The sequence below is a fragment of the Arachis stenosperma genome, chromosome 2 (assembly GCF_014773155.1).
Source record: "Arachis stenosperma cultivar V10309 chromosome 2, arast.V10309.gnm1.PFL2, whole genome shotgun sequence".
Classification (NCBI taxonomy): domain Eukaryota; kingdom Viridiplantae; phylum Streptophyta; class Magnoliopsida; order Fabales; family Fabaceae; genus Arachis; species Arachis stenosperma.
The window spans coordinates 93527797-93599885 of record NC_080378.1 but is presented as its reverse complement, the minus strand read 5'-3'; the positions used below and the strand labels follow the sequence as shown (position 1 = coordinate 93599885).

At 34.7% G+C, this 72089-nt stretch overlaps 4 protein-coding genes, 1 long non-coding RNA gene and 1 other non-coding gene across 6 annotated transcripts; 2 read left to right on the top strand and 4 right to left on the bottom strand.

Moving 5' to 3' along the window:
• Nucleotides 1-384: 384 nt before the first annotated feature.
• Nucleotides 385-1098, top strand: LOC130961529 (serine carboxypeptidase-like 16). Its single transcript, XM_057887465.1, has 2 exons — nucleotides 385-560; nucleotides 776-1098. Exons 1-2 carry the CDS (start codon nucleotides 397-399, stop codon nucleotides 1005-1007), a joined length of 396 nt encoding a protein of 131 aa, XP_057743448.1. The 5' UTR covers nucleotides 385-396; the 3' UTR covers nucleotides 1008-1098.
• Nucleotides 1099-2887: 1789 nt separating this feature from the next.
• Nucleotides 2888-28780, top strand: LOC130963174 (serine carboxypeptidase-like 18). The gene is made up of 13 exons (XM_057889321.1): nucleotides 2888-2966; nucleotides 16086-16128; nucleotides 16238-16340; nucleotides 26198-26235; nucleotides 26321-26419; nucleotides 26514-26600; nucleotides 26692-26838; nucleotides 26931-27002; nucleotides 27110-27225; nucleotides 27363-27476; nucleotides 28165-28210; nucleotides 28295-28353; nucleotides 28475-28780. Exons 1-13 carry the CDS (start codon nucleotides 2917-2919, stop codon nucleotides 28512-28514), a joined length of 1014 nt encoding a protein of 337 aa, XP_057745304.1. The 5' UTR covers nucleotides 2888-2916; the 3' UTR covers nucleotides 28515-28780.
• An 11388-nt stretch (nucleotides 28781-40168) lies between these two features.
• LOC130957885 (serine carboxypeptidase-like 11) lies at nucleotides 40169-47910 on the bottom strand. Its single transcript, XM_057884725.1, has 14 exons — nucleotides 47651-47910; nucleotides 45668-45816; nucleotides 45147-45223; nucleotides 44459-44578; nucleotides 44141-44243; nucleotides 42933-42970; nucleotides 42667-42765; nucleotides 42399-42485; nucleotides 42057-42209; nucleotides 41900-41971; nucleotides 41274-41386; nucleotides 41072-41185; nucleotides 40650-40695; nucleotides 40169-40529 (listed from the first exon to the last, which is right to left on the bottom strand). Exons 1-14 carry the CDS (start codon nucleotides 47803-47805, stop codon nucleotides 40446-40448), a joined length of 1410 nt encoding a protein of 469 aa, XP_057740708.1. The 5' UTR covers nucleotides 47806-47910; the 3' UTR covers nucleotides 40169-40445.
• Nucleotides 47911-55005: 7095 nt separating this feature from the next.
• Nucleotides 55006-56112, bottom strand: LOC130963173 (uncharacterized). The gene has a single exon (XM_057889320.1). It carries the CDS (start codon nucleotides 56110-56112, stop codon nucleotides 55006-55008), a length of 1107 nt encoding a protein of 368 aa, XP_057745303.1.
• A 718-nt stretch (nucleotides 56113-56830) lies between these two features.
• Nucleotides 56831-59035, bottom strand: LOC130957912 (uncharacterized). Its single transcript, XR_009077300.1, has 3 exons — nucleotides 58878-59035; nucleotides 58732-58786; nucleotides 56831-57039 (listed from the first exon to the last, which is right to left on the bottom strand). It is a non-coding gene; the product is annotated as an uncharacterized LOC130957912 (long non-coding RNA).
• Nucleotides 59036-65307: 6272 nt separating this feature from the next.
• Nucleotides 65308-65415, bottom strand: LOC130964106 (small nucleolar RNA R71). Its single transcript, XR_009080214.1, has one exon. It is a non-coding gene; the product is annotated as a small nucleolar RNA R71 (small nucleolar RNA).
• Nucleotides 65416-72089: the final 6674 nt, after the last annotated feature.

Genomic DNA, 72089 nt, shown 5'->3' with positions numbered 1-72089 from the left:
ATCTACACGGTCCACATTCGCATAATAACACCACATTCCACTCAAGGACAGTGCCATACTTGAACATCTTCCAATAGTTTATTTGAGGCACCATATATTCATATTCATATAACGAGGTACCTAAACTCATAAATAATACTCATTTCAAAAGTGTTTATTTGTTTTAAAAAAGACAGAGGAATGGGGGCACCATATAACGAGGTACCTAAACTCATAAATAATACCCATTTTTTCTAAAAAAAATAGTGTTTATTTATTTTAAAAAAGACAGCGGAATTTACGCACTCTACTAGTCCACTTGGTGGGTAGGTGGGAGAATTCAACAATCGAAAGTAAATTCTTATAAATATATTGAGGGTCCAACTAAAGTTCCAGAAGCAAAAAAGATACATAGGCATGGCTTCTAGTTCCATTATTAATTGGAGTTACATTTGTCAAGTGATGTTTTTTGCTCTCTCACTTTTCTTGCAGCTTCTACCATCTGAGATTGAAGGTATTGGTGCAAAAGTTGAAAGCCTTCTTGGTTATGATGGACCCCTTCCCTTTCATCTTGAGACTGGGTACGCTCATTATTCTCGTATCACCTGTCATTTTTAAAATCTTGCTAAACACTATTCTGAATAATAAATGAAGTAGAAAAGATATATCTGAAAACAATTAGAAACATCTATTATTCAACATTTTGTTTTAGGTAGTATAGTTTCCCAATTCCATTTATCAATTTTAACGAACAATGCTTGGATCTGAGAAATAGTTATTATTATTATTATTACAGGTATATTGGGTTGGGGGATTCAGATGATGACATGCAAGTTTTCTACTATTTTATTAAGTCAGAGAATGATCCTAAGAATGACACTCTTTTGCTATGGCTCACTGGTGGCCCCGGTTGTTCTTCATTTTCCGGCCTTAGTTTTCAAATAGGTGATCTTCAATTCGCAACTTGTCTTTTCAAAAGTATAATTTTACAACCTTTTCTTCATGTAGAAATAAGAACTACCATTTAACGCATTTTTTAACTCTTTTTTAACATATATTTTATATTTTAATGTATGTTTTATATTAATAGTTGATTTTAGTGATTAATTTTTGTGTACACGTAGCATGTATGATTTAATTTTGATATATTTTTAGTGTTAAGTAATTTTATATATACATTTAATTATGTAACATGACGAGGAAAAATGTCGGTAAAGATTTTTACAAAAATATTGCGTTGCAAGTATAGTTTTAAACCGACAATTAAACTTCAATCAATATTTAAATTGTTTGTCACTTAAACAAACCCAATAAAATTAACTGAAGTATTAAAATTTCGGATCGTCCCTCAAAGAATTGCAGGAAAATGTATTTATTATTGGTTATGAAATTGTGTCTTTTTGGGTTTTGAGTTTAATAATCAAGGAATGTAAATAACAAGAAAATAAACTAATAACTAAGAAAAGTCCTAGCAAGGGTTGAGAATCGAAATACATATCCTCATTATCATTGTCAATTGTGATAGTAATTGCAAATTGCTCTCACTTAGTTAATCTCTAACAATTGAAGGAAAGTCAAGTGAGCAAAATCAACTTAAGTTCACAAGTCCTAATCAAAGACTAGATTTAGTGAACCCTAAGCTAACTAGCAATTTTCAATCACCAATCAACAAAAGAATTTTGATAACTCAAGAGTCTCTAATTGATCAATCCAAGTTAAGAACATAAAAATCTAATTTAAAATCCAACCGAACATTTTATCAAACACTTGGAAGACATAACATAAAAACATAGAAACTAACAAAACATAGCAAAATCTAAAACTAACCAAAGCAAAGAAATAACAATAACGAAACAATTAAACAATAAGAAACATGAAACATAAATTGCATTAATGAAAATTGAGAGTAACACATGAACTCATAAACTAAATTAGCAAAATAAAGGGATCAATGAGAGAAGTAAATAACTAAAGTGCTAGAACAAATAAAAGTAAGAAAAAACTAAATTAAAGTAAGAGTGAACCTGAACCTAAGAAAAAATTGAAAGAAGAAATCCTAAACCTAGAGAGAGGCTCTCTCTCTAGAAAACTACATCTAAACCTAAAATTATGTGAATGAAAGTATGAATAATGATTCATTTATCCCTTCCAGCCTCACTCTGCAGCCTCTAATTAGTATTTTTGGGCCTGAAACTGGGTCAAAAGCAGCTCAGAAATCGCCCCCAACGTTTTCTGTAAATTGCAGCATGTGACGCTCTATCACGCGTACGCGTCGGCCACGCGTACGCGTCGGCCACGCGTACGCGTCGGCCACGCGTACGTGTCGTTGAACAAATTCCTGGTCACGCATACGTGTCGCTTCCAGATTCTGAAATACTTGATTTCTTGTATTCCTTCCACTTTTGTATGTTTCTTTTCCATCCTCTAAGTCATTCCTGTCTTATAAATCCTGAAAACACTTAATAAACATATCACGGCACCGAATGGTAACAAGAGAGAATTTAAAATTAGTAAATTTAAGGCCAAAAAAGCATGTTTTCAATCATAACACAAAATTAAGAAGAAAAATATAAAACATGCAATTTATATAGACAAATATAAGAATAATAGATAAAATTCACTCAATTCAATACAAAATAAATTATAAAATAGTAGTTTATTATAAGACTACATTAATAAAAATTATTTTTTATATTAATTACGTGAATAATCATATAAAAAAATTGATGTGATTGAATGAGTATAAAACTTTTAATAGCTTTTTATTTGATTATTTTAAAATGTCTTTAGATTTTTTTTTCATGAGCATGTTATTAAAAAAGAAAATTTAAAAAGCTAAAGACTATTTGAGATGCCATTTAATCTATTATCATACCACGCTTACAATATATTTAATGAGATTTTGAGCAGGTCCAATGAAATTCAAAATTGAGGAATATGATGGGAGCTTGCCTAAGCTTATTCCAAGGCCACAGTCATGGACAAAGGTAAAAATCCATCCTCTATAATTATTTGTTCTGCTTCTAACTTAATCCATATTATGTAATAGTAAATATTATTTAGAGTTAAGTACGATTTTAGTCTCTAAGATATAAATTGAAAAAAATTTTTGTTTTTAATTTTTTTTATACAAAATTTTTCTTAAAATTTAAAACTAAATTTTAAAATTGTCCTTTTTATTATAAAATTTTTTAGTATACTTATAATTTGATAAACTTCTTAATTTAGGCAAGAGTCTTGATTGATTTAATTTAGATGTCATTTATTATTTTCTGCTTCTGTTTTAGATTTTCTTTTCATATGGGTCAAGAGATTAATAATTATAGAAAAATAAAGATGTAAATTTTACAAATTTTAAAATTAAATAACAATTTTTAACTAATAAAATATCAATAATTTAAAATTTAATTATTCTATTAGTCTCTATAATTTTATTAAATTTATCATTAAATTTTATATTTTTAGTTTAATTTCTAAATTATTTTAATTTTTTAATTAAATTTTTATAATGACAAAAATATTTAAATTATCAAAATATTTTGTTTTCAGATTGAAAAAGTATAAGTAGACAATGATAATACTAAATAATGTGAACAATTGATATATCGGATGTTCAATTCAATAGGTATACAGATGGTTATTCTAATGTTAAAGTTTAGAAAGTAATTTAAAAGTGGAGTGTTTTTTTATTTTATTGGATCAATTCTAAAATTTATTGTTTACATTGTTTACAAAAGTCATTCTCTACCTAGGAAAACCGTTTTAAATCAGAGATACCCATTAAGTAATTAATAAAACTCTAAACGTGACTTTCTCTTGTTTTATATAATGACAAAATAATCCTCTCCCCTGTCCTTTTGTCTTTCTTTCTCCCTTCAAAACCCTAATATTCCCAAAAGTTCACATTCGACTACAATAACAACACCACCACCGCCACCACAACAGCTGCATTCAACAACGAAAACGTGTCAGCCTCCACCACCATGAACGACAGCCCCAAGATGCATAAGTGTTCCACATGTCATAAGTCTTTCACTATCGGTCAGGAATTGGGTGGCCACAACCCACAAGTGCTGCCATTACAAAGCTGGCAACAACCACAACAATAACAACGTCGTAGCACATTTTGCCTTCGAGGAGCCTATAGCCGAGGGTTCCCTCATGGACAAATTCTTGAGGGGTGACAATGGATTTTGGAAATATGCATAATCGGCCAGCCCTTCATTGTAAATAATGTTCAGGAGAGAATTTCATGGAAGTTGATATTGACATAAGATCTTCCATGGCTAACAGTGATGGAGTCCACTTGGTATTCGGTTACATCCCGAGCTTGATAGTTGACTTGGCTTTTCTTATTGAGAGCCAAGAGAAATCGGAATACCCAGAGAAGATTTTAGGCCCTTTCCCACATTCTTTATCTAGGTGCTCCACATCAAGATGGTGCTGCTACTGCTACTAATTCTCAAGAAGCTAAAGTCACTTATGGCAAAGATAACCCATATAACTTGACAAAATGGTGAGTTAATGTAAAAAGCATGAATTTGACAATGTGGCTACATACGAGTAAATTCCCATAGTAGTCCCTGAGATTCATGTGATTATCTAATGTAGTTTTCAAGATCCCAATTTTCTCATTGTAGTCCTTCAGATAGAGCTCCGAGCATTCATAGTAGTCTCTGGACATATTTCTGGTGATGAGTCATCACCAAAGTGCTTACGTGGCGATATTTTACCACGCTGGATGACTCCAACGGCTAGCTGAACTGGCTCATTTCCAATTTATACTCACAGTGATCCCTCCCACTATATTTAACCCTAAATTTCCAAATTTTGATAAACAACGACAAACAATTCAGTTATATTTGAAATTCTGCAGTTACCTAAAGAATCAATCATAATCCATTAACAAAGCTAAAGAAAAGAGGCACAATGCAATGAAGAAATAAGCAACCTTAGCACCTTTCTAAATTGGCACCCGAGCCGGGTGCTTAAAAGTCGATGGCATTGTAGCCTGAAAAAGAAGAAAAGTTCATATTTTCATTAACTAAAGAGAGAAAAATCAGAAGTTTAATTAGACAAAGTTTATGGCAAGGCATTACTAGTACCTGAATCTCTAGTGCCAAATTGTGGCCTCTGAAAGAAAATGCTACGATTCCAAGAGCATTCAATGTAAGAAACAAAGATGCAGAAGACGATGGTGATGACAAAGGTTCATAAGAGATGGAGGGTGGCCTTTGTTGGCTCATAGATAGAACCCAAACCATTATGGAGTAAGTGAATGCTGTCACAGCACCTATGAGTGAGAGCCCTGCAATTGAATTGAGGTTTGGAAGTTGAGACAAGACAATAGATAGAGAAGTGAAAACCAGGTACCACTCCACTGTGGTTAAAGGATTTGAGGTACACGTTGGACTACAAACTATTTGGAAGAAGAGTTTCATGGTTTTCCCTCCTATAAGGATCAATGCAGTTGCAGTTCCTATTGATAAATAAACAATTGGGAAGAGAGCAAGTCACACTCCTAATCTTTCCCCTGAAAAAGCAAGGTTGAAACCTTTTCAAATCATGCAATAATAGTTTTAGGACTGTTATATGTGTATAAATACTCAATTAACTTGGTTTAAGTACCCAACATAGTTTTTGAGGATCAATTATATGTAAAGCATTCTTGCATTGTTAATTATGCAACTTTACATAACAATGTGATATAATAAATAAACTATATCAAATAAACTCACCAAATGTTGCTTGAGCAAGCTCTACATATCTGTTGTACCTTTTTCCAGGAACAGCTTCATGCAGCTGAACCAAAAGCCATAAAGTATACAATTGCCAACAATATGCTATGGTTAAAGAAAGGATTCCACAAACTATCCACAAAAATCTCAATTAAAGGCTTAATCCAAATCAAAGCAGTAAATATAATAAACAGTTGGTTTGCATAAAGGATGGTGTGACCAAATTATCCACAAGTGATCATGGACAAATTGCAATGAATCTGATCATTTCCAAGCCAAAAAGAATGTGCAATTCTAGCAGTAGGAATGAACAACACCAATGAAAGGAATCCCATGAATGCAGCAAAGAGAACCTTCCGAAACCCATCAAGACCAGCAAAATGGAGGTCTAAAAGAAACAAAGAGGTGTGATCCAAACCCAAAATTCCCATAAAGATCCTGAAAACACCAAAAAGAACACTAAGCTACTTATTGGATCTCCTAGATGTGGATATCTAGAAAAGTGAGCCTCGCAAGCATCATGACCCACATGTAAAGGCTCAAACTTGACAACAGAATCGGAATGAAAGCACCACTCACGAAGAAGCTAGAATTGGTATCGGAACCCGAGTAAGTGTGAAGGAAGAGGGAAGAGAGGGTAACAAAGTAGACGGTGAACGCAACGCATTATTGATCGATGTAGAGGTAGGATTGAAGGTGAGCATGGTCGAGCCTGAGCCTGAAGATCTGAGCATTCTTCTCGTCAAAATCGGGCTTGTCCTTATTCTTGGGCCGCTTTCTGAGGTCGGGAGCAGGGCCTTTGGGGGCGCTAGGGCGGCGAATGGCAGCACGAAGGCCGTTGGACGTGGAGGGCTGGGCATTGGGGTAATGTAGGTTTAGAGAGCATAGAGGAAGAGAATTGGGAGCCTGAAGAATGCGATGAAGAACGCGAGGAAGAGGGAGAGCGAAGCATGCAGGAGTGGAGCTTTGTATAATAACACCAACTGCGAGGGACCAATGTGGGTATAGTGGGAGGGACCAGCGGCAAAACGACGCTATGTAAATACTCCGGTGATGACTCATCACTAGAAATATCTCTAGGGACCACTATGAGTGTTCAGAGTTTTATCTGGAGGACTACAATGAAAAAATTAAGATCTTGAGAATTATATTGGGTAATTATGCAAATCTCAGAAATTACTATGGGAATTTACTCGTCTACATATACATTGGAGTTTGGAGATTAAAGTTCATCCTTGAAAACCAAATTTTGTTTCTGATTTACTTATTTCCTTATATCTTAGTAATAATATTATTGATGTTCCCTATTCAATATTATTGAATATGCATTCTGCTTTCATATAGAAGAAGTGAAGAGAAGAGAAAAATGCTGAAGGGGATTAGGATTAGGCTAGTGCTAGGTTATGTAAAGTGAAAACAATGGTTATAATAGTAATTTCATAACTTATAAATTAAAATAATTAATAAGAATTTAATTAAAAAAATTAAAATAATTTAAAGATTTAATTAAAAAAATATAAAAATTTAATTGTAAATTTGATAAATTTATAAGGACTAATTGAATAATTAGATCATAATTAAATAGTTAATTTTATATTAAAAATAAATATTTAAATAATCTAATAATTAATTTAATTAATGTCCTAACTTATAAATTTAAATCATTTTGGAATAAAATTTTAAAATAAATAAAAGGGTAAAACACATATAAATCGGGAAGCAACCCAATATTATCTGAATCACCTAAAATAAAAAACGTTATTTGAATACCTTCATGTATATAGGGCAATTTACCCAAATAAATAAAGTGGGTGAAAGCTTTACTCAAATACACAAAACAGATATCTCTTACGTACATGTGCATTTTCACACTTCTATGTAAGCCGTGGGAAGCTACCACGGTTTCTCGTTTTAACATAAACCGTGGCAGCTAGCAACGGATTATGAGTTGTGTGGTTTGTGTGTAAACCGTGGCAAGCTCCTACGGTTTACGAAGGGAGAATGTGAAGCATAAACTTTGGCAGGCTCCCACGGTTTATGAAGGAGGAATTTTGATCATAAACCATTGTAGGTTACAACGGTTTAGGAACACCGAAATTCTATATATATGTGGGTGATATTCTACTTGCATAAGAGATCATTCTCACAATGGCAAGTGAGGAGGAGAGTGTTCTTGCCTTAGTGCATTGCTCTGGGAAAATTAAAAAAAGCAAAAGCTATGGTGTGAAGTTCACTGACAGAGAACCACTGAGTTTGTTCATCAGCTCGTCAAGCACTTTGTCAGATCTAAAAAACAGCATCTTGCAGAAGCTTGGCGTCTTTAGTACCAAGTGGGTGAAGAAGCTATTCTACAAGATTTCCATCGCAGTTGTCTCGACCGGTGTTTAGTATGATACCTTTGTGCTAGCGGCTGATGAAGATATTAGGGTTCTGTTCCATTGTGTTAGGAGTTTTCCAGAGATCCGAATTCACGAGTTGTTTGCGAAGTTGGAGGTTGGTGTCGATAGTTTTGGGGCATCAGCTCCAGTTCATAGCTCGACTGCCGCGAGAGGTGCGTCTAGTTCGATGCCTACGGTCAGACCGTATCTTCCGCCGGTGGGATCCCCTACGTTCGCGGCTGATTTAGAGCGAACGGAGGTTGTTGGTTCTGTACAGTTGGAGAATGCAGGAATCTTTGAGCAGGCTGATGTCGTGGGCATCGGTGGTTGCCAGTTACCTAATATGCAAGGCTTTGGTGAACCTGATCGAGTCGAGAATGCAATGTGTGATAATGACTCTGACCAGGAGCCTGTCGATATCATCGGGGACAGCGACGACGACACAGGTGCCAATCCACATGCGCAGCATGGGCCTTCAAGTTCTGCTTCTCAACAGTACCCTCCACACTTCTTCACACTATACTTGGAGGTTCTGGGTCAACAGGAGGACGGTGGTAACACAGTCGGGGGCTCTTCTACAGAATTTCAGATTGGGCAATCTTTCCAAAATAAAGATGAGGCTGTGCTGAGTGTGAAGGACTATAGCATCCGGCAAGGTGTTGAGTACAAAGTCATCGAATCAGATCATCTGAAGTATCATGGGAGGTTAGGATTGTACTTGGTTGATTCGCGTTGCGCTGCGTGCACGAAAGGGCACTTGGGAGGTTAGGAGGTACAACAGGCCACACATATGCTTGGCAACCTTTATTTCCAGTGATCACCGTCAGCTGGATTACCACGTTATCTGTGCGAGGATTCTTCCGTTGGTTAGGGCAGATGCTGCTGTTACGGTAAAGGTACTGCAACAAGCTACAGAAGCCGATTATGGTTTCAGGCCTAGTTATAGGAAGGTTTGGAGGGTGAAGCAGAAGGCAGTGGTACAAATATATGGAGATTGGGAAGAGTTGTACGCGGAGTTGCCACGTTGGATGCTAGGAGTACAGTCAACAATGGCCGGAACAATAACCGTGTTGAAGACCTCTCCTGTTCGGCTTTGTGGTGAGGTTGATAAGTCGACGGTGTACTTTCACCGATTATTCTGGACATTCCCACCCTATATCAAGACATTCCGTCATTGCAAGCCCCTCGTCAGTATTGACGGTACCCACTTGTATGGCAAGTATGGAGGGACGCTGCTGTTGGTGATAGCACAGGATGGGAACTCCAACATCCTCCCCATTGCATTTGCCCTTATGGAAGGAGAAAATGCAGAGTCGTGGTCATTCTTCTTGTCCAACCTACGAGAGCATGTGACTCCTTAGGAGGGTATCCTTGTAATCTCTGACAGGCATAACGGGATCAAGGCAATGCTTGAGGCACCTGAGATTGGGTGGCTGCCTCCATGTGCTTTCCGAGCGTACTGTATTCGTCATGTGGCAGCGAATTTTGCCTTAACTTTCAAAGGTAAGGACTCAAGGAGGATGTTAGTGAATGCTGCCTACACAAAGACTGAAGCAGAATTTTATTACTGGTTTGACATCATGCGAACTGATAATCCAACAATGTGTGAATGGACCAATCGGATGGAGTACGACAAATGGACCCAACATGAGGATAGTGGTAGACGGTTCGAGCACATGACAACCAACATCAGTGAATGTGTGAACTCGGTGCTAAAGGGAACTCGAAACCTCCCGGTCACATCGTTGGTTCAGTCAACTTACTGGAGGCTTGCTCAGCTTTTTGTAGTACGGGGACAAACAGCAGAGGCACAACTCAGATCTGGTAATGAATTTTGCCAGGCATTGGCCAAGGCAATTGATCGGAATCTAAGAGACTCAAGGTGCTTCACTGTCACGTTATATGACAGGCATCAATCGGAGTACACCGTGGCCGAGACAACACCAACCGGGCGCTTCTCGCTGGGTAACTATTGAGTTTCCCTTAAAGATCACAGATGCGACTATGGCCACTTTCAGGCGCTGCATTACCCTTGTTGCCACGCCATTGCATGTTGCGCCTACTCCCGCCTTAATTGGGCGTCTTATGTTCACGAGGTGTATCGTATGAGTGAAGTTTTCAATGTTTACAAGCATGGTTTTGTTCCGCCTATCCCAGAAGGCCTATGGCCTCCATATGCTGGGCCAACCATCATTCCTGACCCTAACATGAGGCGTGCAAAGGAAGGTCGTCCAAGGGCAACCAGGATCCGTGGTAGTATGGATCAGTCTTTGGAGAACCAGCCTAAGCGCTGTGGGCTATGCCGTCAGGCTGGGCATACGCGGAGGAACTGTGACCAGCGAAGACATACTACCGGGGGGGATGCGTAGATGTCATTACCTTGTTGTTTTAGTTGTTTTATGAACTGTTTAGTTGAGTTATGTATAGTTGGTTAAGTCTATGAATGTCACCATGTTGAATTTATGCATTAATTTCATATGAATAAATTCGGTTTATTTTTAGATGTTTGATTGCATCAATGTGGTATCATTTAGACTGCGCATGATAATTGTGACAGAATACATGTATATCATAGAAGCTCAAACCGCTTAAACTATCAAATACATAGCTGATAACATATTAGACAATTCTCAAACCTTTTTAACTATCAAATACATGGCAGATAACATTTTACATAAGTCTGAAATACATAAGCCTAAATAGAATGCGAAGAACATAAACTAACATAGTTCCTACCGGACATGACAATATGACATAACTAATCATAATCCTCAATGGTGTCACTATCATCATCGTCGAACTGACCGAGCAGGTAACCTCCGGTGCCACACAATGGAGGACGCCTCACCCTCCTAGGTCTCTGCTCTGCCGCTGGTCCTGATGGCTGTGCGGGAACGGCGCTGAATGCTGAGGCTGGGGTCCCTCCTAATGGGAACCATGGGTCAATCTGAGATGCTGCAGGCTCGTTGAGGTCAACGGCCAACTGAGGAAGAACATCGTCAGTCTGTGGCTGGGGATCAGCAAAATAGGACTGGTCGTCAGGCAGCTGTGGCCTATAATGGGTCCCATCATCATCCATGAGCATGTCTGCTATATCCCTATAGAACTCTGACTCAGTAACAGGATCATCGATGTCCATCCCAACAGCCACGGTGGTATACTTAGCAAACGCATGTGGGACGACATTCCTAAAGAGTTGAGAGCTACTACCCACATCGTAGGTCGGCTGATCCATAGCTGAGGCTAAACCAACTACATCCTCACCAACACCATGCTGAGTGCCCTGATCATCAACGGAAGGTACTCTACCTCGAGCCCCTCCACGACCATCCCGCCCTGCCTGTCGTTTGCCTCTACGTCGAGGAACACGATAATCCGCCGCATCTCCATGATTAGCTCTAGGGATGTCCTCCTCCAAACGGTCAGCCAGCTCTCGCCACTCTCGATCCGTGGTACGGGTGCCTATACGCCGACGCCGATCCACTCGCCTGTTATCTGGTCTGTCGTAAACGTGCACTCTAGGAGGTGCCTGCGACGACCCTCTGTGACGAGCCTCCTTAGTCAACACAATCGGCCTAGGATCCTGAAATGCAACATCTGGGGATAGAAATCTGTGCGCCACATGGCACCACCACTCCAGGTAGTCTGATGATGGACCGGGATCAAGGACTCGATCGACCCAGATGACTGAATGAAGCCGGTTCTCCCAATGCTGATGCCACTCCCGATAATACGTGGGGAACAACCTGTCCCCACCCCTGTCATCCTTCGCATGTAGCCAATCTATGTTCAGAGCTGGCTGAGGGAGATGCTGAAGACCGCCAAACTGTGGTAGAACCCGGTCGACCTAATGCCACTCAATCGCAGCAAAATATATCAGGCTAGTGACGGCCGTCCATAACCTACGGTGCTCGTCAGCTAGTATCTCCGGGTGAATAACAGCACCAACCTCGACAGAAAAATAAGGCTCCCACACAAACTGTATCGAAATAGTAAGGGTTTCGTCAGACCACGACACTTAACATAAACCACTGAAACTAAGAGCAATAACTAAATGACTCACATCGTGGACACGCAATTGATCCAAGGAAAGGCGTGCAGACACTAATCTTTGATCCCCTGGATCGTTCCTTGGCAGATACGTAGTCCACCTACAATTTTAATTGAAATCATGTCATAACTAGAAATAACGCATGATGTTGAACAACTTGTGAACCAAAAATAATAAACCGTACCTGGAGGCAAGAGGAAACCCAAATACATCAAACCCACTAGGCCTCAACGTGGGAAACCTCCAGAAAATCCAAAACTGTAGAAGCTGTAGCGGCCCGGCCAAGTTAACAACGTTTCTGTTCGTCCCACGACAAAGACATCTATACAACCAGGCCAGTGCAGCCGAACCCCAGCTATATCTGCCCAAGTCATCCAACGATGCCAAATAAGGCAACCAACGAAGGTGGACCCGGTTTGCATTTTTGTCCGCAAACAACTGAGACGACAATAGCATCAGAATATAAGCACGGGCGTATATACGCACGGTCTCATCAGTAGCATCTGCTGGGAGAACTCGGAACCTCTCATGGAACCATGTGTAGCACACTGTCATCTACTTTACTTTACTCTGCGGAGGTAACTCCCCAAACAACTCGCGGAACCACACCCATGCTGGTCTACCGTGCTCCATCAGATTCTCAAACTTAGTCAGGCACCCGCTGACGGGCTCACCATCGATCGGCAAACCCAGTTGATATGCCACATCTTGCAAAGTAATACTGCACTCACCAAAGGGCATATGGAAGGTGTGAGTCTCAGGACGCCACCACTCAATAAATGCGCTAAGGAGAGGCTCATCAATCCAGAACCACTGGCTGTTCAGCCTAGCCAAATGATACAAGCCCGCCGTCTCCAGGTAGGGTATAATCCGGTCGTGTAAGGGCATATTCTGTTGTCTCCTAACGCCGCTAATCACCCTAGTAGGCTGCAAAATGTGGGCAACAAAATCTCTCAACATACGACCATTACTAATAACATCAGACATAATTTATAAAAAATTATTACAAGCCTCACATTGATTTTCTTAATTCCCTAATTATAGCAATAACAGTAATTATAATACTAAGCGGTCCAATACTAACAAAATATAAGAGTACCAATAATAACTAGCATTATCAGAAAAGATGACAACAATAATAATAATAACAATAAAACTACTAATACTATGCACTCAAAATAACAACAAAAATTAAATGTAAAAAATTAATTCTACTAACAATAACCATAATAATATCAATATTTATATAAATAGTAATAATAAGAATATTAATAATAATAATAATAATAATAACTAACCTCGGTGTCGATGTATCCAGGCACGTGAACGACGCCATTTAGTCGGTACAAGCGATCCTCATCCTCCATGCTCCACCAACCAAACCTCTTTCCAACCTTCTTTACTTTCCACAGATTCTCTCAAACCAACAACCCTCAAAATTTGGTTTGTGACACAAATGATCCGTGAAAAGCTTCAGCGGATTATGTATTTATAGACCATCACACGTAAAACGTGGTAACCCATAGCGATTTACGTTCACTTCGCACTCTTCATAAACTGTGGGAGCCTGCCACGGTTTATGCTTTGCTTTCTCCCTTCGTAAACCGTTGGAGCTTGCCACAGTTTACACACAAACCACACACCTCATAATCCGTTGCTAGCTGCTACGGTTTATGTTAAAATGAGAAACCGTGGTAGCTTCCCACGGTTTACATAGAAGTGTGAAAATGCACAATCACGTAAGGGATATCTGTTTTGTGTATTTGAGTAAAGCTTTCACCCAATTTATTTATTTGGGTAAATTGCCCATGTATATATCTATGTAAATCGAATTAATCTGTTGCGAATTACATGGAGCACTATATTTAAACATAAATCGAGTTCATATAATTTGAATTAGCTATTGTGACACTAAATCAAATCTAGTTGATTCGATTTACTACTGCACAGCACATATATAGTAAATTAAATCAGCTTAATTCGATATACGTGTACAGATTATTGACATTTACTATTTTAAGTTAATTTTTTATTAACTTTAAAACATAAATGTTAATAGAAAATACCCCCATTTGAATCCAAATGAAATATCAAAAAAATCAAAATAATAAGAATAGAAATTCAATTTTTGTATTTTAGTTCAAATTCTAGAAAATTTACATTTTTATAAACTTATACATTTAAAACGCAATAATAAACGATTTCTAAAAATTTATTAAAAATCATCATTTGACTCATTAGCATCTAAAAAATCATTACCGAGACTTTTGATGTTAAAAAAGTTAATATAAAGCATAGTCCTCTAAAGTAACATAGAAGTTAAAACTTGAATTTTTTCAGAGTCAGAAATAGTAGATAGTTATATATTATAAAATGACCAACTATATTTATACAATATGTAAATTGAGAAATAATTAAAATGACCAACTACATTATAAAATGACCAACTATGTATATTTATATATTGATAAATCAATATTATATCAATATGTAAATTGATATAATATTTTAATTATAATTTAATTGATATAATATTTTAAAAGTTTAATTACTCTGTTGGTTCTTATAGTTTCACCAAATTTTTAATTAGGTCCCTATACTTTTTTTTCTTCTTTCAATTGGGTCTCTACACTGCTTTAATTTTGTAATTACATCCTTTTCATGTTAAAAATGTTAAAATTAACATAATATTTTTACCAAAATACATACGATCAGAGATTTAATTAAGTTTTTAATTATAAATACCTTCAATTTGCAAAGAAATATTTAGTTAACTCTAATATTTTTTATACTAGGAATGACTTAATTACAGAATTAAAGAAGTGTAGGGACCCAATTAAAAGGAAAAAAGTATAAGAACTTAATTAAAAATTTGGTGAAACTACAAGGACCAACAGAGTAATTAAACCTATTTTAAAATAACCAAATACATTATAATAATTAAAATATTATATTAATTAAATTATAATTAAAATATTATATGAATTTACATATTGACATATCAATAGGTAAATATATATAGTTGGTCATTTCATTGTATAGTTGGTCATTTTAATTTTGAATTTACATATTGTATAAATATAGTTGGTCATTTATAATGTATAATCATCTGTTACTTTTGACTTTGAAAAAATTTTAAATTTTAACTTCTATGTCATCTTAGAAGGCTATACTTTTTATTAACTTTTTAACATCAAAAGTCTCGACAATGATTCTTTAGATGCTAATGAATCAAATGATGATTTTTAATAAACTTTTTAGAAAGGTTTATTGTTCCGTTTTAAATTTATAAGTTTATATAAATGTAAATTTTCTAAAATTTTTTTAACTAAAACACAAAAGTTGAATTTCTATTCTTATTCGTTTGATTTTTTGATAATTTATTTGGATTCAAATGGAGGTATTTCTTATTGATATTTATGTTTTAAAGTCAATAATCTGTACAGATAGTAAATCGAATAAAGCTAATTTGTGAAGTAGTAGTAAATCAAATCAACTGAATTCGATTTAATATTACAATAGCTAATTCGAATTATATAAATTCGATTTATATTTAAATACAGTGATCCATATAATTCAATACACATTAATTTGATTTATTACTAAAATGTGTAAATCGAATTCAGTAATTTCGATTTACATAGATATATACATGAAGAGTTAAAGATATTCAAGTAATGTTTTTAGTTTTAAATGATTTGGATAATATTAGATTGCTTTTAGTTTGTATTTACCCTAAATAAAATATACTGAAAATGACATAATTTTAAACATTTTCAAAAAAATATATATCCAGGAATACTCGGGTCAATAAAATTAACTGTTTTATGCTATGTTCATTGCTTTTCTTTTCTCTTCTCAAGTGGCTAACATTATTTTTGTGGATTTGCCAATGGGAACGGGATTCTCTTACGCCAAAAATATCCTTCCCCATCGAAGTGACTGGAAATTTGTTTATCAAACCCATCGATTTATTAGAAAGGTAAAGTCACTATGCTTACGAACATGTCACTTCCAACTTGATCAGTGCTTTATAACTACTTTGATAATGTAGTAATAAAGTTATGGTATTTATATCGTAATATTTGTAGTGGCTTGCTGAGAACCCGGAATTTGTTTCAAATAAGTTCTACATGGCAGCTGATTCATACTCCGGCATTCCTGCTCCTCCTATTACTCAAGAGATCGCTGATGGTAACAAATTATTAATTATTAATTATTAATACTTAAAACTTAATATGTTGTTTTTTCAAACTCAATAAACTTGGAGAAAAGATTCAAATGACTAATATGAAAACAAATATGATTATTTATACTTTTACTAAAAAATACTCTAACAACACATCACTATTTTTTAATAACAAAAATTATATTTATTAAAAAAATAATAAAAATTTTTGTGCAGACCAGAAACTATAATGTATGAAACATAATTAATCATAAATAATTTAGATATTCTAACAAAGATCAATATAAAAAGTGAAGTTGTTCCGAAAAAAGAAGTCGAATAAAATGATGAAGACAAGAAAAAAGTGGAGTTCAATGCTAAGGCTATCAATATGATGTATTGCGCTATTAATTTTAAAAAATTTCAAAAGGTGTGAAGATACAAAATAACAAAAGAGATTTGAGATAAACTCCAAGTCACACATAAAGGCAAATAACAAATAAAAAGATAACGATAAATATGTTTCGAAAGGAGTATGAATTGTTCTCCATAAAAAAAGAAAAGTCATTGATCAAATGTTTGAAAGATTCTCAATCATTATCAACAGCTTGGATGCCATGAAAATGATTCATATCAAATCAGTTCTTGTGAGAAAATTTTTAAGAGTATGATAAAAGAGTGAAAATAAAAATTTACAGTCGTAGTCCAGAGCAATAATCTGAATAAAATGACTTATAATGAGTTGAGAGAAAAGCTACTCTGGAAATCACATATTTTACCCATGACTTAAAAGAGAAAGAAGTGACTTTAAAATAAAAAATAGTCATTGGAAGATGATTCCAATGATACTTTATTCGATGACGAATTTGTATATTTTGTTAGAAAATTGAGAAGATTGATAAAGAGCAAAGGTAAAAATAGAAGTTTAAATTTGAAGGATTACAAAAAAAATCTTTGTAAAGTCATTTGTTATCATTGCAAGAAAGTCAATTATTACAAGTTTGGTTGTCCAAAATTCAAGAAGAAAGACAAAGTAAGGAAAAAAAAAAAAGTGTTGATGGATTTATGAGAGAACAATCTTGAAAATAGTGAAGACAAATTGGAACATGAAACTAGTATGTTTCATGGCCAGACATGACCAATTCAATGAGGTAGATTACTTTAATTTGTCTAAAGAAAATTTGCATATTATCATAGATGATTTAATTACTCATATTGATAAACTTTTAGTTAGATATGATAAATACAAAATAAAAAATAATTTTTTGAAAGTTGAAAATAATTTTCTCAAAGAGAAAATAAAAGAAATCGAAAGTGATTTAGATTTAATTGAAGAAAACAAATTTCTGAAATTTTAAAATTAAAAAATAGAAAAGAACGCGCTCAGTCAATACTTCGTTAGATCTCAATGCTAAAAATGAAAAATTATATGAGTTGATTAGACGTTTAAATAATGATTTAGCTTAATTTGATCAAAATTTCAGTAATTTGGACAAATTACTAGCTTATCAAAAATCTTTGTTTAAAAAAATTGATTTAGGTTATGTTAGGAGAAATAATACAGTTTTTGAAAAATCTTGAGTTAAAACCAAAACATCAACTTCAAAGATAAAAAATCACCAAATCTCATATCATCCTAAAAAATCAGTAAAGAGAAATCATTCAACAAATGCAATAGACATGATCATACCTCTTCTCAATGCTTTGTTTTTTTAAAAAAAAATTGGTAACAAAGTGAACAAAGTTGTTAATGATTTCAATGTTCTTTCACAACTAAAATGATTATCATTAAAGGATTCAAATGAATTTGGATACCTAAGTTTACTTAAAGGTTTTTGTAGATTTACCTTGCATCTAAGAAGAAGAAGAATGACACGTGGTACTTAGATAATAGATGCTTAATGCATATGACCGGAAAGTCAACTTTTTTCAAGAAACTCAACAAATATAACGGAAGATTTGTAACTTTTAGAGATAATAAAAAGATAAAATCATTGCCATTGAAAAAGCTGGTAAAGATTTTTCTATATTCATTGATAATCTTTTGAGTATTTGTTAATTATGTGATTTAGGATATTGGATGATTTTCAAAAAGATGGAATGCATAGTTGTAGATAAAAAATCTGGTGATGTGTTGTTTGTTATAAATAGATGTAATAATGTGTGTATGGTCTCACTATAAATGAATTGAAAAAATCAAAACATAAATTGTTTTACTTCAACGAATTCTAAAAAATGACTTTGGTATAAGAGATTAGGATCTCTTAGGACATCCAAGCATGTTTTAAATCTCTAAACTTGTGAAAAATAATTTAATAAGATATCTTCCTAAGATTAAACTTGACAAGGATATCACTTCTAATACTTGTCAAATGGAAAAACAAACTAAAAGCTCTTTTAATTCAAAAGATGTCTCAACTAAAAGACTTTTAGAATTGTTGTATATTAATCTTTTTGTTCCAACTAGAACTCAAAGTCTTGAAGAAAAATACCATAGCTTAGTTATTATTGATGACTTTGCCAGATTTAATTGGATTTCTTCATTTTTCATAAGAATAATGCATTTTTAGCCTTTGAAATTTTTAGCGAAACGATTTAAAACAAAAAGGATTTAAAAAATTTGCTTCTATTAGAAATGATCATGAAAAAGAATTTGAAAATCAAAAGTTTAAATTCTTTTGTGATGATTTGGACATTTCATATATCGTCTCTTGTCCTAGAACACCATAACAAAATGTTGTAGTAGTGGAAAGAAGAAATCGTAGTTTTCAAAAAATGGCTAAAGCTATGTTATGTAAAAATAATGTGCCAAAATTTCTTTAGGCAGAAGCCGTAAATATAACATGCTATATCTTGAATAGAACTATTATTAGGATATTTTTAAAGAAATTTTTTTTTATGAATTTCAGAAGAAAATTCCTCTCAATTTTAAATATATTTAAGTTTTCGGATGTAATTGTTTCGTTTTTAAATACAAAAGATAATTTGAGAAAATTTTATCCGAAGACTTATGAATGTATTTTTGTTGGTTATTCGACAACTATCAAAACCTATAGAGTGTATTATAAAAACTCTAAGATTGTTGAAAAAATCATACATATTACTTTTGTGATACTAACTTTGTTTCAAGTATTTTAGAATATGATGATGTAGGTATAGAAGTCAAGAATACTAGAACTAAAGTCCAAGTTCATGAAAATTTAGAGTCACAACAAACTGCTTCTGAGATTTTTTTTGACAGACAATTCTTAGAAGACATTTTTGTTTTATCTCCTGCAACTGTTGAATATCTTAAAAATAACAATTCTGTTCCTACCCCAGCTAAATCTGGTTTTACGTCTCGCAGACCTCGAGAATGAAGATTTCTTGATTATTATCCAAGATGTTCAGTAGTTGTAAGAGATAAAATAAAAATGTTTTTTGCAGAATTATTTGTCACAAAAGTCTCAAGAACAGCTTGCTGTGACTCTTGAGTTTTTATGAACTTGAGCTTTAATTTTGGTATTCTTGGCTTAAATACTTGCATCATCATCTTCCAAAATATTTGAAACAGAGTTATTATCACAAAAAGTAACATATATAGTTTTTTCAACGATCTTAGAGTTTTTATGATATACTGTATAGATTTTGTTAGTTATAGAGTAACCAACAAAAATACATTTATAAGTCTTTGGATCAAAATTTTTTAAATTATCTTTTGTATTCAAAACAAAATATTTACATCTGAAAACTTGAAAGTATTTAAGATTGGGAAGAGTTCCCTTCCAAAGCTTATAAGAAGTTTTCTTCAAAAATTTTCTATTAATGGTTCTATCAAGATATAACATATTGTATTTACAGCTTCAGCCCAAAGAAATTTTAGTAAATTACTTTTACATAACATGACTTTAGTCATTTCTTGAAGACTATGATTTTTTCTTTTCACTATACCACTTTGTTGTGGTGTTCTAAAACAAAAGAAGTTATGTGAAATGGCCAAATCATTACAAAATGATTTAAACTTTTGATTTTCAAATTCTTTTCCATCATCACTCCTAATAGAAGTCATTTTTAAATATTTTTTGTTTTAAATTTTTTTGCTAAAAAATTCAAAGGCTGAAAATGCATCATTTTTATGAGTAAAGAAGAAAATCCAACCAAATCTTATAAAGTCATCAACAATAACTAAGTCATAGTGTTTTTCTCAAATACTTTGAGTTCTAGCTAAAACGAAAAGATTAATATGTAGCAATTTTAAAGATCTTTTAGTTGAGACATCTTTCTTTGACTTAAAAGATCTCTTAGTTTATTTTTTCATTTTATAAACATCACACATGATATTCTTGTCAAATTTAATCTTTGAAATATCTTACTAAATTCTTTTGCACAAGTTTAAAAATTTGAAATATGTTTGCATGTCCTAATTTTTTTATGTCAATGCCATTTTTTAGAATCTATTGAAGTAAAACAAGTTACATTTTGACTTTTCAATTCATTTAGAGTAAGATCATACACGTTATCACATCTATTTGCAACAAACATCATATCTCCAAATTTTTCATCTACAACTATACATTCAATCTTTTTTAAAATCACCCAATATTCTAAATCACAAAATTGACTAATATTTAAAAGATTATGTTTCAAATTGTCAACCAAAAACACATTATCAATGAATATAGAAAATTTTTTTACCAACTTTGCCAATGGTAATGATTTTATCTTTTCCATCATCACCAAAAGTCACAAATCCTTCGTCATATTTGTTGAGCTTGATGAAGAAAATTGATTTTTCGGTCATATATCTTAAGTATCTACTATCGAAGTACTACATGTCCTTTTTCTTCTTAAATGCAGGACAAATCTGCACAAATCATTAAGTAACCTTGGGTATCCAAATTAATTTAGATCCTTCAATATTAAGCTATTTTTGTTGTCCAAGAACATTGAAATCGTTAACATCTTTGTTAATTTTGTCACTAATTTTTCTTTTAAAAATAAAGCATTGAGTAAAGGTATGACCATGTCTATTGCATTTGTGACACTAATTCCTCTTTGCTGATTTTTTAGGGTAATATGAGATTTGGTGATTTTTTGTCTTTGAAATTGATGTTTTGGTTTTAACACAAGATTTTTAAAAAGTTGTATCACTTCTCCCAACATAGCCTAAATCAGATTTTTTAAACAAAGGTCTTGACAAGCTAGTAATTTATCTTAGTTGCTGAAATTTTAAGCAAATTGAGTTAAATCAATATTTAAATATCTAATCACCTCATGTAATCTTTTACTTTCAGCAATGAAATTAATGAAGCATTGATTGTATTTTTTCTTTTGTATTTTTTAATTTCAAAAATCTTTTTTTTTTCAATTAAATCAAAAGCACTTTCAATTTTCTTTATTTTCTCTTTGAGAAAATTATTTTTAGCTTTCAAAAAATTATTTTTCACTTTGTATTTATCCTCCTTCTTGAGTGTCGGACAATCAAACTTGTAGTGGCCGACTTTCTTGCAATGATGACAAATTAATTTGCTAAAATTCTTCTTGTAGTCCTTCGAGTTTGAGCTTTTACTCTTGTCTTTGTTGTTCATCAAGCTTCTTAATCTCCTAGCAAAAAATATAAATTCGTCATCGGATAAACTATCATCTGAATCATCTTCCAAAAGCTCTATCTTTTATTTTAAAGCCATTCCTTTTTCTTTTGAGTCACAAGTAAAGTGTATGGTTTCGTAGGCTAGTAGCTTCCTCTTAACTCTTTATAAGTCATTTTATTTGGATTATTACTCTCGTGGCTATGATTGTCCATTTTGTTTTTCACTCTTTTGTCATAATCCTAAGATTTTTTCTCACAGAAATTGGTTCGATATGAGTTATTTCCAGAGCATCCAATTTGTTGATAATGATTGAGAATCTCTTAAATATTTCATTAATGGTTTCTCTTGTTAGGATTTGGTTGAATTAGTCCCACATTGCTTAGGATAGCAAATGGAGTGGGTGACCTAGGCTATAAATATGAGGCTAAGTTCTCCATAATTTTTTTGCACCAGTCGGAAACACTTTAAGCTTGTATCTGATTTTTCTTTTCCTCTATACTCTTTGATTAGAGAGTGTTGTGAGGTGTAGTTAGATATTTGCTTTGAGAGAGTGTGGGTGAACTGGGGTGCCGGTGTTAGAGAGAAAGAAGTCTATGTGTTGTAATAATTTTCACGTAGTGATATTCTCTGGTTGTCATTTGACAACGGCCGTGGTTTTTTCTCCGGTAATTGGAGTTTTCACGTTAAATTCTTGTGTTGTGATTGTGTCTATTTTATTTCTCTGTCAAAAGTGTTTTCTCAAAGGGGAATGGTGTCTTATTCCCAACAAGTGGTATCAGAGCTTCGATTCGGTGGGATTTATTCTTAGTATGCTCTGTGGTTGCAGCCTAGTCTGACCTTCCACATCAGAAAAGAATTTTGTCCTGTAACTTGAGATTGATCTTTGGTTGCTGTTGTTGTTGCTGGAAGGCAGTGTGACACTGTGAGAGTGCAGTTTGGAAAGGTTCTGGCTAAGGAAAGACCTGGTATTTAAGTGTGACCATTGTGACCCACCTCTCTTTCCTGGAGACCCTTCCTAGTACACGGTCTACAGTTGAGTTATACTATTCTAGTATACGGTTGCAACAATGTCAGGATATTCAAGTGCTGTGAAGCTTGAAATAGAGAAATTTGATGGAAGAATCAATTTTGGCTTGTGGCAAATACAAGTCAAGGATGTGTTGATACAATCAGGTTTGCACAAGGCGTTGAAGGAGAAGATCTCTGGTTGCTCTCTCTATGAGAGAAGATGATGTTCTCTAGAAGACAAGAAGTATCCTCATGGTATTATCGTACTGCCATGGATAAGGATAAGTTGTGGCAATCGGGTCCACAATTGCACACGGACATTGGTTGGCGTTGAGATGCAAGGTGTGTGGCAGAGTTAGGTTGATGGCTGAAGAACTTTCAGGAAAAGTCAATTTGGAAGTTGCACCATGAATTTTCAGCAAGGTTTCGATTTGTACCAAGGCGAAATGCTTAGAGTGGTCTAATTCCAAGTGAGTATACTTTCATGGTGGAGTATGATAGTTCTCTGAACTATGATTGTCGGTATAGACAATGGCAGCAAAGAATTGTCAGTGTTGACAATGGAAGCTGAAGATGTGTGACTATTTCAATCAAGGTGGAGATTGTTAGGATTTGGTTGAATTAGTCCCACATTGCTTAGGATAGCAAATGGAGTGGGTGGCCTAGGTTATAAATATGAGGCTAAGTTCTCCATAATTTTTTTGCACCAGTCAGAAACACTTTAAGCTTGTATCTGATTTTTCTTTTCCTCTATACTCTTTGATTAGAGAGTGTTGTGAGGTGTAGTTAGATATTTGCTTTGAGAGAGTGTGGGTGAATTGGGGTGCCAGTGTTAGAGAGAAAGAAGTCTATGTGTTGTAACAATTTTCACATAGTGATATTCTCTGGTTGTCATTTGACAACGGCCGTGGTTTTTTCTCTGGTAATTGGAGTTTCCACGTTAAATTCTTGTGTTGTGATTGTGTCTATTTTATTTCTCTGTCAAAGGTATTTTCTCAAGGGTGAATGGTGTCTTATTCCCAACATCTCGTTCCTTCATGCAGAATATTTCATACTCCTTTCGAAGCATATCTATCCATGTTTCCTTTACTTGTTGTGTGTCTTCATACGTGACTTGGAGTTTATCTTAAATTTCTTTTACTGTTTTGTATTTTGACACCTTTTAAAATTTCTCAAAACTAATAGGTAGTGCATCATGTTGATAGCCTTAGCATTGAGCTCCACTTTCTTCTTGTCTTTATCATTTCACTCGACCTCTTCTTTTGGAACAATTTTACCTTTAACATTGGTCTTTATTGGAACATCCAGACCATTCATTATTATTGTTTTTATGTTGTAGTCCACAGATTGCACAAAGATTTTCATTTTTTCCTTTCAGTAAGTGTAATTTTTTTTATTGAAAAATAGTGGTCTATTCTTAGACTGCCCTTCAGTGAGAGTGTAAGAAACAACATTGTCTCACGCTGGTCATTTGGATCTTTTTCCAAGTTGTTAGACTTGATACTTGAGACCTTTGCTCTGATACCAATTGAAGGATATCAATGACCTAGAGAAGGGAGGTTGAATTTAAGACCGTTTTTTTAAGCTTTTAATATTTGAACTCCAAAACAGATTGAAACTTTGTTACCACTATGTTTGAGTTAGCGACTATGCATGAGATAAAATTATTTTATCACATAACGAACAGAATAAAATGGAGCAGAGAAGAGAAGCTTACACCACCATATATCATGGTTTGATTTCTATGTGTAATAAAATCTACATCCAGTCTCCACCACAATTATGATAGAATCTTTATTATCTTTTTCAAAGATTACAAACACCAATTTCTTATGATTCTTCCTAATCCTATCAAAGAACTCACAAGCTTCTAATCAAGCTTGTTTTTTTTTTAGGATTCTCCCTAATCCTATAAAAAAAACTCACAAGCTTCTAACCAAGCTTATTTCTGTTAGGCTCTCTAACCTAGACTTTTAACACTAAGTGCTCACCCAATTTAGTAAGAAAAATCTCTCAGGATCATGAAATAAAATAGAAAATACATCGAAAGAGATTGACATATTTAATGAATTTTTCTCCAAGTTCAACTCTATTTGTCTTTTCTCTCATATGCCTTTTTTCAAATACTTCACTTAATATCTTTTTTCATGAGAAATTAAAGAAAAATAAATTGAAAAAAGAAGATATTTAATGTAACAGGAGAAGATAATAGTAGTTTAAAAACTATAAAAAAAACTTAGATATTTAGTTCTCACTCCTTGATCGATTACTCACTTTATTGAGGGTAATGCTTCCAAAACTTGAAGCTGTCCTTGGTGACAAATTCTATACCACAAGGACGATGTATAACTTGTCTTCTTCTCCTAGAATCAGAGTAGAAGCACAGAGGTAGTGGAGGTGCGAAGTTGCATAAGAACATTACAGCAGCAGCAGAAGATCGTGCTTAGAAAGAGTGTTGGTCTGCTGTCCTTGTTTGTTGTTTTTTTTTTTTGGTGGAGACCATTTGATCTTGTTGTACTATTTGAATTAGCAGCATCTGATTCTTCCTTTGACTCCAAATTGTGATCTTTTTTCCTCCAACCATTAGATGAAAAATTCATTTTGATTTGGATTGAAGAGAATCCATTTTCTTTGCAACTTCTTCTTTTACCCGAAACTATTTGGACAAGTTGCACTAGCTATAAACCTTGATGAATGTCTTTGTTGAATCAGAAAAGACAGCAATTTGTAACTTAAAACACACATCAAACAAATTTTAGACTTTTAATCCAACTAAATATCAATATTTATCATGACCAAAAGTTAATATGTTGTTTTTTCAAACTCAACAAGAATCAATAGCAAAAATCTTCATAATTTATGAAAATAATAAGGCTGACATTGTTTCTTAGTCATATTACTTAGTTACTATATATATGGTTATCATATAAAAAGTTTGACTCAGACATAATTATGGTTAAATTTAGAGTAAATAATTATTTTGGTACATCAAAGATTTTGATTTTGACAAAATATACTTTGATATTTGTTTTTGACAAAACAAATTTTCACATATCAGTTTTTTTTTTTTTTTTGACAAAATGGACTAAATCATTAACCCTTTACTTTGGATAGTTAGACTATTTTGTCAAACAAAACTAATATTTGGAGATTTATTTTGTCAAAAATAAAAGTTAAGATCCATTTTATCAAAATAAGAAACTTTCGAATACTAAAATAGCTATTTAATCTTAAACTTACTATTATTGTCTGCATCAATAATTGAACATAACTAACTATGATTACTAAATTTCCTTACCTAACAGGAAATGAAAGAGGTCTCGAACCCCGGATAAATCTCCAGGTTTGTAATCAGTTCCTCTGCCTATGTTTTAAAAATGACTCTAAACTCTGTACCATGAAGCCTAAATTGTTCTTAAATTTTACAGGGATATATACTAGGAAACCCTCTAACATCAAGAGAAGAAGATAATGATCGGATCCCTCATGTTCATGGAATGGGACTTATCTCTGATGAACTATATTGGGTAATAATATTTTTCTTCAAGCATTCACTGAAAGTGATTATTAGAATGAAATGCCAGTGATTCTGACATATTTGTTATCTATATATGGATACAGTCCTTGAAGAAAACTTGTAAAGGGAACATTATAAATGTGGATTCCACAAATAAATTGTGTGTAAATGACATGGAATACTATCATGAGGCAAGTGATGATGACTGTCCTAATAAATTTTACTATATGATATTTATTTATATACTTCTTTCTAATCTTTCTTATTTCTTATCTTTTCCAGCTCCTTGAAGACGTTGAATTGTACAACATTTTGGAGATATATTGTGTTCATCTTCATGATCCTGTCAAAGGAACAAGATGGAGCCCCAAAAGATCTCTATCTGAGAAGAAGATAAAGGCTTATTCGGTGCCGGATATTCGCTGTCCGGTACCTTTTTTCCCTTTTTACATCTCTTGTATAGTTTCATACACAGCTTGGCCAAAGTACTTTCAAAATATGATCTGATCTTTCTATTGTAGATTTATGATTACTTCCTTTGTACGGAATGGATGAACAATCCAGCTGTCCGCAGCGCATTGCATATTCGAGAGGTTTGAAAGATACAATGATACAGTGTGTGCTTTAAATTTTATTCAAACATAGAGCAATGAAGTGTTACCATTTAATGGATTATATCATACATATTAATGTTCTGCAGGGAACTATAGAGAAATGGAAAGTATGTTATAGCGACAATTACGTACATGACATCCGTAGCAGCGTTCCGTTTCATGCAAATCTCAGTGCAAAAGGCTACCCTTCCTTGATATACAGGTGAAGATTATCACATTCTAAATTGGTTCCTATTTGTCTGAAAACTTGTGTAGTTTCCCAAAGAGAAAGAAAAAAAAAATCTTTCTTTTCCCTCTCTTGTAGCCATTAGGAACTAACTGATTTTGTGATGTTAACAGTGAAGATCACGACGCTGTGATTCCTTTCTCGTCGACTCAACGATGGATAAGGTCTCTAAATTACTCGATCGTAGATGATTGGAGGCCATGGTATTTAAATGACCAAGTTGCGGGGTAAGATATGAAACTTTTATAGTCTTATATGGATTTTATTTAAGGGTTGTCGCTCAACAATGTGTTGTTGCATATACAAGGTAGAAGTCAAACCTCGACACTTATTTAAACGGACTAATGAATTAACCACGAGACTAGACTAACTTAAGTTGGTTTTTTGAATCTTGCTATTAACAAAAAAAAAGGGAATAATTCTATTGTACATCTTATTTTTTAATATAGTTTTTCAATACACCAAAATCAGCTATCATTTATTTGTATATAAATACATATAAAATATATTAAAATCAGCTACTAATATAAAATACACATTGAAATATAAAATACACATTAAAAATAATGAATTATGCTATGTGTATACCAAAATCAGCTACCAAAATCAACTACCAGCATAAAATACATGCTAAAACACAAATATACATTGAAAATAAATTAAATCACACATTTATTTATACACAAATACGTTAATGGCTAATTTTAGTGTACAAATAGTATTTTTCAAAAAGAAATTAAACTACCAATATATAATAACTAATTTTAGGATATAAATAATATTTTTGTCGAACATATATTTTATTAGTTTTAATATACATCTACCATAGTTGATCATTTTTATATGTTGTTTTAGTACCCACACCATGAAAAGCATGCATCCAAAACTTTATGAACAAATGTGTCTTTCATGCAGATACACGAGGACTTACTCGAATCAAATGACATTTGCAACTATAAGAGTAAGAAACTAAGAATACACATTAAACTCGTAATATCACTATTTATAGGTTCTCATGTTTTTTCCTCATCTTATTTAATTGCAGGGTGCAGGACATACATCTCAGGAGACTAAGCCAGACGAAGGTTTTGTCATGTTCGCTAGGTGGATATCTAATAAGCCTCTTTAACTGAGCAACAAAGACGGCATATATTTTTTTTAATATTGGGTTTTCATTGGTGTTTCTTACCAAAATGAGCCCACATGCGTGTTTAATGCTTGACAGAAAAAAAACGTCGACGCCATTAGTCACAAAACCATGGTGATGTGCAGCGGAGGCCTAATACAAATAGATTTGGATCTTCTAAAGTTTAAATTTCACTTTAAAGAGTAAAGTACAATCTTCTACTCTTAAATATTTTCTCTTTCATATTTATTTGTGGTCTCACCTATAAAATCAATGGTAAGAGATCACACTTTACACTCTAAAGTAAAATTCAAACTTTAGAAGATTTAAATAGATCTAATACAAATGGTATATTTATATGTCTCTTGCAAGATATATCTGGGTTCAAGTCTGGAGTCTTACTAAGGTTGGATGTTGTTTAAGAACCCAACGTAATTGACGTTTTTATTTTTATAATTAAAAAGAATCTAAATATTTAAAAACCAAAATGTCTTGTTTTGTTAATCAAAATTTTGAAATAATTTTTTTATTAAAAACGTGGGTGCCGTTTGTTTTGAAAGGATTAAAAAAATATTAGACACACCCAAAACGTCAATAACGTTTGTACCTTCTGAAAATAATAGAGCATATCACACGTTTTATTATAATATCAAAAGAAAAAATTGAGCCACAAAGACGCCAGAAAACTTGGTTACATATTAGATTCTCATTAATAATTAGTCTGAGATTTGTTTGAATTGGTCTTTGTTTTATTTTTCATAGAAAGTAAAATGAGCTAACATCTCTCAACTAACATTGTAGTTAAACCATAGTTATCAAAACCGAATCAACAATCAACTCGGTAAAATTATTAGGTTATTGGATTAGTGGTTGAATTGATAAGTCATTAGTTGAACCTTTTGACCCGATAATAATTAAATAAACATATAAAATTATAATACAATGTTTATTGAAAAATAAAAATTAATGTTTAATATTTTATATTATTTAAATTTAAATAAATTATATATAAATTTTATTAACTTGTTGTTTTAATGTGATATATATAATTTATATAAATTATTAGCCTTTATTTTAATTGGTTTGAAAAAAATAAAAAAAAGTTATATATAGATAAAATTAAAAATAAAAATAATTTGTTGATAAAAAATAAAAAACAATTAAAATTAAAAAAAAAAATAAACATATATAAGTTAAATTATATTAGTAAATATGTGAAGTTAAAATTATTCTAATAAAATATAAACTAATATAAGGTTACAAATTTGGAGCATTATTCATGTGAACTTGGGTATTATATATAAAACCTATTATAAAATAAGAATGTATCTGGCCTAGTGGTAAGAGATATATACTTTTACACAGGCTTTCCAAGTTCGAATTATTATGGAGGCTACTGCAGGTGTTCGGTGGAGGCGCGCAAGTCAGCGGTTTGGACCGCACCGGTTCAAATTGAACCGTCCAGTTTTCAACGAATTTAATCACCGTTGATTGAATTGATTACTGAAACGGTTTAATAAATAAATCGAATCGAACAGACTATTAATTTATCGGTTTTTTGTCTAATCGGCCATTTTGGTTCTAATAACTATGAGCTAAACATTTATCACTCGAAATTAAACATTAAAAATAAATTCAAAACTAAAAATAATCAAAACATCACATAAAAAATATTTAAAAATCAAATAAAGTAAAACTAATTTAGATTTTAGAATTTATGATTTATAATTTAAAATTTATAATTTAGGATTTAGAATATAGAGTGATTGCAGGTGATGGTTCACGGCAATGGTCAGCGATGGCAGTGGTCGCCGGTGCTAGTGGTGATGAAGTTATGGTCGTGGAAGAAAGAAAGTAAAAAAGAAAAGAATAAAAAAATTTAAAAAAAAATTGTGAACAAATAAAATTATTATTTTCGGTTAAAATTTACTGAACAGTTGCTGGTTTTCTAATACCACTCTAACTTATGAATGACACGAAAAATATTTTGTATATCAAGTGAGTCGCGCCCAAAGCCCAATTATTCAAAAGATCAAAATTTTGTTTGTTTGCAATCTTTTTCAAATTCTTTTGGCTCCCAAAACAACTGGCTTCAATATTGTCTTGGTATCCAGTTAAGGAGAAGAAAAGATGGTGAGGGAGTTCTCGAAACAATTAAAAAATGCACAAGTATATAAAAGTTAGTTTTTAATTAGAATTATTAGTCAATTTTTTTATGATAAAATTTTTTAGTTTTTATTTTTTAGAGGGTTCAGAATATAGGATGAGAATTCAAGATTTAAAGTTAAGATAAAATTTAAAATAAAGTAATAACTTTATAATTTGACTTATAATAACTGAAAAAAAAAAGTGATTTTTTTTCAACTCATGAAAATTATATCAACTTGCAAATTTGGTAGGAGAGGTCAGAGACGCTATCGTTTTTGAAGGAGACAGTGAGTAAAAAAAGTTCATAAAATCTTCAGTGATGATAAAAATAGATCAACTAATAAAAAAGGAACAAATATTAAAAGTGCAGCGGATAAAATAACCTAGATTGATTTCAAATATGAGAGACTCCTTATACTTTGTATTTTTGTGGGCTCACAGACCATGATGAGATTTTGTGCGAAAAAAGAAGAGAAAGCAGAGAATCAAAGAAAGTCCAAAGAACTAGGAACATGGATTTGAGCAGAGATAATAGGTACAAAGATGAAAGAAATAAGTACAGAGAAGGAGGCACAAGGAAAGCGAGTGAAGAAGGAAGAGACCAAGGAGGAAATAACCAGAAAAGACAAGAAAAACGCTTGGAACAACTAGCAAACTTATTAGTGTTAGGATTTGGTTGAATTAGTCCCACATTGCTTAGGATAGCAAATGGAGTGGGTGGCCTAGGCTATAAATATGAGGCTAAGTTCTCCATTTGTTTTTGCACCAGTCAGAAACACTTTAAACTTGTATCTGATTTTTCTTTTCCTCTGTACTCTTTTATTAGAGAGTGTTGTGAGGTGTAGTTAGATATTTGCTTTGAGAGAGTGTGGGTGTACTGGAGTGCCGGTGTTAGAGAGAAAGAAGTCTATGTGCTGTAACAATTTTCACATAGTGATATTCTCTGGTTGTCATTTGACAACGGCCGTGGTTTTTTCTCCGGTAATTGGAGTTTCCACGTTAAATTCTTGTGTTGTGATTGTGTCTATTTTATTTCTCTGTCAAAGGTATTTTCTCAAGGGGGAATGGTGTCTTATTCCCAACAAGTGGTATCAGAGCTTCGGTTCGGTGGGATTTATTCTTAGTATGCTCTGTGGTTGTAGCCTAGTATGACCTTCCACATCAGAAAAGAATTTTGTCCTGTGGCTTGAGGTTGAGCTTTGGTTGCTGTTGTTATTGCTAGAAGGCAGTGTGACACTGTGAGAGTGCAGTTTGGAAAGGTTCTGGCTAAGGAAAGACCTGGTATTTAAGTGTGTCCATTGTGACCCACCTCTCTTTCTTGGGGACCCTTCCTAGTACACGGTCTACAGTTGAGTTATACTATTCCAGTATACGGTTGCAACAATGTCAGGATATTCAAGTGCTGCGAAGCTTGAAATAGAGAAATTTGATGGAAGAATTAATTTTGGCTTGTGGCAAATACAAGTCAAGGATGTGTTGATACAATCAGGTTTGCACAAGGCGTTGAAGGAGAAAATCTCTGGTTGCTCTCTCTATGAGAGAAGATGATGTTCTCTAGAAGACAAGAAGTATCCTCATGGTATTACCGCACTGCCATGGATAAGGATAAGTTGTGGCAATCGGGTCCACAATTGCACACGGGCATTGGTTGGCGTTGAGATGCAAGGTGTGTGGCGGAGTTAGGTCGATGGCTGAAGAACTTCCAGGAAAAACCAATTTGAAAGTTGCACCATGAATTTTCAGCAAGGTTTTGATCTGTACCAAGGCGAAATTCTTGGAGTGGTCTAATTCCAAGTGAGTATACTTTCATGGTGGAGTATGATAGTTCTCTGAACTATGATTGTCGGTATAGACAATGGCAGCAAAGAATTGTTGGTGTTGACAATGGAAGCTGAAGATGTGTGACTATTTCAATCAAGGTGGAGATTGTTAGGATTTGGTTGAATTAGTCCCACATTGCTTAGGATAGCAAATGGAGTGGGTGGCCTAGGCTATAAATATGACGCTAAGTTTTCCATTTGTTTTTGTACCAGTCAGAAACACTTTAAGCTTGTATTTGATTTTTCTTTTCCTCTGTACTCTTTTATTAGAGAGTGTTGTGAGGTGTAGTTAGATATTTGCTTTGAGAGAGTGTGGGTGTACTGGGGTGCCGGTGTTAGAGAGAAAGAAGTCTTTGTGTTGTAACAATTTTCACATAGTGATATTCTCTGGTTGTCATTTGACAGCGGCCGTGGTTTTTTCTCCGGTAATTGGAGTTTCCACGTTAAATTCTTGTGTTGTGATTGTGTCTATTTTATTTCTCTGTCAAATGTGTTTTCTCAAGGGGGAATGATGTCTTATTCCCAATAATTAGTGAACTGTGAAAGCATAGTAAAACATAAAGGAACACTAAATAATAAAAATACGACAGAGAAATTAATGGAAAACTAGAGAGGGATAGAGGCAGATGTTGAGATTGAAGAAATGGAGCAACAAATAAAAGAGAAAGGCAAACAAAGACAACCAGGCTCGGAGGAGTAGAATTACCAAACAGAAAATCCCAAACAAACTGAGCATAAGGTTGAATCTGGAAAAGCACAAAAAGAGGGTACATAAGGAGGGGAGGAGGGACAGAAGTGAGGGGAAGGCGAAAGTGGAAGAGAATAATGACAGAAAGAAAATGCAAGTGAAGATACAGAGCTGAAAGAGATTCTTAAAATAAGATAGACACCTAAAAGGAGGAGCATGAAAAGGAGACCAGAACCAAGAGACACATAGCAAAATCATTCCAACAAGAGGCAGAGACTGCAAGGCAGTCCTGCCGGAATCAATGAGGCTTATAAGTTGGAATTGTCGTGGACTTGAGAACCCATGGGCAGTTAGAGCTTTGAACAAGCTCATCAATAAAAAATCTCCCAACCTTGTTTTTCTCATGAAAATAAGGAGAAAAGTGAACGAGATCAGAAGATTAAAAAGAAGAGGAAATTTGAACAATGTAACAGGGGTAGATCGCGTGGATAAAGAAAGAGGTAGAGCGGGGGACTAGCTATACTATGGGAAGATTCTATAGTTGTGGATATCGTTTCTATGTCGCCAAACTACATAGATATGGTGATTGAGAAAGAAGAGGATGAACAACCATGGGCTGCTACAGGCTTTTATGGATGTTCAAAAATAAAAAATAAACAAAAATCCTGAAAATTGCTTAAATTTCTTGGATAATTAAACAACATGTCGTGGATGATATTCGGGGACTTCAACCACATACTTGAGCAAAAAGAGAAGATAGGGGACTTCCAATGACTTTCACTTAAACGAGAGGTTTCAGAATCTAACATTCTAATATATATATTTGGATGGAATAATTAAACAAAAAGTCTGAAAAGGAATAAAATAAAATTGTGAATCGGAAACACTTACGTATTGATGAAAATGAAAGGTAAAGTGCATTTAGAAAGCGATAAGCAATAAAACATTAAGGAAGAATAAGATAAAGACAACAGTATTTTTCTATCTCTCCCAAATATACATCGTGGCCTCTATAGGCAAATTCCAAAAGAAATAAATAAATAAATATAAATTTTTCAAAATAAATACGGAAAGATTCTAAACAAATATAAATAGGGTCCAATGATTTTCGCCATCTCTCAGATGAATCACAGCTCACTACTGAGCACCTGGACCTTCATCTGAAAAATAAGAGGTATATACGGAATGAGAATCCCCAACCCATGAGTTTCCAGTACAGTAAAAAAGCCAACTAAATACAATGCACTATAATAGGAACTCACTATGCATCTTAAACTTCCTTTCATCAATTATTTACCCTACGTCATTACTAATCTATGAATTAGGCAACTGTCCTAAGGGATACTAAGTCTAATTCAATTTCTCATCTTTTCCAACCTTCCAAATTTTCCAACTTCCAATTTAGAACAGAACTAGCCCTCAGCGTCAACCGACACTAATATGAGGGACCTCTCACATGTTCAAGCATAAGCAAAATAAATAAAATAATACACAATTAAATTCAAGTACAGGACATAGCATATAGACATTTAATTATATATAAATAGGCAAGTCAAGACAAGAAGGAATTTTACATCTTCAAGGAGAAACTTCCGAAAAGGTATAAGTGTCCGGCCACAACTTGCGACACAAGGTCAACAGAGTTTCCACCACATCCTAGAACAAGCAGAATCACTCCATTGCATCTACCCAACAGGTGTATTTGAAACTCAGATCAAATATCATTATCAAAATGTCACATCCTGGAGTAAACGGAATCACTACACTGCATCTACCTAGGCAATTGCATGTCACCACATTCCGGAGCAAGCGGAATCACTCTACTGCATCTACCCGGGCAGGTACATTTCAATCTTAATCAATTATCACTATCTCTCAATATCATAATCTTCCTTATTATATCTCAATCATAATAAATCATTTTTACCAGTCATCCTCTTAATCATTCGCTACATATCTTAATCATAATCATATTCAACATTAATTCCATCATCAACTCATCATCAATCTCATTTACAATCTTATCTCAATTTATATTCAATCTTAATTAAACTTATTCATCATCATAATCAATCATTATTCAATTTTCTCAATTTTACTAACTCAACTCTTTATATTTGGTATCTATCTCTTGCATCCTTAATTTCACCGGCTCTATACTCTTATCGGGATTTACAGAGGTTTAGAAGGCTAAAAGAATGGTTAAGAACGTTAAAATTAAAGTTTTGAAAATCTAGGAGGTCATGCGTACGCATGAGTGCAAAATTTGGCATACTCGCGGACACAGACCACCCTCGTGTACGCGAAAAATTTGGGCAGTGGAGGATGCTCGTGTACGCATAACTTGCGTCGTGTATGCGGGAGCATCATTTTGACAAACTCACGTACGCTGTACGCATCACCTTGTCCACGTACACATGGTTGCAGGCAGAGGCCAATTCCCATGGACGCATGACAATGCTCGCGTACGCATGCCATACCAAAACTTGAAAAAGCTGATATGTTATAAAAACCAATTTTTCAGCCCAAATTTCAAACTTTTATATCTTTTTCCACAAAATTTCTTTTTCAACCATTCTTAAACCGTTGGAAAGATTGATAAATAAATTTTCATAAAAATTTATTAGACATAATGACCTCATCAATCTCAACTTAACATAATGACCTCTAACCAATCCAAATCACTTGTTTACCATCATTTATACTCAAACCTATGCAATTCACACATTCCAACCCTAAATCATTCAAATTCACAACTCAAATCTCAATTTCAACCTCAAACCATCAATTTCATAATTCACCCACAATCATAACCATTCAATAACTTACCGGACTTACCTTCAAGGTCTCCGGCCCAATTCCACGGCCTCCAACCCAATATTTTTCAATTCAATACAAATTCATATATGCATAATCATTCTCTAATATCAATTCCATTCATACGTTCACTATACATAGTAATACATTCAATCAAACCATTCAAACTTATTTCTAGGGACATCTAATTTAGGAATTCTCATCACATCACACAATACTTAAATGATATTTAAACCGTACCTTTAATGATGGCGGTTCACACCCAACACTTGAATTCTCCACCCCAAGGCTCAACCCAAAAGTTTTACAAGTAAATTTAAGTCCTCAAAGTGTACCAAATTCACCCAACAACACTAATATAACCAATTTTACACATACATTAATCTAGGGTCTTATGAGATTTGATAAATCACAAGGATTTGGAGATTCCTTATCTTAAACCATAAAATTTGTTTATGAAACTCATCAATAGCTCATACTAGAGCACTCTTAAATAACCAAAATTACAATATTTTCTCAAAATCCAAACCAAAACACGAATTAAAAGAAAAAAAATCTGGGTAGAGAATTGTGAAATACTCACCACGAATTTATTATTCATTTTTTCCACTCCCGTCGGCTCCTATTTAATTTATTATTTATTTAATTTTTGTTTAATCAGAATTTTACATCCTACCCACCTAATTAAAAATTTTTTCCTCAAAATTTGTTCCACGGAAAGAAAACAAAACTTGGGCTAAATCACTATTAAAAGTTTTCTCAAATTCAAATAAACTCACACCATTCATTCTACCATTTAACATCAATTTAAATACTTAATCACCTCATTCATTCTCTTGCATAATTGATAAAATTAACCGAATTTCAAGTCTACGCCGTACTCCCTTGTCTTACTCTTAAGTTCCTTTAGATCTTTCTTAATAGTAAATCAAACATCACGTTCTTCTTTCTATTTATAAAGCCTTCCATACTCTCAACCAAAATCATAACTTAAAATCTCCCAAACTCTTCAATCCTTACCAAAGTTGATGCAACCTCTTCTAAGTCGAAATTCACCATCCTTCACGGGTTTCCTTAATGTATCGCAACACAAACTTAGCATTTCAACTCAACATTTTTGAATTTATCATTGGGAACCAATCGTTACCAATTTCAATCTAAAACAAAATCCAACATATTCAGCACACACTTATCACCCAATTCATTTACTCACCTACAATCATTTTCATAACATATTCAGAATCAATCTAATCTTACAGCCACAATCAAACTTAATTACCTGAAAATCATCAGTTATATTAACTGACTAAACCCTTCGAGTATTCAAGTCTAAAATATTTCTAATCACCTTTTACTACTCTTCATTACCATTTTTCTATGTTAACACTCCCGCAAGCTTCCGCTGCGTCACTCTGATTTTTATCTACTAAGAATCAAATCATTCATCCTAAAGTACTAAACCATAACTTAACATAATAGATAATCACTAAATTATATTCATGACAACTAAAATAAAATGCCAATCATGCATTCACATCATATTTTTTATCGGATCACAAAACCTATGCTCACTTTTAAACTTTCTCAACCTGACCTAAATAATGCTTACGCTTATCCTAAGACTCAATCACAATCTATTAAAATCCTTGATCTCCATACTCACATTATCTAATCATTCAAAATTTATAATATTAGTTTTCTAACAATAGCCATTATCCCATTTCTACACAAGTATACAAATTCATAAACTTTCATTTAAAGTTCAAATTCAAGGTATACCAATGCCATCTACAAGCTTTCTCTCTTTCTAATCATTAATTCTCAATCAATTCAAACACAAAAAATCATACTCTCTAATTTTTTTCCATATCTACCTTGCTTCAGCACCCAACCATTTACCAAATACTCAATGTTATCCTAAGTCACCATATAATCTACTACTAAATCTAAATTCAAATGCAAATTTCAGCGTCTTCAATCGTAAATTAACAACTTATCAGTCGTACAATGCAATTAACACATTACCACCAATTTCTTATTTACCTCTGACCAAAGTGTTGGACCCAACGGCATCCTCCACCGTTATAGCATACACACGACCTTGTTGTTGGACTCTACCAGCATTTCGGTTAGCCTTCTCAAGGCCGTTCCAAGATATATGACCAGTCCCTCCACAGTTGTAGCACAATTCCAATCCGGCTCTACATGGAGTATTCGGGTGGTAGCTCCCACACCTCCTACAGGTCAAGTTATTCTGAGGTTGCTTTCCATACCTCCTTTCTTGATGATTGTTGTTGTTGTTCCTTCGAAAATTATTTTGGGCTTGTTGAGGTTGTTGATTGTAACCTTCTCTCTTGAAGTTATACTCCCCTTAGAGTAAAGGATCTTGCACGCTCTCGGTTGTGGTAGTCACCACAATTGGTTCTTGGGGTTTTAATCCTTTTAGATCAATCTTCTACCATGCGGTTCTTGTTTACCAACTTCGTAAAGCTCTTGATCTCAAGAGGTGCCACAACTCGCATGATATCATCTTGATACTTCATACATTTTCATTTCTCGTACCCTTCAAGGGCACCTTGACAAACCCTCGAATAGCGGCATACTCTTCAAGCTTGCTCGTGTAAGCAGCCACTGTCGAGGATCCATGCTTCAGTTGTAGTAATTCTAACTCCTTAACTTGCCTTGTATAGTTCGAAAAATACTTCTTGTAAAACTCTTCTCTGAATCCTCCCAGATGATCATCCCATCTCTATTCCTTTGCTGCAACAAATAGTGAGCCCCTTGCCACCAGGGTTGCGCTTCTCCAGCCAGCTGGTAAGTAGCAAATTTAATCAGCTGACTTTTAGGTACTTGCTGTGCTTGTAGGGCCTTTTCTATTTCTCGAAACCAATTATCGACCTCCATCGAGTCAGTTGAGCCCTTGAACAAGCTCACTACCTCCCCGGCCATTTGCATTTTGCGTTATAAAAATTCCTTCACCTTTCTCCTCCAACATGTGTCGGACATGCATTCATGCATGCACTATGTCAATCGCAATCTGTGATTTGCCCCTGTCTACCTGTCAATCGCAACCTGCGTTTAGGTAGTTCTAAGATAGTCAACCGGCTAGACTTGTCTGCATGCAGGAAATATAAGATACGTTTTAATATGTGGTTGTCTCCCATGCCAAATGCAGCTTACATTTTGTAGTTGTTGTTTTTCTTTTTTTTTTTCATGTAAAACGTGACTTACGTTTTGCATGTCACTGAATATGAAAATTCACATATATAGATAACAGTATAACACATCATACACCAATAGTCCAATATAATTAAATATCATCATTTTTTACTCCATTATTAAATTAATTTCTGACAAACTTATTATGAAAATTATTTTATTATCATATTACATATATATTATTTCTACTATCAAAACGTTAGATCCGTCAATACATCAATGACAGAGTATCTGTTGGGAAATCAAAACTTTGCCACAGATTGGCATCATCTCCGAGGCGTAACTATATTGATGGGGCAAATGAATCTGTTTTCTGAAGACCATGTTTGGAATTGACCGAAATCTACCAAAACAAGATTACAAGAGTGTAATTTGGGAATTATGCTTTGTGGCGAAAGCACATCATCATGCACATGGCAAAGGCGTATGTATTTTCACTGACTTCATACTCCAAAGAAGTCAGGTGTAATTGGAACCAAGAAAAATAGGAGGTTGTTAATAAACTGTTAGGAGTTTTGTAACAATCCGATCATGTAAAAGAGTAAGATGGATTAAATTTATTATAAATATTTTGAACAATTTTATTTGATTTCTTTATGAGCTATCAAATATTTTGTCATATATCAAATAAGATTATCCTAAATAAGCTGTATGAATTGCATCTGTTACTTATATCTCTTTTGACCACTTCAACTTTTAATTTTCTTAGATTTCTTTTCTGTCTCTAACACTGAATTTTCTCTTATATGAGCCAAATGCCTAATTAGTCTTTTTTTTTAATTTATTTAAGAGTTTAATTTTGATACATTAATAATATAAAAAATTTTACATAATCGTATAATTATATTTATCCTTTGAATAAGTATTTGCAAGATCAATAATTATATTTGTCCTTTTAAATAATCATTTATGAAATCAATAAAAAAATGAGTATCTTTATTAATGTGATATTATGTAATTAGATATATGTATAAAATTATTTTATACGAACAAAATATCAAAATTAAATTCTTTCTTTTAACTATAAAAAAATTAATAATTTCACTATTTTTTTCCTTCAACTTTTTTATTTTTTATTCTGTCCATTTAAATATAGTTTGTCATCCACTAAGGTATTCTCATCTTGGTCATATTAATAGTCTTAATTTAGCCGACCCCACATAGTGGGACAAGGCTTTGTTGTTGTTGTTGTAACAGGCTTAATTTCCTTTTCACTTTTTATTCCTGGCACTGTATCCCATGTAACACAATAGTTCAATGACAACATATAACAATTATTTTAAATTTTGAAAGTAAGTTTTTGTTGCATATAAACCTTGAAGCAGTCCTCCACATTACATAATTAATAATTAAAAACAAACCATAGAAGAATGAGCAACTACAAAGGGACATTAGAGAGCCACCTAGAGAACATGGCAAAACCTTCATCAGGCTTGTACTCAGGAGCTGTATGCCCTGCACCCTGCAATTAAGTATTGAAAAGAGACTCAAAAATTTTTCGTCATGCTTTAAAATTTTCATTGAAAAAAAAAGAAAGAAAATAAAATAAGACTTGTAATTAAAAAATTTAACATTTTCTTACTTTCACTGTTGCAAATGTCATTTGATTTGCGTAAGTTCTTGTGAATCTGTTCAAAAGACAAATCATTCAACAAGATTTGCTTGCATAAACACTACACGCCTTACGCCTTAGGGTGTTCATTGAATAGAAAATATCAAAAATAAATAAGTCATTATCATAAACTAAAGAATAGATATACCGGTAAAGAAAAATACTTGGATGAACAAATTATTTTGTAACCAAGTTTAACCAAATCCTTTTTCTTCTTTTTCTTATGCATCTCCTCTTTTTTCTTCAATTGATTTTTATTGTATCAATAAACTATTCGACCAACTTGGTTGAACTTGATTACTAAAATAACTTGGTTATGTAGTATCCCCGAATTGTAAATTAGATATATCTACTCTACTATATTATAAAGGCTAAAAAAGATTCTTGCTTACCCTGCAACTTGACCATTCAAAAGCCATGGCCTCCAATCATCTACAATGGAGTAGTTTAGAGCCCTTATCCACGCTTGAGTCGACGAGAAAGGAACCTCTACATCATGATCGCCACTGTCAAGAAAACATCATATCAATGGCCGTATACAAAAATATTTTATAGTGATATTTACATAAAACTCAAAGCTACAAGAAAACTTACCTGTATATCAAAGATCGATAGCCTTTTGCGCTGAGATTTACATGAAATTCGAAGCTACTAGTGATTTCATACTCAAAATCAGTAGTGTAACACCGTTCCCATTTCCCTATTTCCTGCAGAGCATTGAGCAGATGCAGAATTTGGTGTTCGAGCAGAGAAGAAACAAGCCAAGTTGAAGAATCTAAAGATAGGCTTTTTATAATGAAAACCGCAAGTTACAAATGCACGACATATAACTACAGCTAACAAACTCCAACTAACCATGGTAATTAATTTAACTCTAGCTAACAAACTATGCCTGCTGTCACTTAACTAACAAACTAATTGAAATTCTGTTAGAGATATAACCATTCACATGCCTCTTCTTATCAGCTTAGACTTTTGGAAAAATAGTTCCATGACATGATATAGAACTTCTATAATTTAAAGGTGATTCCAAAAAAAAAAAAAATTCAGCATAAGGTAAATAAAAAGTGAAAAGAAAGCCTAACAAAAAATGTCCGCAAATCCACCAAAATAGAAGCTCTTGTGTGAAGGACTTATTAGAGATATAATCGTTCATGTGTCTCCTCTTATCAGCTTAAACTCTTGGAAGAAATAGTTAATGTGGATTTATCATATCATACCCCTCTAACATGCAGTGCCTTGCGAACACTTGCATCATTCGCCCATTTAGTGCCGAGGAAGAAACCATAAATCTACAAAGAAAATGCAGGAAATCAAACTCAAAACAGGTTGTATTCAAAATGTGTGAGAATCTATTTACAAGATTTGCTAAATTACTTGGCAGTTTATTGCTGGCACTGTTAGATAAGAAGTAAGAGAGGCCTCAGGCATTTCAGTCAAAAATCTCCTTTGCATCGCTTCATTGTTCTTAAGAGAATCATCTTCGCAATAGATATCCAAAATGTCGAACATATTAATTCTCGAAAGACACTGGAGATACCAATATGGTCAACAAAAAAAATTCCATTGAGATTTACAAGAATCATACTACCTTCGTTTAAAAATAAGTGTCGCTTTCACTTCTGTAATACATTAAATTTTTCAATATATCAAAGTAGTGAAAGGGTCGATTAGGAACAATACATCATAAAAAGATTTGGATGATTATTAATTACTTACCTTTTGAAAATACTTCATGTCTCTTAAACACAATTCATTTTCTGAATCTATATCCATATACTCTCCTTTACAATTTCTCTGCAGTGACTGTTATCAATTACAGAAAATAAGGATCATTGGGATTTCTTTGTAACATTTTTCGATTTTTTCTTAAATGCACATTACATAGATTGCTATATGAGTCATTAAAAATATAATGCTATTGAAATAATTCAACGGAAATTTAATTGTTACTGAAACTGAATACTTAAACACGAAACTATATTACCAAATAGAGTTCATCGGAAATAAGTCCCATTCCATGAACATATGGTATCCGATCATTTGACTCTTTCTTTGTGGTAATTGGGTTTCCTAATAGATATCCCTGTGAAAAATTAAGACCAATTTAGGCTTCATAATTCATAGTTAAAAACAACACTTTACAAAAGGTAAATTATTATGATGATTATTTTGCATTGCAGTCTTTTAATAATGAAAACATTTTTTTTATGTACTAATGTGTTGGTAACAGTATCAAAGAAATTTACAAACCTGTAGATTTATCCAGGGATGGAGACCTTTATCATTTCCTGTTAATCAAGGAAATTGAGTAATAGTTAGTTTAATCATAATCATCCGTGAATCAAAGCTTTATATATGAGTTAATAGTCAAATTAGTCTCTAGAAGATAAGACTTTTTTTAAATTTATCCTTAAAAGATTTTTTCAATCAAATTGGTCCTTCAAAGATTACGAATTAATCATATTTTGTTCTCCAGTCACTCTATTAACAATTTTCTTTAAAAATTAATGTTGTAAAACGCTAATATGTCTAATTGGATATTGACCAAATATGTATCTGAAAATTTGTTAATTTAGTCATTTTTTCCAATTAAAAAAATTCTATTCCCAATATGATCTAGTGACTAAATTGATAGATTTTCGTAAATATATGCAGTCAACATCCAATTGAACATGTTATGTGTCATGTATGATATCAGTTAACATTTTATATCATCAATGGTTGACGAAAATTGTGAGTGGAGTAACTGAAAGACATATATGATTAATTTGTAATCTTTTAAAGACCAATTTGATTAAAAAAAATCTTTCAGGAATGAATTTGAAAAATGCTTTATCTTTTAGGGACTAATTTGACTATTAACCCATTTATATATGTTAGTCATGGCTAGAACGATTAAACTTTTCAGCTTCTAATGATAACTAAAATATTAATTATGATCCAAATCAATCATTATGAGAATTGGTTAATGGAGGAAAAATCATTTTTAGAGTATTTGGTGCAAGGATGACACCCTTATTGTGCTAAAAGAATGATCAAATTCCTTTGGCAACTACCGAATTGGTCCCATGGATCCTCTCAATTTTTTTCAGTATGTCAGAGAAGATATTATAAGATAGAAAATCAAATTTGACAACATCAATTAAGAGAAAAAACTGAATAGATCCATTCTTATTGCAAGTCCAACATCTATCAAGGGTAAGGTCTTTAGAGAGTTTAAGTGTGAGACATTTCTAACCTCATTAGCCAACTTACAAGGTTAAGTTAGGTTCACTCAATTTCAATTCTAATCATTCTTTGTCCTAATTTTCAAATTTTTCATGCAAATCATATCCATAAAATTAACAAAAAGGAAAAACAATGATACAACCGACCTATTTAAAAGGACTCAAAGTTTGCAAAGTGATTAGTATGAAGTATGATCTAGATTTTATCATCGGAAAAAAAAAACTTATTACCATTTGAAATTTTCTGAACAATAGCTGGAGCAGGAATTCCAGAGTAAGAATCAGCTCCCATATAAAATTTATTTGAAAGAAATTTCGGATGTTCAATAAACCACTGCAATCATTAAGGCATAAGTGTGACAGATTAATAATAAATCATACATAGAAGTTAGAGAACATGTTTTGAGCTATTGTGAAGAGGTTGAATAGCTCAAAATAAAATAAACTATAAACTATTATTATAAACAAACGAAAGATATAAAGAAATAAAAAAAGAAGATATAATTAGCATGAAATCAAGCACTAAGGATAGTAAGTTGGTAACTTTACCTTCCTAATAAATTGATGGGTGTGGTGAATAAGTTTCCAATCACTTCGATGGGAAATGACATCTTCTGCATATGAGAAGCCTGTTCCAAATGGCAAATCTACAAAAATAATATTAGATACCTGAAAAAATTAAGAAAAACACCATTAAAATTATTAGCAGTATAAAACCTTCTAAAAACAAGATATAAAAAAGAATCATGTAAAAACGATTGTTGCATAACTATTTAGCTACCGGTTTTGCTAGGTAGACAATGATGAACATAATTATCTGCATAGCTATTGAATTAAACATCCGATATATCCATTGTTCACATTATTTAGTATTCTCATTGTCTACCTATAATTTTCCGCTAGCTATATATGTTGGCACTTAAAGTTGTTGGACAACTTTGATAGTGAACGATAAAGGTGTGTTTCTAATTTCTACACACCCTCAAAAAGTTGTAGTTTTTTTTTTCAAAAATTTATTATATACATTTTAAACTAAACTTAAAATTTCTATTAGTTATCAATTAAAAGTTGCCCTTTTAGTAGTAGTTGTCAAAAATACCATTTTTAAACCTATTATTATGATTTCAATGTTAGTTAATTAGTTGTAGATTCCTTAAACGAATAGTAATTACCATTACTAAATTTGAATAGCGTTCAAGAAACAGAATACAAATTTCTTGAGGATGGAATGCATTACCTTTGTCCATGACTGTGGCCTCAAAACCAAATTAGGTAAGCTCCCATTGTATTCTTCAATTTTAAACTTTATTGGACCTATAATTTGCAGTTGATGGCCAAAGTAATTTTATAGATGTTGGTAGGAACAATTTCAGTAGGAAAATTGTTAGTGAGAACAGAAAAACTAAACTAAACACAGCAAAATAATACAATCACAAAATTATTGTCCGAATTAAATTAATGATATTTGTGTTTTCTTTATTGAGTGACTTAGATTTCAAATGCAGCAACATGTACACTAAGAAAGAAGAAAAGAAAATCAAATACTTTAAAAAATATGCTTCAACTTAGTACAATTTGGTTGGAAAGTAAAAACAAACTTTTGAGAAACTTTGCAGAGGCTTTCTTTTTTTTATTTGTCTTATGCTATTTTTATTTTCATTTTGGAAATATACTAAGGATCGAATTCTTAATTTTTCGAACACAGAGTTCTGATACCATGTTATGAAACTAGACATCCTAAAAGTTGATATATATTACCAATTTGGTAGGCAAGGCCAGAAAATGAAGAACAACCAGGACCACCAGTTAGCCATAGCATAAGAGGATCATTTTTAGGATCATTTTCTGACTTAATAAAATAGTAAAATACTTGCAAGTCATCATCTGTGTCCCCCAATCCCACGTACCTGTAAAAGACATAAACCTCGTATGTGAAAGTTGAATTTGTATTAGTTTATATGGGTGGTTACGCACGTTAAAATATCTTCATTGAAAGATTAATCGCTAAAATATGAGCACATAACCTGTGTCCTGTTATATCAAATGGTTTAGTCACATAAATAGTCACTTTTTATTTGTCATTTGGAATTTTTAAATTACTTTTTTATCTTTATATTTATCATTTTTCTTTAAAAAATGTTAAAGGAGTAATAGAATTTATTATTTTTAGTCATCAATCTAATTTTTTTAGTTTAATAATTTAATAACGTACTTTTAATTCATATTTTTAAATATTAATAACTAAACAAAAAAGTTTTAGCATTTCTCTTTTTCTTTTTGTTGCTAAATTTTAAATTTTGAATCATAAATTATAAGTTAAACTTTAAATTTAATGTCTAAAATTCTCCGGCAAAAATTTAAAAGTAGGTTTAATATTAAAAAAAAATTAGCTAATGTTAATTAATGATAAAAAATTAATTAATATTAATTTAAAAGAACAAATATAATTATCCAATTGTGTAAAACGTTTTATAAATGCATTAAAATTGAACCCGATACTAAATTCTAAGTAGTAGAAAACTTGTTTGAAAAAAAAAAAAGAAAACATAAATAGCTCAAAAATCTTCTCTAGAGCAGCATCCGAATGATACTACTAGAAAACTAGCCAAATTAGTACCACGCACCTGAATAGAATTTAATGGGTTAATAATTAAATTTATCTTTAAAAGATTATTAATTTTTTTAAATTAATCCTCAAATGATTTTTTTTAGTCATATTAGTTTTTAAAAGATAAAACGTAAGTTAAATTGATTCTTTCTTAGTTAGATGATAACGTGTCACGATAAATATTACGTGGCGTGATGACGTGGCAAGTTAATGCTACACAAGATGATTAGTTGACGTGTAAGGTCAGTGACACCCACCGTCACAAGACATGTAAAAAAGTTATTTATAATTAAAATAGTTTCTGAAAATCCAAACATAAGTTATTTTCATCCTTAAAATTTTAAAAATTAATCAAATTAATTTTTATATAAATTTCTTTTATTTTTTTTATAATATTAAATTTAAAATATTTTTTATAGTACTAATTTTTAATATTATTTTAGACCTTAATAAATAAAATTCTCTTTACATAAAATAATAAAAGAATAAAAATAATTAAATTATTATAAAATTATTTTTTCATTTGTATTTTAAAATTTCACATTTTTAAATTATAACTATTTTTATTATTTTATGTAAAAATAATTTTATTTATTAAGGTCTAAAAATAATATTAAAATTAGTACTATAAAAAAATTTTAAATTTAATATTATGAAAAAATAGAAAAAACTTATATAAGAACTAATTTGATTAATTTTTAAAATTTTAAAAATGAAAATGACTTACGTCTGAATTTTTAGAGACTATTTTAATTATAAATAACTTTTTTTATATGTTAAGTGACACGTGATATAGTAGGTGTCACTAACCTAACACGTCAACCAATTATTTTGTAACATGTGGCATTAACCTGTCACGTTATCATGCTACGATGATACTTAACGTGACATATCATCATTCAACCAACGAAATAATCAATTTGACTTACTTTTTATTTTTCAAAGATTAAATGATTAAAAAAATTATTTGAGAACTAATTTAAATAATAAATTATTTTTTAAAGACAAATTTAATTATTAATCCAAAATCTAATTACCACTTTGATCAATTATTACACATAAACTAAAATAACTAAAAAAAAAAAAAAAGAAGAATCTAGAAATGAAATGTTGAACATATATGATGAGCGTACCCAGATTCAAGATGAAAGGGGAGAGGGCCATCAAAACCAGGAAGGTGTTCAACTTTTGCAGAAGCAGCTTCAATCTGATGAAATGCTATCTGCAGCAAAATTGTGAGAACAAGAAACAGTACTTGAAAAGTGCGCAGAGAAGAAGGAGCCACCATTGTTCAACACTGGAGAAGCTTCAATGATGTAAAAGAAAGTCAACTTCTGCTGCTGGTAGTTGTTGCAGAATCGAGAATGTGTGATTCACGTTTTAGAAAAAAATATTAATTAATGAAATGGGTACGGGAGTTTGTTGAACACTTGAAGATGTCTGTTCAGCCGCAAGGTGTATTTTTTTATTATTTTAATTTAAGAATGGTTAGTTTTTTCTTTTATTTTATCACTGTACTAATTTTTTTAATTTAAAGAATCTTAATCCGTCTATTATATATAGATAGAGAAAAACATCCACATGTCTGAAAATTGCAGAGAGGCCTGCTTTCACATGCGGTGTTTTTTGTTGAGAATTGAGATGCTCTTTTTCTCAAAGAATTTAGTGAAATAGTTAATATTAATGGCAGGTGTTTTTTGTTCTATTTGGGGCTTTGGACCAGATATATATATAGTTGAATTGTCGTTTATGAGATATTTTTTAATCTTTAATCATGTAAGATTGATTATTTTATTCGTTAATAATCTTTTTTTTAAGTTAATAAAACATATTTACGTAGTATATTAATGAGTTGCTCTGTTTGTTAAATGCAACTAAAATTGATAAATTTTTTTATTGGAACTTTTTTATCTTTTAGAATAATTATCAGAATTTATTTATAATTTTTTTTATTTTTGTTAGCTTTTTCATATATATTAACTAAATTTATTACGTAAAAATTTAAAAATATTAATAATTTTAAATTTTTTATTTATAAAAATTGAATAGAAAATATATATTAATAAGAATATTATTAATTATTATTATCAGTCTTATCTATTTATTATTAGTTATTCTAAAATATTAAAATTTAAATTTTTTATATTATATATAGGTAAATGGTTAATATAAATATTCTCATTTAGTGTATCTATTTTAGATAAAATATTGTGTTAACTTTTCATTATTTATTATAAAATAAAATATGCACTTCTTCTAATAAAAATGAGTTTGTAAACCATGATGGTTAATTTAAATTGAGTATAGCTAAAAGTTAACATAATCATAATAATATAATACCTTAACAATTTTTCTAAACAACATTGAAAAAATTAAAAAATATATCATGCGTTTAATTTTATAAGAAAAAAAAATCACTAATATTTTATAATGTTACATAATAAATTTAGTCAACGTATATGAACAAAAGTAATAAAAAAAATAAATAAAACCTTAAACTGTAATATCCTACCACACTAAATTTTACGCTTAAGCCGTAAAATAGAGGTGATGTGGTATTACGACCTCTAAAATAAAATGAGTACATATAATAGCAGAAGAATTATAATATGCTAGGAGCCTTGAAGAAAAGAGGAAACAAAATCGCAAAATAAAAGCGCAACGCTCAAGGAACGGGTTAACCTGCGTGCTAAGGAAACCGTAACTGTTAAACATATGATAACAGAAGTAGGAACAGAGTGCCAAAGATACAAAATAACAAGCTCCTAACTCAGCCTGCGAAGTCAAGACTGGCTGGAGAATATTTACATATATATATACATACATATCCAAAACCCAAAAGTACATATACACAATCCTGCCTCTCCATAAACCTCTAGGAGGATCAAAAGAACAAGTTATGCGGAGAGAAAACCAAGTACACATATACACATCATAGCATAACAAAATAACCCTGTAACCACTCCGCTTCAAGGGTCCAGACGCCTAACGAGATGCCTCTCGACCTGCATCTGAAAAATAACAACATAGTATGGAATGAGAACCAGAGGTTCTCAGTATGGTAAAGGTGCCACACACATAATATATAACGTCCTGGGAATGCCAAAGGCAATCCTAGAACGCCGACACTCAGATTATAGAGCATAAAGTATTAAACAGAAGCCATAAAAGGAGGTTTACTAAGGATATTTAAACCTAACCTAACTTAACCTTAAATCTAAATCCCATTCTGCCATTCCTCCTTACTTCCAACTCCATCATGCATTTTCACAGACAATTAAACAGATAAAGACAAGCACAAGAAGGTTACAAGTACTGCAGATAACAGATATACATTTAACATAGCAAGTACATTTAGGCACACCCAGTTAATACACAAGCAAGTAATTCAAGTAATATGCATATGATGCATGCCTGTCCTATGGCTGATGAGGCTCATCTGTCGGTTATCCAGCCAACCCGACAAGTCTGAATTGTCCTTAGACTGTCCCCCGACGTGCATCCCCAAGAGTCTATGCATAGCTTTTTCTCAAATAATCAATATTGCTCAATGGGGGTAACATTCCCGGGAATTTATATAGTGCCCGGTCACACTTATGTCGTAGGGTCAACAGAGTATCGAGTTTTCAACCTGGTACACGTGGTGGCAAGCCACGACATTTGATCCAGGGAATCTCGTATCTCAGATTATTCAAATTCATAAGCCATATAAATAATTCAATTATAATTCATCAACATCCACATCATTCTCAATCGCATTTCATTTATCATTATACGTCAATCATATTCAATCATTATCCTTCATTATCACGCCTCCCATTCCGTCCATCAATAGTTCCAATTCAAAACATAATTCATTCTTTTCTAAATAAATCAAACTTAGAACATGCTCATTTTCTTAATAACTCTAAATCAAATCATATAACCCTTGAATCTAAATCTTTTTTAAATAATCATATAAACAAAATCTCTAATTTTTTTTTATAAAATTTCGGCAGCATCTCCTCTAAAACTCGGACTTCGCCACCCTTTTCGGGTCCAAACCTGCTTTCTTTTCAATTCAACACACCCTTCCTCATCATCATAACAGTCACCACAATAAATCTACCTCAGATCAACAATTATACTCATATAATATTCAAATCCAACAACCAAAATTCAACTAAGGATCATAGTTCACTAATCCTAGGCTTCTAACACAAAATACCTCAAATCAATAATTCACCAAATTATTAGTTAATCAACAAGCACCAAACCAACCATGTTCATCAACAATAACTTTCAACCATAATTCTCTCCAAATTAACATAACAACATTCACCATCCAAAATTAATAACTAATTATTCAATAAACTTCAACCAAATATATTCATCGACAAATTACTAAACATTAAATATACACCTGCATTCCAACTCATCCTATGGTCATCTAGCCTAAGTTTTCACAGAACATTATATATTAAATGCAAGAAACCTAAACCATATCTTGGCCGATTTCCACGTAACGACCAAAGCAAATTATTTAAAACCAAGGCAGCCCCTTCAAAATTCAACTAATCAGCTTCCTCCAAGTTCCAATATTAACAATTTCAAGCTCCAATTATTTATTCACAACCTAATACACATTTATAACACATATATATCCAATTTAATACTCAAAGCTCAAATTCAAAGAAAATAAAATAGAATTATCGTATCCTCACCTTACCCAAACTTCACATAAGCAAGAGTGAACGTTTTCCTCAAGCTAATTGGATCCTAAAACATCAAAAATCAAAGAAATTCAACATTCCCACTTAAAATTCAAAAATTGGGGGAAATGAAGGCTGAGTGTAAAATAATGAGTTACCTATGAAAGTGTTCCAGTAGAAATGTAGAGCTCGACGTGGTGAACGCGTGGCCGCAAATGGTGCGGCGATTGGAGCTCGGACGGAGAAGTTACGGGAATCGGAAGTTTACGGTAAGGTTACGGAAGCTTTCTCCCCTCCCTGGAGTGTTTCACGCTGCTGCATCCAAATGAGGGAGAGAAAGGAGTTCGGCTTCTTTTAATGAGTTGGTCCGGTTGAGCCGACAGCCCGGTTCGGGTCTGGTTCAACCGGTTCGATCCGTTCGGTCCAATCTTGGGCCGTTTTCTTCGAAATTGGTGTCAAAATTATCGTTTCGACGAGCTCTATCCTAATTTAATATAATTTTCACATTTCTAATCTTCTTTATTAAAAACTAATTTATTGACTAATTATCTACTAATTTAACCGGGATTTACATCCTACCCACCTAACAAAGAATTTTGCCCTCAAAATTCAAATCTAGTTACCTGAAAAGAGATGTGGATAGTCCTTTCGCATATCTGATTCGAGCTCCCAGGTATGTTCCTCGATACCAGCTCGACTCCAAGCTACTTTTACCAATGATACTTCCCTTCCTCGTAATCGTTTAACGCTGGTGTCATCAATTCTTACTGGGGCTACTGGAAGTGTTAGATCTTCTCTCATTTGGATTGGTTCTGGTTCTAGAATATGACTTGCGTCAGGAGTGTACTTCCTAAGCTGAGACACATGAAATACGTCGTGCAAATTCGAAAGATATGGCGGTAAGGCAATTCTATACGCCATTGGCCCAATCCTCTTCAGAATCTCAAAGGGTCCAATATAACGGGGATTCAGTTTCTTAGTCTTAATAGATCTTCCCACTCCAGTGGTTGGTGTAACTTTCAAAAAGATATGTTCTCCTTCTTCGAATTCCAAAGGCTTTCGCCTTTGATCAACATAGCTTTTCTGGCGGCTTTGGGCTATAAGCATTCGACTACGAATATTCTTTATCTGTTCAGTAGTTTCAGCTATCATCTCAGGCCCTAACAAACTTCTTTCTCCAGTTTCATACCAACACAATGGAGATTGACATTTCTTGCCATACAGAGCCTCATATGGAGCCATTCCAATGCTCGCATGATCGCTATTATTATAAGCAAATTCTATTAATGGCATATACCGATCCCAGCTCGCTGGCTGGTCCAAAACACAAGCCCTTAGCATATCCTCCAAGGTCTGAATAGTTCTCTCTGACTGACCACCTGTCTGAGGGTGATACGCAGTACTCAAACTTAATTGAGTCCCAAATGCACGCTGAAAAGCTCCCCAGAATCTTGATGTAAAGCAAGGATCCCTATTAGATATAATAGTAGAGGGCACACCATGTAACCTGACAATCTCTTTGATATACATTCGAGCCAATTCCTCCATTGTGCAACTTATTCGGATAGGAAGAAAATGAGCTAATTTCGTCAGTCGATCCACAACCACCCAGATAGCGTCATAACCAGATCGGGTTCTAGGCAAACCTATCACAAAATCCATTGCAATACTTTCCCATTTCCATTGTGGAATCTCCAAAGGCTGAAGGGTTCCTGATGGTCTCTGATGCTCAATCTTAACCTTCTGACACGTTAAACATTTAGATACATGCAATGCCACATCATTCTTCATACCTGGCCACTAGAACATCATTTTCAGATCCTGATACATTTTAGTACTCCCTGGATGAATTGAGAACCCACTCTTATGAGCTTCCTTCAAGATACTTTGTCGCAGGTCTCCAACATTAGGCACAATAATCCGGTTCTTGAACCTCCATAAACCATCCTGACCTTCTGACACTCTCCACTGTTTTCCCTGTTCAACTGCTGGTAATACCTTACGTAACGCTTCACTGTCTCGATGAGCCTTCAGAAGTTTTGATTTAAAATCACTTGAAATTTGCAACTGACTCAAACACAAAATTTCAGATTCTTCTCTAATTCCCAAATTCAAACCTTGAAATGCCTTCAGTAACTCTTCCTCCTGTAGCATCATCCAAGCTGCATATAAAGATTTTCGACTCAAGGCGTCCGCCACAATATTCGCTTTCCTGGATGATAATTCAATTCAAAATCATAATCTTTCTGAAGCTCCATCCACCTCCTCTGACGCATATTCAACTCTTTCTGCTCAAAAAGATACTTCAAACTCTTATGGTCTGAGAAGACATGAAACTTAACGCCATAGGGATAGTGCCTCTAAATCTTTAAAGCAAACACAACAACAGCAAGTTTCAAATCATGTGTCGGGTAGTTCATCTCATGCGGCCTTAACTGCCGTGAGGCATATGCTACAACATTCTGGTGCTGCATCAGAATGCACCCCAAACCCTTCAGAGATGCATCATAGTACACTTCAAACGGTTCACTTGGTTCAGGCAATACTAACACGGGTGCAGTAGTCAATCTGTGCTTCAATGCTTGGAAGCTCTCTTCACACTTTGGAGTCCAGATAAAAGGCGTATCCTTCCTAGTCAACTTAGTTAAAGGTAAGGCGAGCTGTGAAAATCCCTTAATGAATCATCGATAATACCCTGCCAAACCTAGAAAACTCCTGATCTCTGTCATTGAAGTTGGTTGCTCCCAATTCATCACTGCTTCCACCTTAGCAGGATCCACAGCTATTCCTTGCTTACTCACCATGTGGCCGAGAAACTTCACCTCACTCTTCCAGAACTCGCATTTAGATAACTTAGCGTACAACTTCCTGTCTCTCAGAATTTGCAGCATAGTTCGCAAGTGTTCAGCATGTTCCTCTTCAGACTTAGAATAAATAAGAATGTCATCAATAAAGACAATAACAAACTTGTCCAAATACGGTCGGAAAATCCTGTTCATATAATTCATAAATACTGCAGGGGCATTAGTTAACCCGAAAGACATCACTGTATACTCATAATGACCATAACGGGTCCTGAAAGCGATTTTCGGAATATCCTCGTCTCTAACCCTTATCTGATGATAACCGGATCGCAGATCAATCTTAGAAAACACACCGGCACCCTGTAACTGATCCATTAGATCATTGATTCTAGGCAACGGATATTTATTCTTCACAGTGATTTTATTCAACTGCCGATAGTCGACACATAACCGCATACTCCCATCCTTCTTCTTTACCAGTAACTCTGGCGCTCCCCACGGAGAAACACTTGGTCGGATAAAATGCTTACCCAACAAATCTTTCAGCTGATCTTTCAATTCGGCCATTTCTAAAGGTGACATCCTGTAAGGAGTAATCGAAATCGGACCGGCCCCAAGCACCAACTCAATTGCGAATTCAACTTTCCGGTTAGGTAGAAATTCATTAATATCATCCGGAAACACGTCTGGAAATTCACATACAACTGGAATCTGCTTTAAACTCTTATCATCACCTGATACTCCCGCAGTTAATAACATAATACCCTGACATTCAGTTCCTGAACAGTTTACTATCATAGAATTTAAATAGTAACTATTCACCACAACCGGTGCTTCTAACCCTTCCGGCATAAACTGTACTGACTTCTCAGAACAATCAAGCAAAACATGATTCTTGGATAACCAATCCAATCCCAAAATGAGATCAAGACCAGTCATAGGCAAACAAATCAAATCATGCACAAATTCACATTGCTGTACTCAAAAGGGAACTCATGGACATCCTATCCTAGTCACCATAGCTTCATAAGTAGCATTATATACTTTCAAATCATAACCTAAAACCACCATTCTCAATCCTAATTCATGGGCCTTTTCAAATGCAATAAATGAATGACGTGCTCCTGAATCAAATAAAGCATTTAAGATTTTACTAGCCATTTCACAATTACCTCTAATCAGTGTCTCAGACCCCTCAGCACCTATGGTAGAAGTGGTGTATACTCTCCCTGGCTGCTGCACCCTACCAGTCTCATACTTCTTCTTCTCCGAGCAATTACTGGCTATATGCCCGGGCTGTCCACAGGAATAGCATACTCCAAGTCCTAATTTGCACGGAACTCCAGGATGATACTTTCTGCACTTCTGACAATTCAGATCCTGCTGTGGCTGCTTTCCAAACCTTCTTCCCTGATTAACATTGGTATTCAGCCTTCTGTAATTACCTTGACCCTGAGTCTGCTGTGGAACAGAGCCTCCACGCTTGAAATTCCTACCTCTCGGAGCAAAGTTCCTTCCTGAAGGTCTCTGAAAAGGCACTCTCAAACTTTCTTTCTCTGCTGCTGCCTTCCTCACACAATCTTCAGCCACTCTACTCTTATTCACCAATTCAGAAAACACCCTGATCTTCATTGGGGCAACAAAACTCAGAATATCACTTCGAAGGCCTCCCTCACACTTAATACACTTCCATTCGACAAAATCTTCTGGTGCCCCTTGACAGATACGAGAAAAGCGACACAACTCCTCAAACTTACTAGTATACTCAGCAACAGTCATCTGTCCCTGTTTTAACTGCATTAATTCAAGTTCCTTGGCATTTCTAGCTGAATTAGGAAAGTATTTCTTATAGAATTCTGTCCAGAAAATCTCCCAAGGAATCGTAGCACCATTAGGCTGCAGGATACGTTGTGTTCCCTGCCACCAATACTGAGCCTCACCTTGCAGCTGATAAGTTCCAAATTCAACCCATTGCTCCTCAGGAACCTGTTGGGCCTGCAATGCCCGTTCCATAGCCTGGATCCAATTATCTGCATCAGTGGGATTTGAGGATCCCCTAAAAGTCGGAGGGTGAACTTTCAGAAACGTTGCAAGTGTCATAGGACCGTTCTCATCATTATTGTTCCCATGATTACCCTGATTTATCTAATTACCCAGTGCCTCAGCTGTTGCCTGCATAGCTGCGGCCATATTTCCTAGGACAGCCATAAAGTCTACTGGATCAGTCCCTATGGGAGCAGGAGTAACCGTGCCTGTCCTACCTCAACCTCGCCCGCGACCGCGTCCGTGAGTCGACATCTGGTCCCTATACACACTAAACAAGTGATATTAAGTTGATCAGTCTCAATATCGCAGGTCTAATGCTTTAAGTTCCAAATGCATGCTCACAGACATTTATGCCATATATATCAGTCAGATATCCTAATAGCACATAAACACATATACAGAGAATGCACAGAAGTACAATCAGTCCGTCTTTCAGGCTCAATAGGAACGAACTGCTCTGATACCATAATGTAACACCCTACTACACTAAGCTTTACGCTTAAGCCGTAAAACAGAGGTGGTATGGTATTACGACATTTAAAATAAAATGAGTACATATAATAGCAGAAGAATTATAATATGCTAGGAGCCTTGAAGAAAAGAGGAAACAAAATCGCAAAATAAAAGCGCAACGCTCAAGGAACGGGTTAACCTGCGTGCTAAGGAAACCGTAACTGTTAAACATATGATAACAGAAGTAGGAACAGAATGCCAAAGATACAAAATAACAAGCTCCTAACTCAGCCTTCGAAGTCAAGACTGGCCGGAGAATATTTACATATATATATACATACATATCCAAAACCCAAAAGTACATATACACAATCCTGCCTCTCCATAAACCTCTAGGAGGATCAAAAGAACAAGTTATGCGGAGAGAAAATCAAGTACACATATACACATCATAGCATAACAAAATAACCCTGTAACCACTCCGCTTCAAGGGTCCAGACGCCTAACGAGATGCCTCTCGACCTGCATCTGAAAAATAACAACATAGTATGGAATGAGAACCGGAGGTTCTCAGTATGGTAAAGGTGCCACACACATAATATATAAGGTCCTAGGAATGCCAAAGGCAATCCTAGAACGCCGACACTCAGATTATAGAGCTTAAAGTATTAAATAGAAGCCATAAAAGGTAGTTTACTAAGGATATTTAAACTTAACTTAACTTAACCTTAAATCTAAATCCCATTCTGCCATTCCTCCTTACCTCCAACTCCATCATGCATTTTCACAGACAATTAAACAGACAAAGGCAAGCACAAGAAGGTTACAAGTACTACAGATAACAAATATACATTTAACATAGCAAGTACATTTAGGCACACCCAGTTAATACACAAGCAAGTAATTCAAGTAATATGCATATGATGCATGCCTGTCCTATGACTGATGAGGCTCATCTGTCGGTTATCCAGCCAACCCGACAAGTCTGAATTGTCCTTAGACTGTCCCCCGACGTGCATCCCCAAGAGTCTATGCATAGATTTTTCTCAAATAATCAATATTGCTCAATGGGGGTAACATTCCCGGAAATTTATATAGTGCCCGGTCACACTTACGTCGTAGGGTCAACAGAGTATTGAGTTTTCAACCTGGTACACGTGGTGGCAAGCCACGACATTTGATCCAGGGAATCTCGTATCTCAGATCATTCAAATTCATAAGCCATATAAATAATTCAATTATAATTCATCAACATCCACATCATTCTCAATCGCATTTCATTTATCATTATACGTCAATCATATTCAATCATTATCCTTCATTATCACGCCTCCCATTCTGTCCATCAATAGTTCCAATTCAAAACATAATTCATTCTTTTCTAAATAAATCAAACTTAGAACATGCTCATTTTCTTAATAACTCTAAATCAAATCATATAACCCTTGAATCTAAATCTTTTTTAAATAATCATATAAACAAAATCTCTAATTTTTTTTTATAAAATTTCGGCAGCATCTCCTCTAAAACTCGGACTTTGCCACCCTTTTCGGGTCCAAACCTGCTTTCTTTTCAATTCAACATACCCTTCCTCATCATCATAACAGTCACCACAATAAATCTACCTCAGATCAACAATTATACTCATATAATATTCAAATCCAACAACCAAAATTCAACTAAGGATCATAGTTCACTAATCCTAGGCTTCTAACACAAAATACCTCAAATCAATAATTCACCAAATTATTAGTTAATCAACAAGCACCAAACCAACCATGTTCATCAACAATAACATTCAACCATAATTCTCTCCAAATTAACATAACAACATTCACCATCCAAAATTAATAACTAATTATTCAATAAACTTCAACCAAATATATTCATCGACAAATTACTAAACATTAAATATACACCTGCATTCCAACTCATCCTATGGTCATCTAGCCTAAGTTTTCACAGAACATTATATATTAAATGCAAGAAACCTAAACCATATCTTGGCCGATTTCCACGTAACGACCAAAGCAAATTATTTAAAACCAAGGCAGCCCCTTCAAAATTCAACTAATCAGCTTCCTCCAAGTTCCAATATTCACAATTTCAAGCTCCAATTATTTATTCACAACCTAATACACATTTATAACACATATATATCCAATTTAATACTCAAAGCTCAAATTCAAAGAAAATAAAATAGAATTATCGTATCCTCACCTTACCCAAACTTCACATAAGCAAGAGTGAACGTTTTCCTCAAGCTAATTGGATCCTAAAACATCAGAAATCAAAGAAATTCAACATTCCCACTTAAAATTTGAAAATTAGGGGAAATGAAGGCTGAGTGTAAAATAATGAGTTACTTATGAAATTGTTCCGGTAAAAATGTAGAGCTCGACGCGGTGAACGCATGGCCGCAAACAGTGCGGCGATTGGAGCTCGAACGGAGAAGTTACGGGGATCGGAAGTTTACCGTAAGGTTACGGAAGCTTTCTCCCCTCCCTGGAGTGTTTCACGCTGCTGCATCCAAATGAGGGAGAGAAAGGAATTCGGCTTCTTTTAATGTGTTGGTCTGGTTGAACCGACGGTCCGGTTCAACCTGTTCGACTCGTTCGGTCCAATCTTGGACCGTTTTCTTCGAAATTGGTGTCAAAATTCTCGTTTCGACGAGCTCTATCCTAATTTAATATAATTTTCACATTTCTAATCTTCTTTATTAAAAACTAATTTATTGACTAATTATCTACTAATTTAACCGGAGTTTACATAAATAGTTTCAAATAATTATTTTTAAAAGACAATGATATTCATAACAAAAAAAAATTATTAATTCTAATTAACACTTAACAGATAATTGGAACAAATTAATAATTTAACGTAATGTTTCATTAACCCAAAAAAATATTATATTAATAAAAAGACTAATTAATCTCACTGACATAAAATTCAAGGACGGAAATAATTTTTTTTTTATTAAAAATCTCATTCTCTTTTAGAATAATTGTTAGGACGGTTAATTTTTTTTTTCTCTACATGATATTCAACCGAACGTGTTACTCTCTGTATATTGTACTTTTACAAATGCAAAAATAGTTATCCCAAAAATATGCTTCCGATGGATTGATAATACATTCCCGACGGATTATACTTTTACAAATAAAAAGAATAAATTGTTAAAATGATACCCAAAAATTCACATAGTTAACAAAAAAAATTCAAAAAATAGTAATGGCAAATAAGTGTTTAAAAAATTTAAAATTACGATAAAAAAGATTAGATGTTAAATATATTTTTTAAAAATAAGATTTTCATACAATTTTTTGTAAGAAAAATAAAATTTGTTTATTTTTAAAATTTGGTGACTTTTTACGTCAAGTAATTTTTTATTTTTTTATTGTGAATGAGCAAATTTTAAAAAAAAATCTAGAGATTAAATTTAATTTCTAATTTTTTTATGTATTTTTTAAATATTTATTTAAATATTGATACAAAATTCAAATCAAATAAATAAGTCGTTTGGTAAATACGAAATTTTTTTATTATTTATAAAAAATATAATATTTATTAATTATTTTTGTTATATTTTTAAATTATTTAAAAATTATCTTATTGATAACATTTTTTGTGGATTATATTTTCGTACAATATGCCCCTCGCACATTGTTTGTACACATACACCTCTAAAAGTTTGTTAAACACCATATCAGTTCATATTTAAGTGATTCACCAAAAATAAAATAATATGTAAAGAAAATTAGCCTTTTTTTAAGATTCTGAAAAGGGAGTTTTGCTAATTTTTTTTATAAGAAATAATTCTAATCCTAATAAATATAGAGAGTAAAATAAACATTTAGTGATTGTTTTATAAAATATTATCTATTAAAAGAGTTAGTTGGATTCGGCGATGTAGTGTTATTGAGGGACTTTGTCTTCAACAACTCGATGATCATAGCGTTTGTCGAACGATGGCGTCCAGAGATTCACACCTTTCATATGCCTTGGGGTGAGTGCACGATCACACTCCAAAACGTCGCTTACCATCTCGAGTTGCACGCAGACGATGATCCTGTTGGTGGTTGCTTCCATGACTTCCAGACCTGGTACCACACCGGGGCTTAGGAGTTGGTCGAGCGTCTACTGGGATCCAGGCCACCTACAGTAGTCCAGCAGGGAGCTCAGAGGAGAGAGGCTTTCTCGTTGAAGTTGACATGGTTGCGAGATCGGCTCTGACAGATGCCACCGGATACCTCCGATCCAGACACCTTGCGACAGTATGCGAGGTGCTATATCATGTTGATGATCGGGGGCTACCTACTGCTTGATAAGTCGAACAATACTGTGCATCTCCGGTGGCTCCCGCTTCTAGAAGATTTTGAGAGGTGTCGTTCCTTGTCATGGGATTCCGTAGTGCTGGCATGAACGTACCATTCCCCATGTAGTGCAGCCCACCGCCGGACCACAGACATCGCAAAGTAAACTCCTCTGTTGGTGTCTTGGATCTACTAGAGGTTCCCTAGATGGTGTCCACCTGATCGAGCAGTCTACACATACACTATAGCTGCAAGGTATATATCACGTTATTTTAGCTACGTTTGTTATCTATTTTCGCACTTTGATTTACATTGGCAACTAATGTATTACTGGTTATACTTGGTGTTGTCCACAGGTTGATCGGCCTTGATCAGCAGACTAGGGATCACGACCAGCAGAGAGTCCTGCGATGGCGTCAGAATTTGGATAGGGTCCTGTGGGATGAGGTAAGCGAGTTACTGGATGTATGATGTTAACTGTTGCTAACTTAAAACATTTAAACAAATGCCGATACTAATATGTAGTGCACTTCTTTAATTTGCAGTTCGTATGGACCCGTACAACGATCCTGTCTTTCAGGGTATGTGTCCTTTGTGGCTGAGGGAGGAGGCAGAGTGGGGAACTTGGATGTCTGTTGTTCCCCTCGTCTGCTTCAACATTGTGGAGTTTTATCAGGTTGACAGGGTTAAGTGCCAGTTCAATGGCGAGCAGCCTGTTCCAGGAGTGCCGGTCAACGCGAGCGGTTTCTAACTACCACCGGCAAGGGTAAGGACGTTTGGTGGCCTACTGATGAGCGGATAATTTGTACGCTTTTTGGCATTGTTTTTAGTATGTTTTTAGTATCTTTTAGTTAGTTTTTATTATATTTTTATTAGTTTTTAGTTAAAATTCACTTTTCTGGACTTTACTATGAGTTTGTGTGTTTTTCTGTGATTTCAGGTATTTTCTGGCTGAAATTGAGGGACCTGAGCAAAAATCTGATCCAGAGACTCAAAAGGACTACAGATGCTGTTGGATTCTGACCTCCCTGCACTCGAAATAAATTTTCTGGAGCTACAGAAGCCCAATTGACGCGCTCTCAACGGCGTTGGAAAGTAGACATCCTGGGCTTTCCAGCAATATATGATAGTTCATACTTTGCCCAAGATTTGATGGCCCAAACCGGCGCTCAAAGTCACCTACAGAAATTCCAGCGTTAAACGCCGGAACTGGCACCTAAATGGGAGTTAAACGCCCAAACTGGCATAAAAGCTGGTGTTTAACTCCAAGAAGAGTCTCTACACGAAAATGCTTCATTGCTCAGCCCAAGCACACACCAAGTGGGCCCGGAAGTGGATTTTTATGTCATTTACTCATCTCTGTACACCCTAGGCTACTAGTTTTCTATATATAGGACCTTTTTCTATTGTATTTTCATCTCTGGACATCTAGTTCTTAGATCATTTGGGAGGCTGGCCATTCGGCCATGCCTAGACCTTGTTCTTATGTATTTTCAACGGTGGAGTTTCTACACACCATAGATTAAGGTGTGGAGCTCTGCTGTACCTCGAGTATTAATGCAATTACTATTGTTCTTCTATTCAATTCCGCTTGTTCTTTGTCCAAGATATCACTTGTTCTTCAACTTGATGAATGTGATGATCCGTGACACTCATCATCATTCTCACTCATGAACAAGGTGACTGACAACCATTCTTGTTCTACAAGCATACGAGGCTTAGTGAATATCTCTTGGATTCTTTAACCGGAATCTTCGTGGTATAGGCGAGAACTGATGGCGGCATTCAAGAGAATCCGGAAGGTCTAACCTTGTCTGTGGTATTCTGAGTAGGATTCAATGATTGAATGACTATGACGTGCTTCAAACTCCTAACCTGCTGGGCGTTAGTGACAGACGCAAAAGAGGGATTCTATTCCAGTAGGAGCGGGAACCAACCGGTGATTGGCCGTACTGTGACAGAGTGCGTGAGCATTAGCTTTCACTGCGAGGATGGGAGGTAGCCACTGACAACGGTGAAACCCTACACGAGCTTGCCATGGAAAGGAGTAAGAAGGATTGGATGAAGACAGTAGGAAAGCAGAGAGACGGAAGGGAAGGCATCTTCATACGCTTGTCTGAAGTTCCTACCAATGAATTACATAAGTACCTCTATCTTTATCTTTATGCTTTATTCGTATATCACCATATCCATTTGAGTCTGCCTGACTGAGATTTACAAGGTGACCATAGCTTGCTTCATACCAACAATCTCCGTGGGATCGACCCTTACTCGCGTAAGGTATTACTTGGACGACCCAGTGCACTTGCTGGTTAGTTGTGCGAAGTTGTAGTGATCACAATTTCGTGCACCAAGTTTTTGGCGCCGTTGCCAGGGATTGTTTGTGTATGGACAACTGACGGTTCATCTTGTTGCTTAGATTAGGTATTATTTTTCTTCAGAGTTCTTAAGAATGAATTCTAGTGTTTCAAGGTGATGTTCTTATCATCACCAAAGCTGATTGATCATCATCAATTTAGCTCTTGAATGCAATGTTCTGCTGAAGCTTAGCTAGCTATGTCTAATTCCTTTAGACTAAAGCTTTAGACTAACATTGCATGATTCCTGGAATTCTCATTAAGAATTTTGATACCTTTATTTTCTTTTTCATATAATTTTCGAAAAAATACAAAAAATTTACAAAATCATAAAAACCAAAAATATTTTATGTTTCTTGTATGAGTCTAGAGTCTCATCTTAAGTTTAGTGTCAATTGCATGTTCTTACTGCATTCATGCATGTGTCTTCATTAATCTTCAAGTTGTCTTGATGATTTTCTTGTTTTGATCTTTGAATTCTATTGACTTGAGTGTTTTGTGTTTCTCATATGCATTCTCATGTTGTTAGTGTCAGTAGTATACAAACTGCTAAGTTTGGTGTCTTGCATGCATTATTATTTGATTTTAGTTGCATTTTGATTTTTCCTCATTATAAAAAAAAATCCAAAAATATTTTTAATTTGTGTCTTTTCAAGTCAATAATACAGAAAATTGAAGATTCAGAACATACAGCAGAAGAATTATACAGAAAAAGCTGAGCATTCGAAAATGCCCAGTGAAGAAGACAGACTGGCGTTTAAACGCCAGCCAGGGTACCTGGTTGGGCGTTTAACGCCCAAAAGGGTAGTAGTTTGGGCGTTAAACGCCAGAATGTGCACCATTCTGGGCGTTTAACGCCAGGATGGTGCTAGGGGGAAGATTTTGTTTTCAAAATCAATTTTTTTTCAAGTTTTCAAAGTTTTTCAAAATCAAATCTTTTTCAAATCATATCTTTTCAATCAAATGTTTTCAAAATCAATTTCTTTCCTTTTTCAAAGATACTTACTAACAATTAATGATTTGATTGAACATTTTTTGCCTTTTCTGTTGAGGAAGGTTTTATGTTTGAATCATATCTTTTCTTGTTAGGCAAGTCATTAATTTTTAAAATCATATCTTTTAAAATTGTTTTCAAATCATATCTTTTTAAAATGTTTTTCCAAATCTTTTTAAAATTGTTTTCAAATCATATCTTTTCAATCACATCTTTTTAAAACCAATCATATCTTCTTAACCATATCTTTTTTCAAAATAATTTTCAATCAAATCTTGTTGATTTCTAATTTCAAAATCTTTTTCAAAAATCACTTTACTTCTTTCCCACTTTTGTTTTCGAAAATCAATTAAGTGTTTTTCAAAATGTTTTCAAAATCTTTTTAAATTTTCGAAAATTACTTCCTTTCTTCTCACATCCTTCTATTTATGGACTAACACTATTCCTTAATGCAAAATTCGAACTCCATCTTCTTTGATAAGTTCGAATTTTCTACCTCTGTCTTCCATTTTTCTTCCTCTGACACCTCAAGGAATCTCTATACTGTGACATAGAGGATTCCATATTTTCTTGTTCTCTTCTCTTTTATATGAGCAGGAACAAAGACAAAGGCATTCTTGTTAAAGCTGACCCTGAACCTGAAAGGACCTTGAAGCGAAAGCTAAGAGAAGCTAAGGCACAACTCTCTGTTGAGGACCTGACCGAATTCTTCAAAGAAGAAGAACCTATGGCAGCCGAAAACAACAACAATGCCAACAATGTAAGGAAGGTGCTTGGTGACTTTACTGCACCTACTCCCGACTTCTATGGGAGAAGCATCTCTATCCCTGCCATTGGAGCAAACAACTTTGAGCTTAAGCCTCAATTAGTTTCTCTAATGTAACAGAATTGCAAGTTCCATGGACTTCCATTGGAAGATCCTCATCAGTTCTTAGCTGAGTTCTTGCAAATCTGTGACACAGTCAAGACTAATGGGGTTGACCCTGAGGTCTACAGACTGATGCTATTCCCTTTTGTTGTAAGAGACAGAGCTAGAATATGGTTGGACTCTCAACCTAAAGAAAGCCTGGACTCTTGGGAAAAGCTAGTCAATGCCTTCTTGGCAAAATTCTTTCCACCTCAAAAATTGAGTAAGCTTAGAGTGGAAGTCCAGACCTTCAGACAGAAGGATGGAGAATCCCTCTATGAAGCTTGGGAAAGATACAAACAATTAATCAGAAAATGTCCCTCAGACATGCTTTCTGAATGGAGCATCATAGGTATTTTCTATGATGGTCTCTCTGAACTATCCAAGATGTCTTTGGATAGCTCTGCTGGAGGATCTCTTCATCTGAAGAAGACGCCTACAGAAGCTCAAGAACTAATTGAAATGGTTGCAAATAACCAATTCATGTACACTTCTGAAAGGAATCCTGTGAACAATGGGACTAGTCAGAAGAAAGGAGTTCTTGAGATTGATACTCTGAATACCATATTGGCTCAGAATAAAATATTGACTCAACAAGTCAATTTGATTTCTCAAAGTCTGTCTGGAATGCAAAATGCACCAAGCAGTACTAAGGATGCTTCATCTGAAGAAGAAGCTTATGATCCTGAGAACCCTTCAATGGAAGAGGTGAATTACCTAGGAGAACCCTATGGAAACACCTATAATTCTTCATGGAGAAATCACCCAAATTTCTCATGGAAGAATCAAGAGAAACCTCAACAAGGTTTCAACAACAATAATGGTAGAAGAAACAGGTTTAGCAATGGCAAGCCTTTTCCATCATCTTCTCAGCAACAGACAGAGAATTCTAAGCAGAACCCCTCTGACTTAGCAACCATGGTCTCTGATCTAATCAAAACCACTCAAAGTTTCATGACTGAAACAAGGTCTTCCATTAGGAATTTGGAAGCACAAGTGGGACAGCTGAGCAAGAAAATTACTGAACTCCCTCCAAGTACTCTTCCAAGCAATACAAAAGAAAATCCAAAAGGAGAGTGCAAAGCCATAACCATGGCCGAATATGGAGAGGAAATAGAGGAGGTGGACGCCACTGAGGAAAGCCTCAATGGGCATGCATCAACCTCCTCTGAGTTCCCCAATGAGGAACCATGGGAATCTGAGGCTCAAAATGAGACCATAGAGATTCCATTGGACCTACTTCTGCCTTTCATGAGCTCTGATGAGTATTCTTCCTCTGAAGAGGATGAGTATGTCACTGAAGAGCAAGTTGCTAAATACCTTGGAGCAATCATGAAGCTAAATGACAAGTTATTTGGAAATGAGACTTGGGACGATGAACCTCCTTTGCTCACCAAAGAACTGGATAACTTGTCTAGGCAGAAATTACCTCAAAAGAGACAAGATCCTGGGAAGTTTTCAATACTTTGTACCATAGGCACCATGACCTTCAAGAAGGCTCTGTGTGACTTAGGGTCAAGTGTAAACCTCATGCCTCTCTCTGTAATGGAGAAGCTAGGGATCTTTGAGGTGCAAGCTGCAAGAATCTCACTAGAGATGGCAGACAACTCAAGAAAACAAGCTCATGGACTTGTAGAGAATGTTTTGGTAAAAGTTGAAGACCATTACATCCCTACTGATTTCATAGTCCTAGAGACTGGGAAGTGCATGGATGAATCCATCATCCTTGGCAGACCCTTCCTAGCCACAGCAAAGGCTGTGATTGATGTTGATGGAGGTGAACTGATCATTCAAGTGAATGAAGAATCCTTTGTGTTCAAGGCACAAGGATATCCCTCTGTCACCATGGAGAGGAAGCATGAAGAGCTTCTCTCAAATCAGAGACAAACAGAGCCCCCACAGTCAAACTCTAAGTTTGGTGTTGGGAGGCCACAACCAAACTCTAAGTTTGGTGTTGAACCCCCACATTCAAACTCTAAGTTTGGTGTTGGGAGGTTCCAACATTGCTCTGAGTATCTGTGAGGCTCCATGAGAGCCCTCTGTCAAGCTACTGACATTAAAGAAGCGCTTGTTGGGAGGCAACCCAATGATTATATTCTATATGTTTTCTTTTGTTATTTTATGTTTTTTGTAGGTTGATGATCATAAGAAGTCACAAAATCCATTGAAAAAGCAAAAATAGAATGAAAAACAGGAAGAAAAACAGCACACCCTGGAGGAAGAACTCACTGGCGTTTAAACGCCAGTGAGGCTAGCAGTTGGGCGTTTAACGCCCAGTCTGGCACCATTCTGGGCGTTTAACGCCAGACAGGGGCACCAGACTGGCGTTAAACGCCAGGAAAGGGCAAGAACCTGGCGTTAAATGCCAGGAATGGGCACCAGCCCGGCGTTTAACGCCAGAAATGGCTCAAAACGTGAATTTTGATGCCATTTGGTGCAGGGATGACTTTTCCTTGACACCTAAGGATCTGTGGACCCCACAGGATCCCCACCAACCCCACCACCACTCTCTCTCTTCTTCCCCCATTCACCAATCACCTCATTACCTCTTCCCCAAAACCCCTTCACCTATCAAATCCCATCTTTCTCTTCACCACTCACCTCCATAAAACCCCACTTACCTCACCATCCAAATTCAAACCACAAAGCCATCTCCCTCTCCTCCATTTCTTCTTCTTCTACTCTCTTCTTTCTTCTTTTGCTCGAGGATGAGCAAACCTTTTAAGTTTGGTGTGGTAAAAGCATTGCTTTTTGTTTTTCCATAACCATTTATGGCATCCAAAGCCGGTTCAACTGAGAAGGCATGACCTCAAGCCCATCACTAAGAAAAAGATGGAGCAAACAAGAGACCCCTCTCATCATGAGATCCCTGAGATACCTCAAGGGATGCACTTTCCTCCACAAGACTATTGGGAGCAACTAAACACCTCCCAAGGAGAATTGAGTTCCAACATGGGACAACTAAGGGTGGAGCACCAAGAACATTCCATCCTCCTCCATGACATTGGAGAAGATCAAAGGATCATAAGAGAGGAGCAACAAAGACAAGGAAGAGACATTGAGGAGCTCAAGCACTCCATAGGATCTTCAAGAAGAAGAAAGAGCCGCCATCACTAAGGTGGACCCGTTCTTTAATCTCCTTGTTCTTTATTTTTCTGTTTTTCGAATTTTAGTGCTTATGTTATCTATGTTTGTGTCTTGTGATCGTTAGTGTCTTAGTGTCTATGCCTTAAAGCTATGAATATGAATCCATCACCTTTCTTAAATGAAAACTGTTTTTATTACAAAAGAACAAGAAGTACAGGATTTCAAATTCATCTTTAAAACTAGCTTAATTAGTTTGATGTGGTGGCAACACTTTTGTTCTCTGAATGTATGCTTGAACAGTGCATATGTCTTTTGAATTTGTGGTTCATGAATGTTAAAATTGTTGGCTCTTGAAAGAATGATGAAAAAGGAGACATGTTACTGAGGATCTGAAAAATCATAAAAATGATTCTTGAAGCAAGAAAAAGCAGTGAATACAAAAAAAAAAAAAGAGAAAAACGAAAAAGAAAAAAAGGGGAGAAAAAAAAAGGAAAAGAAAAAGAAAGAAATAAAGTTGTGATCCAAGGCAAAAAGAGTGTGCTTAAGAACCCTGGACACCTCTAATTGGGGACTCTAGCAAAGCTGAGTCACAATCTGAAAAGGTTCACCCAATTATGTGTCTGTGGCATGTATGTATCCGGTGGTAATACTGGAAGACAGAGTGCTTTGGGCCACGGCCAAGACTCAATAAGTAGCTGTGTTCAAGAATCATCATACTTAACTAGGAGAATCAATAACACTATCTGGATTCTGAGTTCCTAAAGAAGCCAATCATTCTGAATTTCAAGGGATAAAGTGAGATGCCAAAACTGTTCGGAGGCAAAAAGCTACTAGTCCCGCTCATCTAATTTGGAGCTAAGTTTCATTGATAGTTTGGAGTCTATAGTATATTCTCTTCTTTTTATCTTATTTGATTTTCAGTTGCTTGGGGACAAGCAACAATTTAAGTTTGGTGTTGTGATGAGCGGATAATTTGTACGCTTTTTGGCATTGTTTTTAGTATGTTTTTAGTATCTTTTAGTTAGTTTTTATTATATTTTTATTAGTTTTTAGTTAAAATTCACTTTTCTGGACTTTACTATGAGTTTGTGTGTTTTTCTGTGATTTCAGGTATTTTCTGGCTGAAATTGAGGGACCTGAGCAAAAATCTGATCCAGAGACTCAAAAGGACTACAGATGCTGTTGGATTCTGACCTCCATGCACTCGAAATAAATTTTCTGGAGCTACAGAAGCCCAATTGGCGCGCTCTCAACGGCGTTGGAAAATAGACATCCTGGGCTTTCCAGCAATATATGATAGTCCATACTTTGCCCAAGATTTAATGGCCCAAACCGGCGCTCAAAGTCACCTACAGAAATTCCAGCGTTAAACGCCGGAACTGGCACCTAAATGGGAGTTAAACGCCCAAACTGGCATAAAAGCTGGCGTTTAACTCCAAGAAGAGTCTCTACACGAAAATGCTTCATTGCTCAGCCCAAGCACACACCAAGTGGGCCCGGAAGTGGATTTTTATGTCATTTACTCATCTCTGTACACCCTAGGCTACTAGTTTTCTATATATAGGACCTTTTTCTATTGTATTTTCATCTCTGGACATCTAGTTCTTAGATCATTTGGGAGGCTGGCCATTCGGCCATGCCTAGACCTTGTTCTTATGTATTTTCAACGGTGGAGTTTCTACACACCATAGATTAAGGTGTGGAGCTCTGCTGTACCTCGAGTATTAATGCAATTACTATTGTTCTTCTATTCAATTCCGCTTGTTCTTTGTCCAAGATATCACTTGTTCTTCAACTTGATGAATGTGATGATCCGTGACACTCATCATCATTCTCACTCATGAACAAGGTGACTGACAACCATTCTTGTTCTACAAGCATACGAGGCTTAGTGAATATCTCTTGGATTCTTTAACCGGAATCTTCGTGGTATAGGCGAGAACTGATGGCGGCATTCAAGAGAATCCGGAAGGTCTAACCTTGTCTGTGGTATTCTGAGTATGATTCAATGATTGAATGACTGTGACGTGCTTCAAACTCCTAACCTGCTGGGCGTTAGTGACAGACGCAAAAGAGGGATTCTATTCCAGTAGGAGCGGGAACCAACCGGTGATTGGCCGTACTGTGACAGAGTGCGTGAGCATTAGCTTTCACTGCGAGGATGGGAGGTAGCCACTGACAACGGTGAAACCCTACACGAGCTTGCCATGGAAAGGAGTAAGAAGGATTGGATGAAGACAGTAGGAAAGCAGAGAGACGGAAGGGAAGGCATCTTCATACGCTTGTCTGAAGTTCCTACCAATGAATTACATAAGTACCTCTATCTTTATTTTTATGCTTTATTCGTATATCACCATATCCATTTGAGTCTGCCTGACTGAGATTTACAAGATGACCATAGCTTGCTTCATACCAACAATCTCCGTGGGATCGACCCTTACTCGCGTAAGGTATTACTTGGACGACCCAGTGCACTTGCTGGTTAGTTGTGCGAAGTTGTAGTGATCACAATTTCGTGCACCACCTACGAAGCATCAGGAGTGGTACAAACGGTGGCGAGCAAGGCACGAGGAGTGACACCGGATTTCCATCCAGCCTTGTATGGATTACTGTCTGACCCGGGAGTATTGGGATTGGTGGAGGTTGCATTATCGTGTAAGGCACTTATCCGGGCCACATGTCCTTAATGACCCTCGACTAGTGGACTTACCCGATGACGTCCAGCCTACTGCTAGCCAGCCGAGGGATGTCCTTGACCTATCCTGAGACGTCCCTAACCATCGCAGACGGGCTAGGGTGGTTTGGCCGGATACGCGGAGACCTTCTCGGAGAGACAGGGGTGCCAGAGATCGTGGGGGACCTGCATGTTGCGAGGCTGACAGGGAACTTTAATTGGTCAAACTTCAGCACTCGGTACTTTACACTTTGACCGATGCTGTAATTCTTCACCCCCTGCAGCACTGCATTTCTGCTTTTGAATCTATGGCCCACCCTGAACTCCAGACCCCCATCTAACTTGTAATCGTCTTCACCCGTGTTGAAAGTTGAATTTTTCTCTTACATCACATCCACGTCCAACGTATGATAATGAATTGACACTGATGTCAACGCCGGAATTGGGTGCGGGGCCGGCAAAAGATACCAGTGTGATGGCTGCACCAAAGTCTCGGGCACAAGCTCCTCCTTGTCATAATCTTGTGACGAATCACTGTCGTTGCTATCCGCTACATAGTCCTCATCAGATTCTTCACTGTCAACGTCCATGTCATTCAACTGACTAGCAACACGGATAGGCAGCAGTGCGAGAGGCGGATCATCCTGCACAAAGTCCGATTACCCAGATCCATCGCCACCAACATCACTAACCTCTGCGGAGAACTCCATCACTTATTTGGCCATGATTCTACCATGAATGTCAAACATCAGCCGCACATGCTCGTCGCCATACAGCCAAAATAGACGAAATCGGAAAACTCCATTTTCTATCGGGGCTAGCAGCCTATACCCTACCCGTCCAATCTCTTTTCTCCCACGATGATTGACGTTTCTCAATATTAGACTCTTCAACTCCGACAACGAGGCAACTCGCTGTGTACACAATAGAACGGGATTTTCACACTCAAACACGACCCCGTTATCACCATTTCTCATAAGACAATTGGGATACACACATACAACCAAATATCTGCTACTAGTAGACATTTTGTCTAGTTTGGGAAAGAATAAGGTTTAGGAGAAGTAGTGAACTTGTTGTGAAGAATACAATGGGTTGCACATCCTTTTATAGCCGCTGAGAATTTGTCCTTTGCTATTTCGTTTACACAGTAAATGAATTACCTCTTTGGGTTTTTTTGCACGTACTTCGTTTATAGTGTAAACGAAATATACACGTGTCGTTATGTCGACCGTATTTCATTTAC

Bases quoted from the DNA above. Each gene is read 5' to 3' on its own strand.
- LOC130957885 (XM_057884725.1), bottom strand. From the start codon at position 47,805: ATGGTGGCTCCTTCTTCTCTGCGCACTTTTCAAGTACTGTTTCTTGTT. The intron at 41,387-41,899 runs GTATGATATGAT...AATGCTCTGCAG, and splicing joins AGGCACTGCATGTTAGAGGG to GAAATAGGGAAATGGGAACG. The intron at 41,186-41,273 runs GTAAGTTTTCTT...TTTTCTTGACAG, and splicing joins TATCGATCTTTGATATACAG to TGGCGATCATGATGTAGAGG.
- LOC130961529 (XM_057887465.1), top strand. From the start codon at position 397: ATGGCTTCTAGTTCCATTATTAATTGGAGTTACATTTGTCAAGTGATG. The intron at 561-775 runs GTACGCTCATTA...TTATTATTACAG, and splicing joins CCCTTTCATCTTGAGACTGG to GTATATTGGGTTGGGGGATT.
- LOC130963173 (XM_057889320.1), bottom strand. From the start codon at position 56,112: ATGACACTTGCAACGTTTCTGAAAGTTCACCCTCCGACTTTTAGGGGA.
- LOC130963174 (XM_057889321.1), top strand. From the start codon at position 2,917: ATGATGGGAGCTTGCCTAAGCTTATTCCAAGGCCACAGTCATGGACAA. The intron at 16,341-26,197 runs GTAACAAATTAT...CTTACCTAACAG, and splicing joins TACTCAAGAGATCGCTGATG to GAAATGAAAGAGGTCTCGAA. The intron at 26,420-26,513 runs GTAATAATATTT...ATATGGATACAG, and splicing joins TCTCTGATGAACTATATTGG to TCCTTGAAGAAAACTTGTAA.